Source organism: Anthonomus grandis, chromosome 17, assembly GCF_022605725.1.
Source record: "Anthonomus grandis grandis chromosome 17, icAntGran1.3, whole genome shotgun sequence".
Classification (NCBI taxonomy): domain Eukaryota; kingdom Metazoa; phylum Arthropoda; class Insecta; order Coleoptera; family Curculionidae; genus Anthonomus; species Anthonomus grandis.
This window is the reverse complement of record NC_065562.1, coordinates 11573737-11634769: the sequence shown is the minus strand read 5'-3', so window position 1 is coordinate 11634769 and position 61033 is coordinate 11573737. Positions and strand designations below refer to the sequence as shown.

At 29.3% G+C, this 61033-nt stretch overlaps 1 protein-coding gene and 9 non-coding genes across 10 annotated transcripts; 8 read left to right on the top strand and 2 right to left on the bottom strand.

The window, feature by feature from the left end:
- The first annotated feature begins 15090 nt into the window (after positions 1-15090).
- Positions 15091-15162, top strand: Trnap-ugg (transfer RNA proline (anticodon UGG)). Its single transcript has one exon. It is a non-coding gene; the product is annotated as a tRNA-Pro (tRNA).
- Positions 15163-19375: 4213 nt separating this feature from the next.
- Trnap-ugg (transfer RNA proline (anticodon UGG)) lies at positions 19376-19447 on the top strand. The gene has a single exon. It is a non-coding gene; the product is annotated as a tRNA-Pro (tRNA).
- A 1669-nt stretch (positions 19448-21116) lies between these two features.
- Positions 21117-21188, top strand: Trnap-ugg (transfer RNA proline (anticodon UGG)). The gene has a single exon. It is a non-coding gene; the product is annotated as a tRNA-Pro (tRNA).
- A 4247-nt stretch (positions 21189-25435) lies between these two features.
- Trnap-ugg (transfer RNA proline (anticodon UGG)) lies at positions 25436-25507 on the top strand. The gene has a single exon. It is a non-coding gene; the product is annotated as a tRNA-Pro (tRNA).
- A 1547-nt stretch (positions 25508-27054) lies between these two features.
- Positions 27055-27126, top strand: Trnap-ugg (transfer RNA proline (anticodon UGG)). Its single transcript has one exon. It is a non-coding gene; the product is annotated as a tRNA-Pro (tRNA).
- A 1367-nt stretch (positions 27127-28493) lies between these two features.
- Trnap-ugg (transfer RNA proline (anticodon UGG)) lies at positions 28494-28565 on the top strand. The gene has a single exon. It is a non-coding gene; the product is annotated as a tRNA-Pro (tRNA).
- A 2922-nt stretch (positions 28566-31487) lies between these two features.
- On the bottom strand, positions 31488-31559 carry Trnap-ugg (transfer RNA proline (anticodon UGG)). The gene has a single exon. It is a non-coding gene; the product is annotated as a tRNA-Pro (tRNA).
- A 4099-nt stretch (positions 31560-35658) lies between these two features.
- On the bottom strand, positions 35659-36489 carry LOC126746586 (uncharacterized). Its single transcript, XM_050454894.1, has one exon. The coding sequence runs from the start codon at positions 36487-36489 to the stop codon at positions 35659-35661; it is 831 nt and encodes a 276-aa protein (XP_050310851.1).
- Positions 36490-38759: 2270 nt separating this feature from the next.
- Trnap-ugg (transfer RNA proline (anticodon UGG)) lies at positions 38760-38831 on the top strand. The gene has a single exon. It is a non-coding gene; the product is annotated as a tRNA-Pro (tRNA).
- Positions 38832-40899: 2068 nt separating this feature from the next.
- On the top strand, positions 40900-40971 carry Trnap-ugg (transfer RNA proline (anticodon UGG)). The gene has a single exon. It is a non-coding gene; the product is annotated as a tRNA-Pro (tRNA).
- Positions 40972-61033: the final 20062 nt, after the last annotated feature.

The following is a 61033-nucleotide window of genomic DNA, read 5'->3' as shown; positions in this document are numbered from 1 at the left end:
TAGCCGAGCAATAAAAATAGAAATTAAAAAGAATTTATGAATAACTTTGAAAACTGACAACTTGTATCTATTGAATTAAACTAGATAAAATATATGAGCAGATATGATAAAATGGTATTGCTTGCATTTTATGACTATTTATTTTATCAGCCTTAAAGGAAATAGTCTTATATTTATTAATAAATTTTGACATCGTTTTTTACTATATATTTTTTTTATTTAAGTAATACTTAGGCCAGTAATAAATATTTTAACTAACCTTATAACATATTTAAAAACATGTTATAAGAAAAACGAAACATTCATCCATTATCCCAAAGATGCTGGTCATACACTTTTATAAAAGTTAAAAACACAAAAAAAAGATAGTGCCACTTTATTGTAAGTTTTGTTTATTTATATGTTAGGTGTCTTGTGTATGTTATGGTAAGTTTTTGTTGAATTTTTCTTTTTTCGGGTTACATCATCTTAATTATTATTTAGGTCTGATGATGCTCTAATCGAGCGAAACATGTTGTCATTTTATGACATGTATTTGTGATGCTGTAGATTTTGTCTTTACTAAAAGTTATAACAGATTTGGATGTTTTTGTCTAAGAGTGATCTATTTTAGATTATGCTTTACTAACCGTAATCAGTTAAATATATAATTATTTCGTATATCGTCTAGTTTGAAATATTCCACATACTACGAGTATTGAAACAAAATTTTTCTTGCCTGCCTTGCAGAATTGTTCAATCCAATGCTATCAGATCCAGTTATTTCTGAAAAGAAGTTTTCTTGAAAATGGCGTTAGAGTCGAGGCGTTAGAACAATAGTTTTAAAAAGCCCAAAAGTAAGCACCGTGTTGCATAAAGTTATGTACCTAAAATTTGAAAAAAGATTCTTTTGTCACAAAAAAATGTTTTATAATATTTATGTATACATAAGAATAATGTGTTTATATTCAGAATAGCTAAATCTATTATGTGCAGTAGGTTAAGTGTTTAATGTTTACTTTTTGGTTTGGATGCTTTTGCTTAAGAATGATCATTTTTAGATTATTCTATGAGTAGTATTGGTTGATTTAAAAATTTTTAAAATTAAAAATTTTTCCGTATACAAACATATAGTTTGAATTGCAGAATCGTTCAAGCTATTGCTATTAATTCTAGTGATTTCGAGACAGGAGTTTTCTTAAGAATGATTTAATAATGTGCAGATAAAATAAAATAATTTAAAATAAATAAAAAAAACCATGCTACCTAAAGTTTGTTCATACCTATTTAAAAAAATCGGGCAAATAAATGTTACTAAACTAATGTCATGTAATATTATAGCTTATTTTTGTACATATCATTGTGTATATATATACATATATAGCCTAAACTATCATTTGCAGTAGGTCAAGTTCTTATTGTAAAGTTTTTGGTTTAAATACTATTGCTTGATATTTTTTAAATTGCGTTATAAAACTAATGAGTTATATTTATATAGATATTTCTTATATAGTATAAATGTGGCAGTATTCAACATAGCACTAAATTTAAATTTTTCTACCTGCCTTGCATAATCGTTCAATATAATGTTATCAGTTCTACTTCTAGAAGGAAATTTGGTCCAAGAGGCTCCCATTGTTCTAATAATAAAAAATTAAAATAAACAAAAGTATACTAAGGTACATAAAATTATGCAGGAATTAATATTTTTTACAAATATTAATGACATGTAATATGTTTTACTTCAATTACGTGCACATAAAATCATGTGTTGTATCCAGAATAGCTAAATCTATCATTTTCAGTAGGTCAAGAATGTCATTCGGCTCTGGCTGTAAGGCCTTAGTCATTTGTCAAGGGAATTTAGACGGATAACAAATCGAAAATGTGCCTGTTTATTTCCGGTAAAAACCCCCGTCTGTACAAGTTAAATAATCCAATATTTGACGGACCGGTGCGTATATGTCCGCGGTGATTGATGATTGCTGTCGATGGAATATATAGACTAATTTAAAGGCGAATTTACATCGGCGTGTATTACCCAAAGCTCGATTATGTAAGCTTCTTTAAAAAAAAACATATTCATGTGCTTGAAACTATAGTTTAGGAATATATACATGTCCTTTGACGTTTTTTCATTGTCAAAATGTTGCTATAATCCTAAATATTAAATTATCTAGTTCTAAAATAAGGATTAACTGTTCTAGAGTTAGAGTTTTGAAGTCGTATGAATGAAAGCTACATATTTCTCATTTTATGGATGCCGTATTTCTGCCCTTACATATGTCATTAGGCTGATAATGGTATTTTATTTTAAACTTTTTAATAGACTGCTAGATGCAAGAAGTTTAATATAATAGGATATTATTTCTGTAGTTCCCTCAGGAATCCATTTTTGCGCTCACTGGTATTATCAGAAAATGTCAATGACGAGTAAGCCACATTTAGTATTTATTTTAAAATATTAAATAATATTTGGTATTAGAAGTAGGGTTCACTATCAGTATTTACAATGGGAATTTCAATTATGGCAGACATATAAAAAACTGCCATACATGCAAGCTTCATGTGATTATATTTTGAAATCCCTGCAGTAAATTTACTTCTCATTAAAATTACCATTTCTACAAGATTTAGTGCAAACTATGTAAAAGTACTTTTCGTCTAAAGAATCATCTGAAACTTGCCATTAGAAATAATATCTTGCTATTAGAAATTTGTTGAAAAGAGTTCCATTGAGTCATGTAGTCGATGTTAAAGCAAGTAGTTCTGTTTCACAAATTTCAGAATCAGAGATCGCGCTAGTTAATTAGATGTGGGTATCTCCGAAGTTTTTTTGGATGATTGTGCGGACGTCGTATACTTGAAATAATGTGGAAGATGATGCAGAGCAAGTTGATTTATTAAACTTGATAGTAGAAATTGGTCATCGCCGAGAATATCTCTATTGAAAGTTTAAAATGTATCGTTTAATTTATTGGAGTGATTGCTAATGGTAGTGCATTTTTAACTAAAGATGGAATGTTGAAAATGATTTTTTAGGGTTGCTCGTAAACCAACGGTCAAGTATTCCATAAATTTGTAAGATTGTTTTATTGTTTTCCAACCAGAAGCATTTGCTGCACTATGGATCCTGAAGAACCGAACCTAATAAAGTAATCATGGAAAATTCTTCTAGAAAAGGGAAATGCGTGCAATTTCCTATTGCAATAATGGCATAACTAGAAATTATTCCACTTAGCTGCTTCATTTCTTTGGCAATAATTGGCTCACTAACACTGTGGTCAATTCTGGCTCGTCGAGGTTTTAAATTTGTGGTACCTGTATTGATCTTTTACGCTAGCTAATTTATAAATAAAAGTTGAAACATTGATTTTATTGAAAATTATTACTTTTTGCAAACTTTTCGGTTTCGGAGTTATAATAGAAAGATTATTATTCCTTTTTCGAAATATGTCAAGCCGAAGTAGATTTTTGAAGCATTTTTTAACTATTTAATTAAGCTGGCTGTCTGCAGATCATTAAAAACTTGATTGCACCAATAGCCTACATTATCTAATATGACGGAAGCTTCAGTATTTCTTACTGTCTTGACGTATTTATAGGAGGTCACGTGGCATATATCTACAAGACTTGCCACTGAACGAATGGAGTCTTTATTATATACGTAAGTAGAACCTTGCTCTGTTTTTTTCTTATAGGTTCTCATAAAAATAAAATCGTAACTAATAAATACTTCGAGAAACCATGGAATTTTTATGCTGTTGGAGTTTCTTGCTTTTAGTAATTTCTATTATTTTACTATTTATTGAGTCGAGTAATTTATTTTAGTTATTATTAAGACCAAACGCAGTTTAACTGAGAAGATGCGATATTATTAGACAGGGAACGTAATAGCAAAAAAAATTAATTGTCTACTAATACTTTAAATAAACCAGAAGATACACTTGGTCTTATAATGATTACTCGACTCAATAAGCAATAACAATATATAGGAAAGTTTATAGGGATTATTAACTTAGAAGATTGACGATTTAAGATGGCATATTATATTTGACGTTTAACCATGTTACATTTTCCTCTATCGAGTTGTTAAAAATTGCCCCGATCTTTTTTCTACTTTTGCTCCACAAATAAAAAAGTACGAAATTACAAAAAGCTTTTGCCTATATAATAACGTAATTTGTAGCAATTAACTAGTGTCAAAGAAAATTTATTTCGACGTAATTTAATATTATTTATTCGAAACTAAAATGACAGTCTAAGATTTACTTAAATGGTAGAAAAATTTGAAGTGTTATGACCCGGTTTCCCCAAGCTTAAATGCTCCTAACATATTTTTTAAGAATATACAAGACATATAATTAAGTTACGTATTTAAACGTGACATTTTTCGTTTTTTAAGTCAAAATGTCAAAAATATGTGGGATTATTTAAGAAGATAAAATTAAACTTGAAATGGTAATAAAGGATCATTGAATTTAAACATTCAAGAATTTATGAATAAAGAATTTTTGGTTAAATCATGTAACTATTGATTACCATGTAACCATATAAATAAAAATATAAATTCAGGTTTAATAAGAAGTAAATATAATTTTAATGAAATCACGGATAGCTTTAATTGTCTAAAAAAAAACAAAAATTACTTTAACCTCCGGAAAAATCATAGATAGCTTAGCCTATTGCTACATGAAAAAAAATTTGTTTAAACCATAAATGGCTCAAATTATTTAAAAGAAAAATTACTTAAACTTGGAAAAAACCATATATGACTTTAACTGCTCTAAAAAAATGAAAAAAAAAAACTATAACTTCCTATCAGGAAGTTATAGTTTTTTTTAGGAAGAAGAAATAGAAGGAAATTTAGAAGGAAATCACAATTGCATTTAATGACCGATAAGAAATCATAAATGGCTTTAACTGTTAAGAAACTTCAGATAGTTTTAACCGCCAGGAAAAGAATTAGGATTACTTAAAAAAACTATATTTTTTTTTATATTATTAAAATGCTATTACAATTTGTGTCTAGTATTATGTAATTTAATAAAATACCTACATCAGCTTCACTAATTTATGCGTAAGCTTCCGGTTCATTTTGATAAACAAAATTTTACGTCGTAATATAAAAAATTGTTTTTAAATTCAATGCCACTACAAACATTTATTTGTTTGATATTTATGCATTTTTCTGATAAAGTGGGTTAAAAAAATTTTAATTGCAGGTTTTGTACGTGCAATTTTTGATTGAGTATAAATTGGTTTTTATTAAATTATTCCGTACCGACTTTATAATTAAACTCGGTAAAAATTGAATTGGCGAAAAAGGTAAATTAAAAGTTTAGTTAAACAAAATAATAGAGCAGAGCAAGGTCTGCGGAGAGCGATTTAATTGCAGTTTTTAGATTTCTTACAAACTTTAGTAGGTATTTTTTTGAATTTGTAAAATAAATAGGTATCTCCCAAATTTTCTTCTGGTTGAGTTGAAAAAAAAGTTTTTAACCTTAAATGTCTTAGAACTTTTTTCTATTACTATTTATTACTTTTTGTGGATTAAGCTTTATTTTAGAAACTAATGAGAGTTTAAATTTTGTACATATTTAAGTCAATGCAATGAAATTAGAAGGATTATAAATATACGAAACTCATTAAATTCGATTACGTATGTATATCCCTTAATATAGTAGAATTATAAAAGAAATATATATAAAAGGATTGAAATTATTTACTTAAAGTTACTTTAACTTTTTTTATATAGTTTAAAGGCAATTAAATATTTTTTAATAAAATTTAAATTAATAGATACTCACTGCCCATTAGATATAAGAATAATAAAGTAAAACTTGTCAAAGGTAAATAAAAATAAAAGTTGCTTTTATGCTCTAATATATTAAATTATAAAATGTTAATGTCGAATCCATTTAAGTTATGCATAAATTTAATTGTAAAATTTATTATTATTACTATATTATGTCACATGATTAAATAATTTTTTTTTTCAATTACCGCATATTTTTATTAGTACTGCTGATACATTATGAATTTCATAATTTAATTTTTTTATAGTTAAAAAGTTATAAAAAGTTTTTACTAAACTGAAAATAAAGTCACATGCTGATAGCTATTAAAACCGTTATAGAGAAAAAACATAAATAAGTAGTATTTAAAAAACGATAGAAATATTAAAAAATATAAACATTTAATTAAACCCTAAACCAGTATGTGTCTTATTTGAAATAGCTATTCATTTAAACACATGCTACAAAATGAACTTTACAACTTTGTTATAGTTTTTTACAAAAAAAAAGTAAACGTTACACCCTCTTTAAAGAGTCTTAGTCCAAAATAAACGTCGTCAACTATGCTTGCTAATATTTAATTATCTACTAACTGAAACTTAAATAACTCTCACGAGATGTGTCAAGTCACAGGTTTCAAATTTAATTTAAATTCAAATTTAATTTAAATTTGAGACCTGTGATTACTATTTAATGTAAGCCGTTCTCTTTGAGAAAAGATGGACTATTTCTTGTAGCTGACGCTTGTCTTATTATTCAATCTTATTTACATCCCCTATAGTAGTATTTCATGTTAGTTAATTTACGTAAAAGCATTAAACAATAATTGTCAAGTTAGATTAAAATCTGTTGCTCGTGCTTAAATAATATGTTTTCCGAATATCCAGAAACTTAAGTTATTATGAAATTTGGAAGTGGGTGAAATTATTTTAACCTCTGCTGATTTAACTTTATCCATAACTGGGAAATATAAAGAAAAGTTGGCCTACTTTAGAAAGTTGTTCCCGTTAGAAGTAGTAATTTAAGTTAGTTTTCGTTAACAAAATACGTTAGGTTTTAAGTTTGGGTGCATAAATATTTTATTGTGGTTGAAAATGTTGGAAGAAACTTATTATTTTTATGGTTCTTAATTTACTTTACCCATGTTACTTTTTACTTTATTATAAAAAATAGAATGTTTTAATTTTAAGGCTTGATTAATAAGGTAATTCTAAACATGATTACTAATTTTGATTAATAAGGATAATATAGTTTAAAATGTTATGTGACCCATTAGGTGACCCATTTTAATTTATGAATGCATAGAAAATTTTACTATCAAATTGATTATTTTCAAATTAGCATAGCGATGTTGACAAGGCTAAATTAGGATTAAATTCTGTAAAACTTCCTAGAGGCTCCATTAATTTGATTTCTGTATGCTGTATGTTTCTTGTTTGATTCCATGAATCGCAAAAGTATCTGCAACCTTGTAAATATTAATCTTGCTATTAAATTATAAGGGAATTTAAAGTGCATCAATAGTGTTTGAGATTTAAGACATTTTATCTGAATTTGACCTTGTCATGGCTTTCACAAAAATTTTTAAAATATTTATAGTAAAGTCAATATGTATAAAGAAGTAGATACTTTTGTAACTTAATAAATTGCATAATGAACGTGCAACACCTTTTTATGTTAGAATATCTCTTGGGAAACCCAAAGCATTTTATAATAATTTATTGCTAATTAATTCTGGTTAGGGTCGCCACCAAAATCAATTTAAACGTAGAATTCTCTTTTGTCTCTGAGTTCAGTATTAAACATTATAATAACATTAAAATGATCTTTAAAATTAACCCTAAAATTGAAACCAATGACACCAAAGGGTGACTCTATCGCTTATGAACAACAAGTGTTTTTCGAAAAATGTATGTCCATAGATTAAAATGACATCAACATATAAATAAATAAGAAAACTCGTAACCATATATATTGGTATTACAAAAGTTTAATTAAAGCCATTTAAGCTAAGGCTACACAAAGAGAAAACATAAAAAGGCTAATTAAAAAAGTAACTTTTTTTATTCTCATTGATCGGTGAACAAATAAATGACACCCCTTAATCGAGAACTCCAATTGTGTTACTTATGTAATTTAACCGAAACCTTCATAAAATGTTTTATTTTATTTATAAAACCTACTTTTTTTTATTGCGACTTTTATTATTCGGCATAAAAGTAAACAAAGAATAAGGTTCCTTTTCTTTGTTTTTTTGTATTTTCCTATAATACTTTTATCAAACATAAATCATTTATATAGCCTTAGAGCTACCTATGAGAAGTAGTGTTTGCATTATTATAATAGCAGTGAAATTGTTTTAAGTAAATATACATATTTTTTAATATTTTTTTAACTATATAAATAAATTTTTCTCAATATATTTTTTTTTACATAAATACCTTTGTATATCATAATTAGAAAACATTAAAATTTCTTGGCATAACCTAATTGGGTATGGGTATAATCATAGAAACTTTTAGAAAAAATATTATATACAAAATATTGTTTTATTTTTTTGCGTTCTTATATTATTAATATACTATTAATTCACCAGCTTGCATAAATCTTAGATAGATTTTAGCCGGTAGTTTCATTACATTTTATCCATTTATTGATGACGTTTGGCTATTACTTAGTCTTTAAAAATTTTGCTTCGTAACTTAATTTTATTAGGATAAAAAAGCATAATTAAATTAAACACTAATGATACTTACACATATAATAAAATTTTATATTATTTATATACTAATTCGTTCAAGATATGGCTATAAAGCGTAGCTAAAGCAATTCTTAAGTAAATTTAAATGAAGCAAATAGTACAAATACATTTTTTTGCAAAATGTTGACTGACTGAAATAGCAAAGTAAAATTCTATCTAAAGTCACTGATACTTAATAAAATAATGATTTAGTTTTTATAGAATACTTCCACTTTAAGAAAAATAATTAATAAATACCTAAGTTTTTTGTGAAGTAACATTTATATTTTTCCTGTAAATTTTAAATATTAATACTATAAATAATCAATTTTTTTACGTACAAAAGCAAATGAGCTTTTAAAAGCTTTATACAAAAAACTAGTCGCTTCTTGTTATATATTTCGCTGGATCATCACTTTTGGCTTATCAAGTTTTCCTATCTAACTGTCACTATGCTCTATTTTGTCCTTATTTCTATCTTATCTCCAGAGTTTCCTTTCATTCTTTACTAAGTCTTTATGAATTAACAACATATTATATTTAATCTTTGCAACAATGAATAAGTCTCATTTTATATAGGTGTTATTTTTTTTTTGCATTTTAGATAAAATATAGGGAACGTTATTACTGAAGATTTTGATTTATACAAATAGTATCTGGATAACAGTAAAAAAAATTAAAAAAGTTTTAATGTAAAGCTCTCCAGTTTATCTCTGAAAATGACATACTCATAGTAAAGATAATAATTAATCACCAAACTCCCCAAAAACTAAGGATCAAAAATTTATAATGATCAATCGCTTTAATTCGACATGTCAGCCAAATAACTGCAACTAATTAAGCATTTTGAAAAAAAATTACTATCGCTACGCTATGTTCTTCTTTTCTCATTATAATTATAAACACATTATTTTAATATAAATTTCTTACCTCTATGGGATTTTTTTATATTAAGGTTTTATTTTTTCTAGACGTCGTACAATTTAAAGAGTTATTTCTTTTTAGAATTTGTATAAAATCTTGGATGCTTTATAAAGAGCTATGTTTATTAGATCTTGTAGAATAGAATTTATTGGTTAGTTTTTTTTTTGGCGCTTTAATAAAGCCTTCCGATGCTAGATATTAAATATATTAAAAAATTATTTGATGAAAGATTTTTTTAACAAAAATAAAGGAAACAAATATTTAAAATATTATACTTTATATAAAAACATTAATATAAATACAATACAACTTTTTACAGCTGTTAATCAATATCTTGTCCTTGAGCATGTTGTTAAAATTAAATATATTAAATTCATTCCATGTGTAATAATGCAATGCTGCAAATTTGCAGGATTTTATATATTTGGAGAAAAAATATAGACTACATCTGCGTGAATCTAAATAAATTCGTAAAAAATTCGGTACTTTTTTACTTGTCTACATGTAGGAGCCTAATATTCTACTTAAGCCTAAACAGTATTAATATTTTCCTTATGATATTCAATTTATATTGCCCAAATAGTAGTTTAGAATACTATACCTATGGTTTATGTCATATTTCATAAAAATCCTAATAGAGAATGGCCTGTTGGTATATATCAATTCGTACATCAATTTGTTATAAAATATTAATAACTTTTTAATAAATTTATTGGCCTATTCCTTAAAGTTATGCATTTTATATTAATTGATGTATCGGTTTATTGTATATATAAGAAAATCTATCTTATTGTCGTATTCATTAAAGTTATGCATTTTATATAAATTAATGTATCGGTTAATTGTATATACGTATAAGAAAAGTAGAATCGAAACTAGTAAGGAAAATAGTATGTAGGACTACATTGACAGCACAAAGTGCAAGTTTATATGCAAAACTGCTATATTGATGCCTTACAGGAGCAATGACAACCGATGATAACATAGATATCGAGAAGACCAATAGGCAAGTAATACCAACAATAAAGGAAGCGTAAAATAAATGCAAATTGAAGAAATTTAGAAGAAAAACACACAGGTAATGCCACACAGCTCAGAGAGAGATTAACAATGAAATATCAAAAGCAATTCAAAGGAATGTAAGGCTTCATTACACTAAAGAAATAACCAAGTGGAAAAAAAGAAAAAGGGAATGAAACTACTGAGGAAAAAGTTATCCGAAGACAAAACCCAAATATGCAAGATTACAAATAGTAAGACTAGAATAACTACGACAAATAAACAGGAAATTGTAAAACTTGCAAAAGGATTCCATGTGGGATCCAAGCGATAGTATTGGAACCTAGATATCACACTACACAAAATGAACAACAGCAAAAACAAATCACCAGGAGATGACGTAGTTAACATTGAAAATATCCAAATGAGAGGTACAGCTGTACTAAAAATACTGTGAAATCTATACAATGCTTGCCTAGGATAAGGTTATCATATTATTGCTGCATAAGAACGATATAGTCCAAGTGTAAAACTATAGGCCAGTTGGCTTACATTCGCAGATTTATAGACTCTTCATGAAAAGCATTACCTTTAGGCTAATAAAAAAATTTTATCCCTAGCAATCTAACGAATAGGTCAGATTTCGTAAGAGCTATGATACCAATCATCACTTCCATACAGTAAAAATTCTTGCTAAAAAACGCACAGAGTACAATAAGCATTTGGTGCTCGTTTCGTGGACTATAAAACATTTTTCGATACACTATAGTCCATCGAAGTATACTCCAAACCTTTGCAAAATGCAGAATCAACAATCGTTATAGCAAACTTATTGATTACAAGAAAACGAATTCTGTCATTAGATGGGTAGACTGACTTAAGAATAGCGCAAGGTGAGATAAACTTTTTCAATTTACTCATCTTTTAAAGTTTATGGTTAAGTATACTAAGATTTAAAGCTTTGGTATTTATTTAAATGGCAAGAAGCTGACTTGTTTTTGCCAGGGGCTAATGACCTGATATTGATTGCACACAAATTCTATAAAGTAAACGAGATACTTAAAGAACTGAAACTAGAATCCAAAAAGTTGGGCAGTGAAAATTTAATATTCAATGGTTTGAAAGTATGGTTCTTTAATTACCTTGGCCACGAAACTTGGGGAGAAACAATGAAACTTGTGAAATTGGCAGAAAAATAAGACTTACTTTTGGAAACTGAGCTATAGCTTAACATTTAATATTTCCATATGTTAACAGAGAAGGGTCTATAACCAGTGTGTTCTGTCTGTGGTAATATAAAGAGGCAAAATAGTAACTCTAATAAAGCAAACAGCAATTAAAATGATAGCGACGCAGAGAAGTATGGAAAGAGCTTTGTTGGGTCTCTCTCTGAGAGATAGGGTTCTGAATACAAAGATGAAATGAAAAATTGCAGTTATTGATGCCATCGTAAGAAGATCGGATACCAACTGAAATTGGGCAGGTCACATAACAAAATACGATTAAACCACGACAGATAAATAATAAAAATGACGACCTAGAGATCATGAATTTCAGCAGCAGTCGACCGATGATGACCATCCGTCAATAACCGATCAATAATCGGTTCATAAAGATTAGTATTATAGACCTTATTTTAAAACTAATTTCTAATTATTAAAAAGTAGGAGAAAATGGCCTATTTATATACCGTTTTTAACATAAAGTTTCCAAAAAATTTATATAAATTCATCTCCTCTTAGTCAAGTGTAAAAAGTATAAAATAAATTTAACTGAAAGGGGTTTTTCCTATTTAAAATTAATACATATTTACATGAGTATCATCTCCATTAAAATCATGCATTTTATTTGACCTTTGACTTACGGATCTGCTCATTGAATTAGTTAGTTGTAAAAAGATTAAAGATAAAAGTGAGTTTCTCATATAGAAATTAGAATATTGCAACCTGAGGTAAGTACGTTTTTTTTACTCTATAACTCCTAACTATTACCTAAACTTAATAAAATTTTATTAGGGCAGTATTGCAATTTTTTTGTGATAAAGAAATATGATAGACTTTAGTTGATTTGTTGGATTTGGAAACATTTGAACGTAAAATTTTAACGTCACTTTGAAACATTTGAACGTAGAATTTTAACGTCACTTTGCAACAAAAATCTATTTTATATTTTTTTAATATAAAGTGCTGCTAAGCATGTTTTAATTATACCTAAATTTATTATTAAATATGACAGTTTTTGTTTATGTAAGTGACTTTATGTAACGGCTATGTTAAAATCGAGCTCTCTACCTATTGGCAAAACATTTTTTTGCAAAACATTTTTTTTCTTGATTATTAGTAAATATTTTAGTTAAATTAAAATATAAAAATGGCTGTTTTACCTAAATTAAAAAAAAAATAAGCTGTAAATGCAAAAATAAACTTGTGACAGAGACATTACATAAAAACTGACCTAAAAAAGATCCTTTAGAAAACAAACCAATGTGATGCCTACTTCGAAGTCCAGTGCTCCCGACCGGATTCCCCATATTCAAATAATCGAACACGAAACGCAGGCCAGCGTTTGAACTGCAATATAACGGCAAATTACTCCCTATTGAAAATCGATTTTAGAACATGTCATAAACAAAAATCCTTTTTGGGTTAAACGATCCATACTATTACGGGTATTTTGGTTATTTACCTCCGTTTGATGATTCTGATTGGTTTCATTTATTAAGTTGTTATGTTTCGAGTTGTGCCGGCTAATTACTAAATTACATTATGTTCATTATATTATAATTTTAGAGGTAAAACCATTAAATTAATAATTTACTTACCTAATATTATTCCCATTTAAAGTTTAACAATGTTTATGTGGTGCTTCATGTAGCAAGCGTGTAAAATAATCCATTTTTTCTTAATGTTGCTTTTTTGGTAATATTATTTAAGTTTAGTAATTTCTTAAAGCATACTAAACTCAACAACAAAGTCGTAAAGTTTCAAAGCCGACTAAACCCAATTATTTAGAAGTTGTAAAAATACGTTAAACCAAACACAATTTAAAACTCTCTTATACACCCTTTGCCGCTTCTTACCACTCAAAATAGCGAATTTCCACTTTCCACGCTTTTATTTTATTTATTTCCAGACAAAAGACTTTTTTAAAATAGCGCTAATAAATTTCTTTGTTCTTTGGCCATTTAACCTTATGCGGTTAAGTCGTAAGTAAATCTAAAGCTAACTTTTTCCGAGTTTAAGAAAATATTTTATACTTTTACTATTTACTTTCGTCTGTTTCTCTTGTACTGAAATTTACTTTGGCAGTGTAAATGAACTACGGGTTTTTATTTATTCAAGCCAGTGAACAAGAAAATGTTGAGACTATTTTGGTGAATAAAAGCTGTATATGAATAAGAAAATATATAAGCTAAGAATTGTATTTTATGTATATATAAAGTAAAGAATTTTTTTTAACTATAGTAAATTTTTAACTACCTAAATGCATGTAAGAAGCACTAGATGGAGCAAGGATACTTTTTTCCTATGACCTAGTGGTACTAATATGCAAAAACACATAAGGATTAAGGTATTATAGCATCTTTACTGGATGCTGCTCAAATAATTCGATCTTAATTTTTCTTTCCAAATTTCTAAACAACTATATATTCAATATTATAAATAATTTATTCAATAAAACAAAATTGTTACGTAAGTGAACTACAAATTTTAAATAGGGAAATTAAGAGGAAGATTCAAAGGGATATAATAAGATAATACAACATAAAAAAATATCAAGAGTAATAGAAGGAAATAAAGTTTTGAAGGTGCTTATAGACAGAATATGTCTATTTGAAGAAAGAACATTTACAAACCAAAAAATGAACAGGGATGCATTACCGACAATCAGGGACAAATTAATGAACATCAAGGAGAGATCTTACTGTCAGTTGTATAAGAATTATGAGTATATTAGCAGTCGACTTTAGCCAAAGGTGATGGAATAGTGGTGCTTGCCTTAAAAATTGCAGGAAAATTAAAATCTAATTGAAAATTATGTCAAATATAATAAACTATTAGTATTAATATTTGGAGAAAAATGCTACATAAGAAGTAGAGTTGAAAAAAAAACATGTCAAAAATTGAAGCAATGACAAATCTTGTTACTAATAAAAAGAAGTAGACCGATGCCAATGGTGAGTGATGAAAGAGATCTATCTACTACAGTGGACATGAGAACAAGCCATATTGATATTTAATATTGGAAAAAAAACTAGAAATTAGTAGTACAAAATACTATAGGTACACAATACATTTTGAGCGATTCTAATAATTTTTTAAGCCAATATATACAAATGAAAAGCTTTTCCTGACAGATGCTTAAAATATTTAATTCGATGTTGTCACGCATTTTTTTTTTCCAAAAGCTACTTTAATTTTTTTAAGAATTTATACCTGACTTTTAGATCACATTCTAGCTATGTTTCGATGTTTTTATTATATTATTATTAATAGAGTTTATGTACCTACTATATACGTACTTAAAAATAACTTAAAATATTTAATCAATCTCAGATAATAATAATGAAAACGATCTAAATGTCATTCAAGATATTGTTTATAAGAGAGACAAAGTGTTGTTTTAATTAATAAAATGTTTAAGTATGTCGGCTCAATGGTCTAGGGGTATGATTCTCGCTTTGGGTGCGAGAGGTCCCGGGTTCAAATCCCGGTTGAGCCCAACTTTTTTAAAATAAAAACAATAATAATAATAATAAAAATAATGGTATTTAAAACTTCTTTAGCAATATGTTTTATTAGTTAATATTCCATATGCTATATTTCGTGGACATTTTGACAACTCAAAGTTCCTCAAACTGAATGGTTTACCGACAAAGCCAAAAACAAACATCAACTCCTATTAAGGACTTAAAAGCAAATAAACCTGAAACAAATAAAACCAAAAACATAAAAATAAAGAGGAAGGAAGGAATAATAAAAAAAGCTAGTAAGAAAATGAAAAAATAGCAAAGAAGGCACACAAAGAAATGGTCAATCAAAGTCAGACATGGATGTGGCTCGTAAAATCAATTACTAACGCAGAAGCCGAATAAAATCCAATTCAGAAATCTATTAGAATATTTGATGTGTCGCACATGCCGCACTAAATAGTCCGTGTGCCTATGTCATATTTATTATTGCATAATATACATGTTTAAATGCCTAAATTTTATATAATTTATCTCTGATATCATTTTAAATATACGTAGAACCCCATGTTTTAAACTATTTTTTATTTTTCTTTTGAAAATGTCAATTGTTAGAAAAAAAATAATATTAAAAAATTGACCGCGGACTAAAATCCAAGCATCTTACAAAACATTTTAAACACTCTCAGCACTCACAGACTTCTCACCTGTTTTTAGCCAGTCTACTAAACAAAGATAAAACATCTGCGTTCTGGCGATTCCTACTTTAGGCTGTGCAAGTGATTGTGTATCTCTCTCTATCCCACTGATTTTGAGGATTACGGGGCCGTACCTAGATACATTTTTGGGCTGTTTTTGAATAACTTTCGTCGTGTTTTTAAAAAGATCTTTAAGGATGGGTCTCCCTTAATAGTTACTGAAACCACAGACAAATAGATGGTTTTTAATGTAAAAGTTTATTTTAAAAAATATACTTTCATTTTTCTGACTACATAATTACTTTTTATCAAAAGATGTTCATACTAAATATAGAGATGGGGTTTTCATGAGTAAGTTATTATAATAATATACCATAATATGTATAAATTTAAAAAAGAACAATAATAAAGGACACTGCATATGGCAGCCAAAATCCCCGTTAGTAATAACTACCAAATAAAAATAAATGTCAACACCCAAAAAAAGGAAATATATAAAATTTTAAGACAAACCAAAATATTTTACCCTTTTGTGTCAAAAAGTAAATCTTTAATGCCGTAATTCACTGATGGCGCTAAAAACTAAACTTATTAAATTAATATTTTTGATTAAACTGATTTTCTTGCTATCAACTATCCCGAATTTCTAACTTTATAAAACTAAGCCCAGAAATCCCGAATAATGAAATTTTAAATTCAAATAGATTTAAATGCCGGACCTGTGCAACTTTTTACGTTTGAGTGGCTGGGACTGAGGTCAGACGTCTAACAAAATAGTATGTGGGCGTCTGTAGTCAAATTTTACGAATCAAATGTATACATAAAAAAAAAATTAAACAGTTATTTATTTAATGGAATGATTAAATATCGCTTATAATATTACTTTATGACTCTTTCCACATAAAATTTTGCGATTTAAACATGCATACCATGTAAAAATAAAAGCAATACCGGCACATGGACTATTCGCGGCACATTAAAGATTCTAATAGATCTCTGAACTAGACTTTAACTGAATACTTTATCCGACCGACATAACAAAGTAGAAAAGCAACTACATACATTAAAATATTCGTAACCATTACATAAATCAAACTGAAAGATAAGTGGTGAGAACACAAACTAGTTGTAAAATCCAGTAGTGAACAGTCCAGATTATATAAGATGAGAAAATATATACAGACAAAGAATAAAGAGCCATTAAGCCCATTCTGGTACAAAAAAATAAGAAAGCAAAATAATGTCTTATAATCGACGTCGTTGTCCTATCAGACTAAAATATCACACAAAAAGAAGTAGAGAAAAAAATCAACAATACAAAGATCTACTAATCGAAATGCAACGAATGTGGAATGAGCACATTGGTGTCAACCCAATCGTTATCAAAGCAGCAAGGTATCTTGTGTGCAGATGGCGGGTTAAAAAAAACAGTTCCACTACAAACCCAAGTTGCACAGGTTCAAAGACCAAGCAGGACCCAACCTGCTGAAGAGGTTGCACAGGAAACTCAGCTAAGTTTTTTTTTCTTTCACTTAAGTAGAATTATCGAGACAGCGCTTTAATTGAACAGCAGCCATGAACGCTATATCTATAATACGCATTTTATTTAAGATAACAAATCTGGGGCAACAGACGATTGGCTACAGACAACAGCTACATGTCGAATTCTACAGATAGTAAGCAAATGACTGAGCAGAGAGTCGCTGATCAATACCGCGTCATTCTTAGAAACAACTTGATCCCAGAAACCCGAACAAGCCTTAGACGAAGTAAGGGATTATTTGCAGAAAATGCTAACCAAGAGAGAACAGAAGCGGATTGAAAAATAGACACACCAGACCAGGCACCATTACTAGAAGTGATTATAAATAAAGAAACCCAGAACAGTGAACACAATGATGAAGTGCTTGCTAAACTTCAGTGCTTGCTAAGAACAGAGTTAAGAAGGGTAATAACTTAAGGGTCATAACTTAAAATTATACTTGATTATATTCTTACAGTTACGATAGTTGAACAGCTTCATCTACTGTGTGGCTACCACTGTTACTAAAACCTTGGGATTAAAAATATTGAATAACTAGCAGAGTATTACTCGTTATAAAAGCCCGACACCGCAATGGGAAAGGAGACTACTAAAAAAGATTAAAGATAATAGGGAAGACATTGGCTATCCAAAGGAATACATCGGAGGTATCAGAACCAGAAAAGTACAAGAAAAAGTAGAAAAAATAATGCGTCAAACCCAATAACATACATAGCAGAATCCAGAAAACTGTAGCCCAGAACAATGTCTAGACACCCTTAAACAGAAGTTATTTATTTTTTCAGGGCGCTTAAAAAGGTATGAATTCAGAAACTTAGATGTGAGACAACGGAGTCTATTTAGCATGACACTGATGGATGTCACACTTTTACAACAACGTAATGTAAAGAAAGGCATGATCTAGTTGCAAAGATACTACATGAAGAGCTCGCAGAAAAATTAAGCCTCTTATCAGCACCCAAGGTACAATATTATAACTATAAGACAGAACCAGTTGACTGACCTAACACTAATTAATAAACTTTCTAGAAAGACAACCTTTAGCTATTAATAACAACCTAGGAGCAAAACATAATGAAAAGATTGTTTAGCACAAGGATCTAGAACACCAGATATAAAAACAATAAGAAATAAGAGAAGTGCGAACAATCCCAATTATTGTGTCAACAACAAGAGTAATACCAAAGAGCCAGTTTGAAATCATAAAACTGCTCGACCTTAAGGAAAGCATATATAAGTTAATGCAGAAGTTCACCCAATTATCCACATGTCGAATTATCAAAATTCATTAGAAATGCAGATAACTTAGTTTTAGATTTAGAAAACTAAGTTTAAGATTATATATAGGATTTAAAAAAAAAAAAAATAATAATAATAATAATAATACTAACTAAAAAATAAAAATAATAATACTGTATACTTTTTGCAAAATATTCAATACAATTTTCAAAGCAAGTAAATGTATTAATTGCAAAAATAGGAGACTAAACCAATTACTATATTATTTAAAGCTTAACCCCTATGTAAATATGCTCATATTATTAGATCCTATGCTTAATAAATTTCAATAATTAAGAAATAAAGAAAAATAATTTAGTATTAAATTAATATATATATATATATATATATATATATATATACAATATACAATACAATACTTATAATTTTGAATATTATCACAGAAAAATCTAATTAAAAAACTAACCTAACATAAATCAGCTGCACGTGTGTTTAAACGGCACATGTGGTCAATTTTTCCAAAAAAACTACATTTAATTCAGTTAAGAATTAATCCCTGACCTTGGGTCAACGCTGTAGCGACGTTCTTATTATATTATGAATAGAGTTAATGTCCCTAATAAATATGCACTTAAAAATAACTAAAAATATTTAATTAATCTCAAACAATGATAATCAAAATGATCGGAATGTTAATCAGGTGAATGTTAATAATAAATACAACGTGAAAGTTTTGTTTTAATGAGTAAAATATTTAAGTATGTCGGCTCAATGGTCTAGGGGTATGATTCTCGCTTTGGGTGCGAGAGGTCCCGGGTTCAAATCCCGGTTGAGCCCAACTTTTTTACATTAATAATAATACTAATAGCATTTCAAACTTCTTCAGCTATAATTTTTATTAGATGTTGTTGAATATGGTATAAATCGTCGATATTTTGACAAATTCTTAAAATTTCAAGTATGTGAGGACAGTGTAACTGCCATGAATCCAAAGTTTTCTCTTGAAAAAAAAGGTTCATTAATTTAATTTATTTATCTCATATATTTTATTTCCATAAATAATTTTTAAGAACCAGTTTTGCAAACTCTATTTTTTTTAAATGAGTTTTCATGAGTCCAGAGACTACCCTCCAACCAAATATACCATACGATAAATGACTTGAGTTATTACCGCCGCTTAATTTGAGGTTTGATTTACTAGATTTGGCTTTAGAGCTTAATACCGGAAAATTTTAAAAAATTATACATATGTCAGGAGAGGACCTTGAATGCCTTGTACGTGATATATTCCCCGAAATAATGAAAAACAGTGTCATTGTGATACAGTGTTAAGAAAGCCCATACTTGCTAAAATCGCTTATTTATAACGTTAAGATTCCTGGCAATAGCTGATTCCTATGTAACTCTTCACTATCTTGTTAACGTTTAAGGATAATATATCTCATAAATAGTATCCGAAGTATACTTAACTTTAATCGAAAATTTCAGGTTGTGCATAAAGGTAAAGTATAAAAACAAAACCAAATCTTTGGTCGTAATAAATGGGTACAAAGGAAAATTTTAAATAGGTATTTGTAAATGAAAAAGGAAAAGCATGTGTTGTATATTTTGATGTATAGTTTATATAGTTTATTCAAGCAACAAAGTTCTATAGAGGTAACATTTTATTAGAAATATATTTATGACTTAAAAATTGACTGTGACTACTGTCCAAACCCTGCCCGTTTGACAACTTAATTTTCATGGCGGGAGTGTGCATTTCCAATAGTTTTTCTTAAGGTTTATATATTAAGTGTTCTGTATTCATGATCATATAAAATTGCACACGTCCCTTGGCATTTTATTATTAAAAATAGCCTGATGTATATTATTTACAACTGCGTATTCCTTATTATGACTTATGACCCTGAAGTGGAGGTTTGATGGTCAGACAATAAGATCTAATATAAGTTGCTTCATAACGTTAATAACTTAGCTGATCTAACTTAATTCTATTGTGTTTGTCAATTACGAGACTTCATTTGAACCAAGAAATTAATAGAAAATTAATAATGGAGAAAGGAACGTATAAAAACGTAATATTTAATAATGAGGAAATATCATCATTATGTGTCAAGCACCAAATCACCCATTGGGTTTTGAAATAAATCTCTTAAACGCCATTTAGATCGATGTGATCAAGTAATTTAAAAAAAATACATATTAGCAAAAATAAGATTATAAATTATTAGAATATATTTATAATTTATACATTATTTTCACAAAATATATTAATGTTATAATTTATTTTTAACTTCTGGCCAACACTGAAGCAACGTTCTTATTATATTGTGAATAGGGTACCTACTACGTACATACGTACTTCAAAATAATTAAAAATATTCAACTTATCTCAAATAGTGATAATCAAAACGATCGGAATGTTATTCAGGTAATTAACAACAGTGTTAGTAATTGATACAATGCGAAAGTTTTGTTTTAATTAATAGAAATTTTTAAGCACGTCGGCTCAATGGTCTAGGGGTATGATTCTCGCTTTGGGTGCGAGAGGTCCCGGGTTCAAATCCCGGTTGAGCCCAACTTTTTATTATAATAGTATTTAAAACTTATTTGGCCATAAGTTTTATTAGTTTTTCTTGGATATACTATATTTCGTTGATATTTTGACAAATTCTTTAGTTAATTTTTCAATTTTTACGTATTTCAAGACAGTGTACATGGCGCAGATTTCAATTTAGTTTCCAAAGTTTTATTTAAAAAAATAAAAATATTCATTGGATATATTTTATCTCCAAAAATAATTTTAAAACCTATTTTTGCAAACTTTCCTTTTTTAAAATGAGATCTCATGAGTTCAGAGACTACCTTCCAATGAAGTATACCATGCGACAAATAACTTGAGTATCCGAGCTGTTGACGCCGTTTATTGAGTTATTTATTCAGGAAAATAAAATCTCATACAATCAGGTATTAAAAAAAAGAAGAACAAAATAAGTAACTCGTTATAAGTTTTCCACAACAATACACATTTTACTTAAACGCCGTTTAATAGACGTACTTAGACAGGGTGAGTTGAGAGGAACGCACGAAACTCCAAGTGAATATTGTAAAAATATTTTAAAAAACCTATATATTCTTATGTGATTTTCATTTGCTATTAAATTATAGCATAAATACAAACAAATAAAATTTGCTATATTGACATATTTTTATTAAATACAGCTGTTTAAACAAATTTTCAAAAATACCGCCAATAACCTCTAAGCACATTTAACTTTGTCTGCAAAGGGCCCTTGTTGCTTTTCTAAGTGATTCACGTCTTTCTGTGACAAACACTGCCGCATTTATAATGTGTCGAATTAGGGCTTCCCGATTGTCACTTTGTACATCTCATTTTTCAACCAGCCCCATAAACAATAGTCCACTGGTATAAGGTTTGGAGATCTTTAAGGTCAACTAATAGGACCACCGAGACCAACCTACAGTTCTCCAAACTCTTCGTCATTCCTCGACCTGATGAGCAAAATGTGCGGGAACTACTTCATGCTGACAATACATTTACATTGTATTGCTTAGAGAAACTTTCTGTAATAATGCCTTTAACTCAATTCGTAAAAAAAAATAAGTAGTCCTCTTCTGTGAGACGATTTTTTAAAACGTGTGGGGACATTAAATAATTATCAACCATACCATACCACAGTTTCACCTAACAATTGTGCTGAAAATTAGTTTCGACTGTTGCATGTGGATTTTCGTCTGACCGTACATGAGAGTTCTGCCGATACCATTACCGATACCATCACGGGTGAATGTTGCTTTATCGATAAAAAATGTGCGCGATTCAAGGACAATTATTATTTATTAAACTGCAAAAATACATAAGGCTAACGATATTATTGTTGTTGGTGCTTTACACGGTGTATATGGCTTGGATATAGGCCACGCTCGTGGATCGTGTTGATACTCTTTTCTGTAGAATGCCTTAATGAGTGGTAATTCTTCGTAAGCTAGTCGTTTCGTAATCTACTATCAAATTCAGAACGCTTTCCACTTTTTCTAAACCTTGCTGAGTGGCTCGTTCAGATGCTATGCTAGTACTGGCCAGAGTTTCGGTCTTGCAAAGTCTGTTAAAAACTCTGATAAATATATTTTCGTCTATATTTCTCCGCTGTGGAAATTGGCATATTTTTAATTTAAGTAACTATGTGGCATTTTATACGACTTCAATTAAACAAACTCACTCATGACACTCACTTACACATGGCAGTACAAGAAAACGGACCAACCAATCGGTACCTATAGCATTGGTGATAAGAAGCAGTAAATGATTTAAAGCAATTAAACTTCGTGTATAACACTCACATGGAGTTTGGTGCATTCCTCCCGACTCACTATGTAAAATTTCTACATGGATTTTTGTAGTCTAGTGTATCATTAAAATACTGATATGATTGATTTTGCCGCTTCATAAGTGACAATATCAAAAGCCTTTCATAAGTCATAGAATATCACTTAACGAAATGGGTCTTCTAGCTCACTTAATATAATAGTTACACCTACCATGTTAAAGAAGTTCATTCTGACCATATGGGTTTTCCAAATGAAAACGAGAACAAAAACACACATTTTTTTTCTCCTCCTTGTGCTGTTTATTAGAAGCTTTAAGAAACTGAACTAGCTCACAAGGAGGTTCTATAGAGCTTTTGTATATTACTTCCTGATTATTATTACCACTGCATAATGATTTTATTACCGCCTTTTATGAGTCAGAAAATAACACTGAAGCAAATTTACCTTCTAGCCCACTTTATGCAACAATTACATTTTCATGGCCAAGGTTGTCAAAGATATTTATAAAGTAAAATAACTTTTTTCCCTTACATACAATTACATAAAGAATAATTCATTAAAAATATTGTTATCCGATAAAAGTAAAAAGGATTGCTCCGCGATTATAGAACCGACTACATTGGTTATTTAAAATCATGTGAAAAAAAAAACACCCCGATTTAAAATAAACTTACTCTAAAATACTAGCCTATAAAATTTAAAGACAAAACATTAATAAAACTATTACAAAACATTAACAACACTTATAACTTAACATATTTAAATGGCAATAGAAACAATTGAATAAAAAACACTGGCAGCGACTAAAACTTTTTTGATTAGTTTTTTCATTAATTAATCATTCAAAAATAAAAAGCTAAAAAGTCAAAAACTCGAAAACAGAATCGCTTTAAAGCTTTTTTCTCATTATATTAATTTGCAATTTTGAATCAATCAACTCATTTGCTTTGTCAGTAGTTAAGCCTGGTATGTCTTAAGAACCTAATTTTAGTTTTCGTCCTATTTACCGCAGGTAGTTAATTTCACATTTGTGGTGCAACAAAGGCAAAGAGCACTGGAAACATGATATATGATCCTGACGAATTAAGTTGTCTATCTGTCTTTATGATATCTATGAGATCCTTGTTCAAAAATGTTTGTTGAATAAGCTGGCCTATTTTTAGCAATTATACGGGAAATAAAATTATTCATATGATATTAACGGCGGTTTTCCATATTTAAAATATTTTCTCTGTTTAAATGCAGTGTGATGTGCTCCCTAAATGGTATATCGAATGAGAACCTCATGCCGCTGTTTTGTATTATTCTAATCATTTTTCAATACACGATAGTAATGAATCCCCTAATACTACGTCGCTATAGTCAAATAGCGAAAGAATCAAAAAATTACAAAGAAATGAGTGTTAAATTTCACGTTTATATATTTAGTTTTTGCAGTTTTAAAAAGTTCGTTTTAAAATTGCACACGTCGCTGGACACTTTATGAATGAAAACAGCTTGTGTACTTCATTTGAACTGCGATTACTAGACAATAATATCTATAGTAATACAAATCACTTGATAATGTTAATAAGTGAGCTGCTCCAATCTAATTTTAATTTTTTTTTCAGTTACGAGAATTCGCCTAAAATGGGTGAAATATTCGATAAAGTATTGAATAATGGATAATGTTTAAAAATGCATAAATATCATCATTGTGTGTCACGTTTAATAATAATAATAATAATGTATATTTATATAGCAAAAAAAATTTGCTACAATAAATTTGTTAAAAGTTTCGTTCCTTTTAATTTACGAAATATCAACAATTGATGGTACTACTGAGGAGGCATAATATGGTCAGTTCGTGCCTCGTATTGAATAGGGAATCTAGGTTAATTTCCATGGAAACATAAGGAACCGTCCCGGTATTCTATTGCCAATCTCAGCCTCAGGTTATCATAAATAGCTTGTCAAAGGGTCAGGTCACAACCTTATTGTGGAGCAAGTCGATTAAGAAAACTTATAAATAATTATAATTAAACAAAATACTAACAAAATAACTTCTTATACAAAATAATAGTATAGCCTCTCAGTAGCCCTTTAAACCGGTAAATATTGTTACACGATTTCTTGTATAATAAGTATGTACAACATCTGAGAGAACTCTCAGCTCTTTGCATATGTATTCCGGCAACAGTTGATGTGTCAGTTTTAAAATAAATAGACAACTAGAATAATTGGTTTGCAATTTTTTAAAACTACATTTAATTTATTTAAGAATTTTTTCCTAACTTTTAGTATACATTGAAGCGACGTTCCTATTATTATATGAATAGGGTTAATGTACCTACATACGTATTTAAAAATAACAAAAAGTATTTAATCGATCTCAGATAATAATAATAAAAATGATCGGAATGTTATTCAGGTAAATATTATTAACAAATACAGTGTGAAAGTTATGTTTTATTGAATGAAATGTTTTAATATGTCGGCTCAATGGTCTAGGGGTATGATTCTCGCTTTGGGTGCGAGAGGTCCCGGGTTCAAATCCCGGTTGAGCCCAACTTTTTTAAAATATAGAAGAAAAATAAAGTATTGTAAGGTTATATAGTTACTTATATTTCTGGTTTGATTCCTAAAACTTCCAGGATGCTAAAAAGTGCATTCTTAAAGATTTGAAAATTATAAGTCATATATCCAAGATGCATAGTTTAATTCTAAACTTGCCTAGTTCATGTAGACTAGTCTTATAAATTTTATAAATTTTAGTGAAGTAGAATATATGAAAAATAGTAATTAAATCCACATAAATGTTTTAAAACTTAGATTTATTTATACTGCAAGGAATATGGGAACATATTAAATAATCAAAAATTATTTATGTTACGATTATTATAAAGTAATTGATTTATTTTAGATCAATCCTTAAACGTAATTTGTAAGTCATTTTAATTGTTTTAATGTTTTGTATGGGTTTTGTTTATATAATCACAGTCTAACAAATTGTTGACAGTTGAAATCTATATACTTTGATATAATCATTCTAAGCAAAGAATTCAAAGATTGCAAAATACTTGTTTGTGGTTTATATTGGTAAAGGAAAATATGATTACGTTTCACCTTTTCATAAGGAAATAAACTGGCTTTAAGTAGATGAGCTTTAATTAGGTACTGTTCTTGTAAAAAAATATTAGTAATCCAATGTCTCCTATGACAATTAGGAAAAGATTATTGTTTCGTAGTTTTTATATAACGTAAATATTAGGGCAGTAAACAAGTTAATAATGCTTCACTATCAGAATGCCCTATTTCAACGTAGTTTCTCATATAACTCACACTTTTGAATTTTGACGCAATCAAGTTTAAAGCTAAATTAAAAAATATTTATTACTTAAGCAGAATGATTCTTAAATAGTCATTACAGTTTTTGTGTATAATATGTAGAATAGTAATAAACCCGCATAGGTTTTAAGATTATCCTTAAGATTTTTTTCACTAAGCTGTGACTACTGTTGCCTCAGACTGCTGTTTAACCATTCAATTTTTACAAGGCGGAGTTCTGTTTTAATTATTGTTCTTTTACGTTTGCATGTTTAGTGTTCTATGATCATGATCATATAAAATTGCACAACATAATTGAAATTTTTTGTCAGTTACAAGACGTCATATAAAACAAAAATTAGGTGCAATAATAAATAAAGGAACGTAAGAAGTTTTAGTGTTAAAAAATGGCGAAATATCATCATTGAGTGACATGTTTACATTTAATATATAATTCAATTTAAAGACCACTCCAAACATCAAATCAACTGTTGGATTTGCAGAAGAACCACTTGACTGTCATTTAGTTCAATGTAATTAAGCATTTTTTTTTCAAGAAACTACAATTAATTCAGTTAATAAAAAATCCTTTTTGGTCAACATCGTAGCGACATTCGTATTATAATATGAGGGTTACTGTATATTATCCACTACTTAAAATCAACTGAAAATATTTAATCAATTGAAGATAAAATTAATTAAAACGATCGGAATATTATTCAGGTGAATGTTAATAATTAATGTAATGTGAAAGTTATGTTTTAATTAAAAAAATATTTAAGTATGTCGGCTCAATGGTCTAGGGGTATGATTCTCGCTTTGGGTGCGAGAGGTCCCGGGTTCAAATCCCGGTTGAGCCCAATTTTTTATAATAATAATTATAATACTAAATGTATTTTTTTAAGTATTTCAAGACAGTGTAACTAACGCAGAACCAAAGATTATAGTGATGCATGCGGTTGGAAGTTATGCACTTAAGCCTGTGTACTTAAGCCTTTGACGCACAGACCACAGTTGAGTTTAAAAATCACTACAACTTCCAAAGTGTGCTAATGATTATTGCCATCTTTGTGGTTATTAGCAGCTTATCAAAAGAAAAAAAACAAAAAAAGGTACACGATGGTGGTTGACTCGTTTATTTAATAGAAAAACTCTAAAAATGAAGTTTGATTTACTAGATGTGGATTTAGAATCTATAACCGGATAATTCCAAAACTTTGCATTCATATCAACACCAGACTTGACGCCTTTTTGGTGATATAAGCGCCGAAATAAAAAAAATTGTTCCCGAGTTATGCTTAGTTTTAATCAAAAACTTGCGGTAGTCCCTAAATGTAATTTATTGAAATGAAAAAAAATCTTTATTCGTATTAAATAGTTATCCAAGAAAATTTTAAATGTTTAAAAATAAAAAGTTAATAGAAAATTTTGTATTGTATATTCGGGTGTATAGTTTTAGCATTTAGCGAGCTACCAAAATTATGTAGATTTGATATGTTATTAGAAATATTTACATGAATCGAAAGATGACTGTAACTACTGATTCCAACCAGTGTTGGCCTGACCATTTAAATTTAAAGGCGCAGGGTTCCGTTTCGAACAGTATTTTTGTTAGTTTTGTATGTTTAATATTATATAAAATTGCATAAACCGCTAACATATTATGAATAAAAACAGCTTGTATATTATTTACAACTGCGCCTCCCTTACTGATAAGTCACTCTATAAAGTTCATAATTTGCTACATAATTTAATAACTTGCTTAAAGTCAACATACGTTTAATTTCTTTGTCAGATACGAGCCTTGATTTGAAACAAAAAATGGGTAACATAAAGAATATAGGAACTTATGAAGACATAATATTTAAAAATAGCATAATCAATATTATTGGGCATCATGTTATTATTAATTTATTATGTAATTGAGTTTAGGAGTCACCCCAAACAACAAATCACTTATTAAGTGTTGAAAAAAATCACTTAACCGCCATTAAGTTCGATGTAGTCAAACAATTTTTTCCAGAAAAAATTTTTGAACTATATTGAAGCGATGTTCTTATAATAATATTATGAATAGAGTTAATGTACGTACTACATACATACTTAAAAATATTTATTCAATCTCAGATAGTGATAATAAAAATCATCGGAATGTTATTCAGGTGAACGTTAATAACTGATGCAATGCGAAAGTTACATTTTAATTAATGAAATGTTTAAGTATGTCGGCTCAATGGTCTAGGGGTATGATTCTCGCTTTGGGTGCGAGAGGTCCCGGGTTCAAATCCCGGTTGAGCCCAATTTTTTTATAATAACTATACTGATAATTAAAATAATAGTATAGCGGGTTGGAAAGGGCAGAAAGACTCTTCTCCACAAATGAAATTGCCAATCTTTTGTCAGTGTTATACATTTCGATCTCATCATCATCAGAGTCTAATACTACACAGCTATGTAAGAACATCGCTTCAATATGTTTCAAAAGCCAGGGATGAATTCTTAAGTAAGTTAAATGTAGTTTTTTGGAAAAAATTGCTTAGCTACATCGAACTAAATGGCGGTTAAGTGATTTTTTTCAACACTTAATAGGTGATTTGTTGTTTGGGGTGACTCTTAAACTCAATTTCATAATAAATTAATAATAACATGATACTTAATGATGTTTCGCTATTTTTAAATATTATGTCGTATTTATATTCTTTATTTAACCTATTTTTTGTTTTAAATCAAGTCTCGTAACTGACAAAGAAATTAAAGGTATGTTGACTTAGTTAAATCATTAACTTTATAGAATGACTTATATTATGGTAAATATTATTGTCTGGTAATCAAATCTGCGATTATTCTACAAATAAGGGAGACGCAGTTATAAACAATTTACAGGATATTTCAAAACTATGGGATCAAACTTCTAGGGATTATTCGGTGCAACAGTAGCAAAATTTTAAGTATGTTCGGAGAAGTGTCACTACGGCACTACGGCCCTAAGACGCGGTAAAATTGAGAAAGACGATAAATTGTCTAAATAGGATTTAGTGCATTTAATTTTGGCCTTTTCTCCATGATATCATCACAGTAATTGTTCAAAATGTCTTCCTCTAATCTGAATACATCGATTTAAACGTCTCACATGATTTCGGCGGACTTGACTAAAAATTTGATATTTCTTTTGAATAATTCCAAACGCTGCTATAATTCATCTTATTAAGTATTGTTCTATTTTTACTAGAGTTTCGTAGACCAAAGACTTTACATGTTCCCACAGGAAAAATCTAGCGACGTTAAATCGGGTGACCTAGGAGACCAAGAAACTGCTCTATCTCTGGCAATCCAACAGTGCTCAAACCGCTGAGCCAAATTCTCACGTACTTGTACAGCAAAGTGAGCAGACACTCCATCATGCTAAAACCACATTTGGCGTCGAATGTTTATTGGAACAATTTCAAGATGTTTTGACAGAATTTCCTCCAAAAAATCGCGGTAAATAGGTCCTAGTAACCATTTTGATAGAAGGTATGGTTTATTTAAATAATTATCAAGAATGCCTGTCCATGCGTTGACAAACATTGTTACTGATGTGTTCCGTGTACTAAAAATTGCATGGGGATTTTCTTTTCTTTCTTTTTCTACTTTTACAAATACGGCTTGTGAAAGAGGCTTTATCGGTCCATAAAAAACAGCGTAAAAAAATTGGTTGGGCAGCGATATGATGAGGAAGTCATTGACAAAAATGAACTTTAGGATGATAATCGACTGCAGCCAATCCTTGAACTTTAAGGAAATATTTAGGATAAAGTTGTTGCTCGTGTGGCACCCGCCAGACGAAAGCGATTATGGTTTGAGCAACATTAGTATCATGCATGTTGATTTTAAAGCCTGTCTCGGAGAACAGCAATAAGCTTTTTATAGCCCGGATGCTGTCGTTCGGGATAATGTTAATATGATAATAGATATAGACAGGAACTGCATGTCCGCCAAATTCTTAATTGGTAAAGTTTTCCACTAGCAACAATTAATTTTTGTTAATGTTTTGCAAACTTCGTAAATAAGGCAGCACGACTAAAACGATATGGAATGCTGCTACATAAAATAATTTCTGTGATTGTCTTTAAAGATAACAACTCACAAGCGCCGGTAAATCGTTCAGAATCGTCACCTGTAAATTTTTTTAACATTGACATTGGCATTTTGAACAATTGTTGTAATTATATCATGTACAAAAGGCAAAAACTAAATGCATTAAATACTATTTAGGCAATTAATCGTTTTTCTAAATTTTAACGCGTCTGTAGTGCCGTAGTACTTTTCCGGACATGGGTCTCTAAACTAAAATATTTTCTACTGTTCCACTAAATAACCACTAGAAGTTTGATACCAAAGTTCTGAAACACCCTGTATAACAAGCTGTTTTTATTCATAAAATGCTTAGCGGTTAATGCAATTTTATATAATATTAAACATGCAAACAAAAAAAAATACTGATCGAAACGGAACCCTGCGCCTTTAAATTTAAATGGTCAGGCGAACAGAGGTTGGAATCAGCAGTTACAGTCATCTTTCGATTCATGTAAATAGTTCTAATAATATATCAAAACTACAGAACCTTGGTAGTTCGCTAAATGCTAAAACTATACACCTGAATATACAATACAAAATTTTCTAAAAACTTTTTATTTATAAACCTTTAAAATTTTCTTCGATAACTATTTAATACAAATAAAGATTTGGTTTCGTTTCAATACTTTACATTTAAGGACTACCGCATCTTTTTGATCAAAAGTAAGCATAATTTGGGAACTATTTTTTTTATTTCGGCGCTTATATCACCAAAATGACGTCAAGTCTGCTGTTAACATAAATGCAAAGTTTTGGAATTATCCTGTTATAGACTCTAAAGCCACATCTAGTAAATCAAACTTCATTTGTAGAGTTTTTCTATTAAATAAACGAGTCAACCACCATCGCGTATCTTTTTTTTATTATTTTTTATTTTTTCTATTTTGATAAGCTACTAATAACCACAAAGGTGGCACTAATCATTAGCAACTCTTTGGAAATTGCAGTGATTTTTAAATTCAACTATGGTCTGAGCGTCAAAGGCTTGAGTGTATAACTTATAACTGCATGCACCACTATAATCTTTGAATCTACGTTACTCTATCTCTGTCTTGAAATACTTAAAAAAATACAATTAGTATAATAATTATTATTATAAAAAATTGGGCTCAACCAGGATTTGAACCCGGGACCTCTCGCACCCAAAGCGAGAATCATACCCCTAGACCATTGAGCCGACATACTTAAATATTTTTTAAACTAAAACATAACTTTCACATTTTATTAATTATTAACATTCACCTAAATAACATTCCGATCTTTTTAATTATTTTTATCTTCAATTGATTAAATATTTTCAGTTGTTTTTAAGTACTAGATATACATTAACCCTCATAATTACCAATTACGCTGACTCGTACCACCGTTTACAGTGTGATAAAAGCAGGACATGTCATTGATCATTCTGTAAAATGAAAAAAAATTCAAAAAAAACTTAGAATCATAGAGAAATTGATGATAGTGACAAAAATGTTGCTCGTCGATCTATTTATCAATTTTATATTAAAAAAAAAGTTCCATCATTAGAAGACATTCAAAGAAAGCTACTAACGGATTATCCCGACTAGAAATATAAAAGTCTTGCTACATTACGTTGTGTATTAGTAGAATGTGGATTTAAATATAAAAAGTTAGATAATGGTTAATATGGAATCTCCTCAAATTGTAACATGGCGACAGGAATATTTAGAAAAAATTAAGGAATACCGTCAATTAAACAGGAACATAGTTTAACTAGATGAAACTTGGTATGATACTCATGATGTCGTTAAGTATGGTTGGGTGAACGAAACTAAAACCTGCTCACTAAGTGGACCAATTTCTCGCGGTAAACGTGTTATAATTTTACACGCAGGTGGTGATAACGGCTTCATCCCCAATGCGTTGTTGTTGTCGGCCAAAAATATAAAGGATTCGTCGGCTGATTACCATGAAAACATGGCAGCCAATCTATTTGAAAAATGGTTTGCTGAGCAATTGATTCTCAATTTACCTAAAAACTCGGTGATTATGATGGACAACGCGTCGTACCATTCGCGTTTACATCAAAAAATCCCAAATAATTCCACAAAAAAGGATGAAATTCTTAAATTTATAGAAAGCAAAAATATGAGCATTCCACAAAAAGCCACAAAGAAAATTTTATTAGAATCCATAAAAAATTAACATTTAAAAAAAAGAATACGTTATCGATAAACTCTGCGAGGCAAATAGCCACACCGTATTACGTCTACCGCCGTACTACTGTATTTTTAATCACATAGAGATGATTTGGGCTACTTTAAAGGACCGAATCAGAAAATATAATCAATCTCCAAATAACGATACTTTCGTATTATATAATCGTATTATAATTTATAGAAACTATAAGGGCAGTTGTAGAAGAAATTATTAAAACAGACATATGGAGAAATTGTGTTCGGAGTGTTATTGAAAAAGAGAATGAGTATGGTATTTTACCTTATGTTAACCCCATTATTATAAATCCAAGTTTGGACTCCAATTACGAAGATTCAAACAGTGATTTTTGAGTTTTTTTATAAACATTTTAATTACTAAGTATAATGAATAATAATAAATATAATAAGTTTATAAATCCTCGTATAAATCATTTGAATTACATTATCCATACATCGCTTACTTTTATTAAATATAACTAGTTTTTATCTATAGAGGGTACCTATTCAAATTTGGTTTCAATATGTTATAACAAAACTACTAAAAAAAGTATAAAATATTAGCTAAATAATAAAACATGCGTAATATTACAGGCAATAACTATCCTAAAATAGAGTGATTTATGGCCATATGCACCGTTGTCTTTAAGCTCCGCTTTAGGCTTAAGCCACTGTAATCGAAGGCTTAAGCCTAAAGCGGGGCTTAAATACCACGGTGCATATGGCCAATAAAATTTTAATAAATATAACCAATTATTGGATTTTTAAAATATTTTAAGAAATAATAGCTCTCTATTTTTTGCACGCCTATGCTTTATAAAGAAGATGCCGCTTATTCATTGCGATTTGGTTTTTTTGCTGTTCGAATTAATTTTAAATAGACTATAACCGACAACTCACAGACAACGCCTATCTAGGTCGCCAGAATCCAGCTGCTAAAATTATTCACCAATAACTGACTCCTAAAAATGCTCCACCATATTATAAATACGAGTCACAAGCAGTTTTAGAAATACCCACAATGGTCCTATACTAGGACTATAAAAGACCTGATATCATCATTATTGACAAAAACAGGAAAACTGGTCTTACTATCGACGTAGCAGTGCCATTTAATCAAAACGTCAGCAATTCTGAAGCGTCAAAAATCACAAAATATGAAAACCTTGCGATAGTACTAAAGCAAATCTAGCAGTTAAATAAAGTATTCACTATTTTAACGATAATTTTGGCAGAGGGAATACTATCGACAAAGCTTATCACATATGTAGAAGACAGTAATACCCCAAACCTGTCATATAGTTTAAAAATTACTGTGTGGTGCATGAGTGAGAGGCACTGAAGTGTTTTTTTCACTAGACACCAAAAAATTCATCAACAGCAGCGCAAAAAACATAATTTTAATAATAATTATGTTAGTATTTAAAATATTATTTTTTATTTTTTGTAACATTATTAATATAATGATTTAAGCAAGTAAATGTTTGAATTGCAAAAAATTGAAATTAATTTCAACTCCTATATGCTTAAAAACAAAATTATGCTAATAATATGAAATCGTATGAGTAATACAGTAAAACAATAATGAAAGAAAATCAAATTATTAATAAATCAGCTGCACTGTATTTTGTATTTATTAGGTAAATTCACAAAAAAAACAGCAGTCTTAGCACCCTTAGAACTATTAAGGGCTTTATACCATCATTGTGTGTCATACTAACATTAATTTAATATGTAATTCCGTTTAACAGTCAGTCCAAACATTAAGTCATCTACTTAGTACTAAAAGAAATCATTTGAATGCTATATATTTCGATGTAATCAAGCAATATTTTTCCAAAAAACTACATTTAATTCAGTTAAGAATTTATCCCTAAATTCTGGTCCATACTGAAGCAATATTATTATTTTATTATGGCTACGTCTAATGTACCCTCTACATGCGTACTTAAAAAAATTTAATCAATCAGATAATGATTATAAAAATGATCGGAATGTTATTCAGGTGAATGTTGATAAATAATATAATGTGAAAGTTATATTTTAAATAATAAAATATTTAAGTAAGTCGGATCAATGATCTAGGGGTATGATTCTGGGTTGAACCCACGTTTTTTAAAATAATAATGATAAAACTATTAGTATTTTTTAAGTATTTAAAGACACTAACTACTGCAGATCCACAGCATGTAGTAATGTATACGGTGAGAAACTATGCATGCGTGCATAATGCCTTCCATCCATTCGTGAAAAAATTTCAAAAGAGTTCCTAATGAATGTTTAGTACCCACTTTGTGGTTATTAGTAGTTTATTAATAAAAAAAAAACTTCTTTATTGACTACTATTTATTCGTTTATTTTAAAAAAGAACTGTATAAATGAAGTCCGATTTATTAGTCTAATACCCTATAATTTCTAAACTATGCATGTATGTTATTAGCAGAATTTGAACATCGTTTAAGTGATCTACGCGCCAAAATATTATTCGAAGTATACTTAGTTTAATTAAAAAAAGTAATTAATATAATAATAACTTATTTAATAAAATGTTTAAGTATGTCAGCTTAATGGTCTAGAAGTATGGTTCTCGCTTTGGGTGCGAGAGGCTTGGGTTCAAATCCTGGTTAAGCCTAATTTATATTAATTTATTAATATAATAATTAAAATTAATCTAACGCAGTTTTTCGCTATGTAGAAAATGGAAGATTAGATTAGATTAGATTAAAATAAGGGTGAAGTTTCACTGCGACCTAAAAGATCTATTGTGTGCCCCTTTCTAATTACTGCTTGATGTTATTCTCAAGTCAAATTACTTCGTACAATCCTATGGCTTTAATAAAGGCTAGTAGTTGTGACGGTTTCAGTAATGAGATATTTCCTTCTGGAATTACATAATTTCCGAGGTGCATGGCACGACTTTCGGCAACTGTTTCGCATGCAGTTACTAGGTGTTCTGGGGTCTCTTCCTCTTCCCCACAGAATCTGCATTCACCTGTCTGTTCTAGTTTTAGTTTCCTGCGGTGTTCTCGAAGGTGACAGTGCCCTGTTAGGAATCCTGTTACAATCCGTAGTTTAGTTTTAGTTAAACTTACTAGAGCTTTAGATTTTTTTGGGTCGAGGGTTCCAAGGAACATCTGAGTGTCTCAACCCTGGATGATCATCCCAGAGGCTTTCTCTGAGTTGATCCTCCATTTTTGTAAGCTCATATAGGTAAGTATTCTTTCCTATGCCGCAGAAAGGTTCCGGTCCTACAAATTGAGAACCAGATCCCTTTTTTGCCAGAATATTGGCTTCTTCGTTACCTTGCATGCCTGTATGTCCAGGTACCCACAATATTGTGACTTTATTTCTCTTTCCTACCTCATTAAGTTTGCCCAAACAGTCTCTTACCATTTTAGAACTGATGACATGTGAACTCAGTGCTGCTATGGCTGCTTGACTGTCGGTGAAGATTGCAATGTTCTGCTTGAGGTAGTCTTTGTTCAGGATTAATTGAGCGCATCTTTCTATAGCGTGTATTTCCGCTTGAAAGACACTGGTGTATTTTCCCAGTGGCTCTGAGTATTTGGTGCCAGGCCCAAGTACTCCAGCTCCTGTTCCTTTTTCGGTTTTAGAACCATCTGTGTACCATTTGATAGTATTCTGTTTAAGAGAGCGGGCGACAGATCCATTTTCCCAGTCACTTTTGCTGTCAATTTTTGTACTAAAATTCCTAACAAAGTGATATTTCCGAGTTATATCGTCCTTGGGAAGATCGAACAGGGGAATGGATCTTGTTTGAGATACCCAGGCTCTCTGATCAATGTCCCTACTGTTCGTTCTATCCCTTGCTAATCTGAACATGGCCCTTTTAGCAGCTCCCTCTACTGCCAGGTGAAGAGGTGCCAAGTCAACTATGACCTCCAGTGCTGCTCTGGGGCATGTTTTCATAGCTCCTGTAATGCATACGCATGCAAGTCTTTGAACCTTGTCAAGTTTACGCCTTACTGTACTTAACTTTGTAGTGTCATGCCACACCACTGCCCCATATGTGAATGGTAAAATAGTAAAACATATGGTTCTACCTAAATATCGAGTAAAACAGAGGTAACTTCGGGCAATGATTACGTAAAATATGGAAATCCGAGTTATCTGGAATAAACAAAATGAAAAATAATAGCCACTAACATGTTAGCAGTTCCAGTACTTTACTCCTTTGAAGTGATCAAATAGTCTAGCTTACACCCTCACTCATCAGTGTTTACCTAGCATGTTTACAAGGAGTATTCCATATAATGGTCCGAGCAAGTAAATGTCTTAAATGCAAAAAAAAGCAGATTATAAATAAATTAAAGTTCAAAAGTCACTTTTAATGTTAAGCTTAGAAAAAAATTATTTGACTGACATTTAGTTTGATGTAAGTCAAGCTTTTAAAAAAAATACATTTACTTCATTTAAGAATTTATTTCTGACTTTTGGATCAGAATGTAGCAATGTTTCTATTATAACATTATAAATAGGGTTAATGCAGCTAAAACGAGTACGTATTTAAAAATAACTACAAATATTTATTCAATATTAGATATTGATCATTTAAATCATATTACTTATATCTTTAATGTTTGCCTCGAAAGAGGATATTTTCCTATAGCCTGAAAGGCAGTCGTAATATGTCTAATACCCAAAGGTAATTCTCCAACAAAACCAAAAGGCTTAAAACCAATTATCAGTTTATTATCTGTGATTAATAAAATTTCGGAAAGGATTATTTACAATCAAGTATTTGCGTATGTAAATAAGAATGAGTTATTGTCTAGCAATCGGTCTGGATTTCGCCCAGAACATGGAACAGCCATAATATTACTTCATGTCACGGATCTTATAATCAAGGGTCTGGATAGCAGAATGGCTACTATTTTAATATTGATTTTTCTAGAGCATTTCACTACCTAGATCACGATTGGGAGATCGTTCTCTTTCATTCTTTGAAAACTTCTAAGTAAAAGAAAGCAATTTGTTACAATTCCCGCTGATAAATCTCATTGTGCAAAAGTTATGTCTGGGGTGCCACAGGGCTACTTTTATTTTTGCTGTACGCTTTTGGTTTAAGCAAATTTGTTGAATCTTCTTAAACTCAAAGTTATGCCAATGATAATTAGCAAATTTCTACTTTTGATCTATTGGAATATAATGAAATTGAAGCAAATGTAATCTAGGACCTTAGAAAAATCACCGTATACAGCAAGAAACACAAGTTATTTTTAAATGCAGGGAAAATTAAAGTTTTACTTTTCTCCTCTATGCAATATTCTGAGTTTTTAAAGGAATACCTTAACTTTGAAATGAATGGCAAAGTGTTGAAGTTCACTGAGGCTTCCAGAAATTTGGGTGTCTGTTTGGATTCTCAATTATGCGAACAAACATATTTTAAATTTTAAAGTTCGGAAAAAGAGCTTTGCGAGTCTTATGTTTTGTCCAAAGTATACTATTGCCTAATTTTATATTATCCATGTTTAACGATTGCAAATAATCCAAAATAATTGCGGTAGATTTATTTACAACTTAAAAAAATTCGATCATATTTCTCACAACATTAATCAGCTTCAGTGGCTTAATGTTTCTTTTTCGTATCAGTACTTTTTGATGATATTTGCATTTAAACTACTTAAAAAATCTGTTCCGCAGTATTTAAGATTCAAGTTATTGTTTCGACAAGATGTTCATATAGTACCTATTGGATCTAATATTGTTACTATGCCGAATCATCACAAGGCAATTTTTAGTATCATTGTATAATAAGTATATCAAAAATGTTTGCTTAAAAAATCTTTTAACATTTCGCAAAAAAATTAAAGAAATACTTTTTAGTTATCACCAAGACGTTGTTGAGGTATAGTCGTTGTTAATATTATGCTATTAGATTATATCATATTTATTAATTGTTAATTTAAAAAAAATAAAAATTGTTAAATAAAATTTATTAATTAATCTAGTTAATTTCAGAAATTTTAGGGTTAATGTTGAGTAGCTGGCGTTAAATTCAGATAGACTTCGCCTTTTGAGAACTGTACTTTTACTCTTGAAATTGTATTTTTTTTAATAAAGACATTTATTATTATTATTGTAATTACATAAAATGATCGGAGTGTTATTCAGTTGAATGTTAATAATTGACACAATGTGAAAGTTATGTTTTAATTATTAAAATTTTTAAGTATGTCGGCTCAATGGTCTAGGGGTATGATTCTCGCTTTGGGTGCGAGAGGTCCCGGGTTCAAATCCCGGTTGAGCCCAACTTTTTTATAATATTACTTAAGTTTCTCTAGCTATAAGTTTTATTAGTTGTTCTTTGATATGCTATAGTTTGTGGATATTTTAACAAGTGCTTAAACTAATTTTTCAACTTTCAAGTTTTCAGAACAGTATAACTGCTATTATAACCTATATATAGCCTTTAGATCCGAATGTGTAAAACGCTCTCAAAGAAAATACGAAACGCATGGTCTGATTTCGCACTAAAACTCAAGGTGCTCAAAGTCTAATTTACGAGACCATTTTTCCTAAATTTTTATTATTGGCCTCTTATTTATCATATCAAGTATTTTCGAATATTAAGAATTCACTGAGAAATAACCTGCTATTTTTACAGCTGAATCTTCACTTCTAGTTTGACCATTCAATTACCATGGTGCGTGGTTCCGAGTCAATCAGTATCCTTTTAGGTATTCTATGATGCTAATTATATAAAATTGCACATGCCACTTTGCATTTTATAAATAAAAACAGCGTGTTGTATATTATAATATGTACAATAATATAAGTCATTCTATAACGATTTAGCTGAGTCAAATTAATTTTAATTTTTTTGTCACTTGCGACACTTCCAAAAATCTTCCAAAAAACTTATCCAAAATAAAAAAATGTCTATTACCAACGTATGAAGACATAATATTAAAAAAAATTACTTGACTGCCATTTAGTTCGACGTTGTCAAACAATGTTTTATTGAATAAGCTACATTTAATTTATTAAAAGATTTATCCTTAACTTTTAGACGACACGATAGTGACGTTCTTATTATCTAATAATAATCTTTATTTAGCTACGTAGACAAATTAAACTAAAAAAAATTTAATACGTTGTATAGACAAATTGTTAATCATGCTTCCATTGCATTCCCAAAGAACAACAAACGGTGGTATTAATTATGTTGCATAACAAGGTCGGCTCGTGTGGATGGTTCACATATATTATAACACATGTTTTTTAGGTCGGGTTTTTTTTTAACTCAGACTAAGTTTTTCTGACTCAAACAAACAGAGGCACCATCCTGGTAGTGCCAGTGGACAATCACCGCCTTCTGGTTGTCCAGAGATATCCCACTAAGGAGTCGGGCCACGATCTAACTACAGAAAGAAAAACAAGAAATTACGAAATCTACATTTTGTAAAATAGAATTTTTACAAAATACAGTATAGTTGATAAAAAAAAGTTAACAATAGGCCCTAAAATTTACGTAATATATGTACTCTCAATAACCTCTTAAACTGATTAACTTTAGTACAAATTTTTAAGTCATATAATTATCCGTTTCATTGATTCTATATCTATTAAACAAAACAAAATCCTTACAACTTCTGGTTTCATAATTGCGAACACGAGGAAAAATTAAAAAATTGTTAATTTATAATGCATATTTTAGGTAAAATGCTTTTTTTTAATTTGAATATAAATAAGTTAACATTCAACATAATTCTTTGCTGAACAGATAACAAATTTAGAACATCCAACATAGTCTTAGTAGATGTATAGCGGTTACACTTTGACTTTTGAATTTTCTCGAGTTGTTGTCGAACAAAACTGTATATGAGGAAGTGCAAGGACATAGTATAATTAAAGTATGGTATGCATTGATAGATTTTGCCCTATCTGAATAATAAACTCAACTTTTTCATGAAATTTATCATTTGTATGAGAATTTAAAGGCAAAGTCCAAAATTGTAAGTATTTAATATTCCCATTATACATACATTTTTCTGCGTTTATAGTGATACCTATTTTTTTTAATATGTACTAAACTCATTTTACACTTTTAACGAATACGCAAAATTTAGATTTTGTAATATCAGGCTAGGTTTGTTACTGCAAAGCCAGCAAAATAAATTACTATCGATGTCCGATATCAGATATTATGAATATACGTTTAATGTATCTGCTACATACGTATTTAAAAATAACTAAAAATATTTAATCAATTTTAGATAATAATAATTAAAACGATCGGAATGTTATATAGGTGAATGTTAATAATTAATACAATGTGAAAGTTATGTTTTAATTAATAAAATGTTAAAGTATGTCGGCTCAATGGTCTAGGGGTATGATTCTCGCTTTGGGTGCGAGAGGTCCCGGGTTCAAATCCCGGTTGAGCCCAATTTTTTTACCATAATACTAATATTATTTTAAGCTTCGTTGGTTACAAGTCTTAATTGTTGTTATTAAACATCCTATATTTCGTGAATATTTTGACAAATGCTTAAACTAGTTTTTCAATTTATATGTATTTTAAGATCATGTACATGAACTGACTCAGGTCTAAAGTTTTATTTTAACAAAGTGTTTATTTGTGGGATAGATTTTTACTCATTATAATTTTAAAAACCATGTTTGCATAAGCCCTAATTTTTTTTAATGAGTTCTAATGAATTGAACAACTAGCCCCTTAGAAATTATAACATACGATCAACGAGTTGAGTGTCCGAACTGTTAACTCTACTTATTTACGTATTTTTTGTAAAGCAAAATTGATTTATAGAAATTGTAGATAAATTTTTGATTGCTTGACTCTGCCAGTATTAGCAATTTACTGTGCTTGAAAAAAATTACTATTTAAGTACTGTTAAATAACTTCTTTAGATTAATAAGTTTAAATTAACAGGAAATTTTTACAACAATGACCTAGAGACCATTAACCATAACATACAAGTATTTAAACATAATTAGCTAAATTCTATGCAAACGATTAATAACCTACGCCCCTTTGCAGGAAATAATATAATAAGATTACAGAAAAATTTAAATATTATTGAACAAAATACTAAAAAGATTTGATCTAAATTTTATAATTAAAAAAATTATGATTTAAAAAATTGTAAAGAAAAAGTCTAAATCAGTTAAAAAAAAATTGCAATTTTTTTTTACATATCTGAAAAAAACTAGATCTAGAGCTATTTAATTTAAGAGAGATACAACTAATTTGGAACCAACTAAAAATTCAATATCCCACAAATTCATTGCGAGATTTAAAATATTTGTCAGAACTTACCTGAACTTACCTCAATTTGTAAGATAAGGCTTCTAATGTTACCAGATCTGGTAATATTATTAGTTACCTATTTTTAAAATATATTGCTAAATCTTTAAGTTTAGTGTACTCTATCCTAAATAATAAGTTAAAAATCTGAATAAGTTCTAGTATAAGTTGCTCTAATGCTATAGGTAATACCTATAGGATTAGAGCATCTTGACTCAAAATTGCCAGTATTCCAAAGTCTAAAACAATTATTAAGTGCATACAAAACTACTACTCTTACAAAAAATCTCCAGAAAACATTATCAAAACTGTTTTTAGTTGCAGAAACTCATCCTTAAAAATTACAATTTGATACAAAGCTAATGTGACATCATAATAAATAGACCATATAATATTAGATAGATAAAGTAATATTTCTATTTTAATTTGCAAAGCCTGAAATTTCATGAAACAAATTTATCAATAAATCTGCAAATCAAGAAGATCTAATGGAACCACTTTATTTACAATTCTCCCCAACATCAAATCATGTCTTATTCAGTTTTAAATTTAATTTTTATTAGATTGTTATGTGTCCTAGCATTTGTCAGATATTTTCGGCAAAAATAATGTTATCAGAAATCAATTCCACTAAAAATTCTGAAAAAATTAATTAACAAGGACGTTGAAAAATTTAAGGGTGGAAGAGCAATGACCCCAAACCACTCAATACTCTAAATCTGCTGACTTGATTTATATATTAGTATTTAAGCAACTGTATATTACATTTCAATAGCATTAAACATATCGTCAAAGCTGCTGCTGTTTATATTATTTGTTCACTCTAACTTTAGTGCGTTTTAATAAAATACAATAACACAATTAGCGAAACTCCCGTTACAATATAAGGTTTTCTGGTACTAACTCTAAGATTCATAGTAACTTAACTCTACAAGCTACGTCTACTGTCTAAATTTTTATCAGATTTTTAATATTCCTCATTTTATTTTCTAGTGAACAACTTTATCATGTACATATATGATGTAAATGTCGATCTATTTTATTATTAAACAAAGTTGCTAGGCAGGTGGACTCGATGTTGATGAGCCGCAACTGCTAAATGCGTCCTTCTTGCCGGAACAGCCCTGGGTGGAATCAGGCCTGCCAGCTCAGTGAAGCACTTACCGTGATAATAACGGTAGAATAAACAGAGATCAGCCACCTTTCTCCTGTGCTCCAGACTATCCAGACACTTTGTCAGTTCTGGTTTGTTGCTATACGATAAGACGAATAGCTCCCTTCTGTATAGAATCCAGCAGGTTTAAACTATGCTTGGGTGCAGAGCTCCAGACGTGCGAGCAATACTCGAGGGAAGGGCGTATTTGAGCCTTATAAAGAGTCAGCAGCTGTTCTGGTGTATACAGTTTTTTCGTTTTGAAAAGCACTCCGAGTTTTTTGGAGGCCGCCCTGGCGACCTCGGCAACGTGGTCATGCCAGGACACACTGTTGGTGACCTCGACTCCTAGAAGATGTAAAGATGATTTCATTGGCAATGTTTTCCCTGGCATAACCAGCTCCGGGCCACCAAGGTTAGTCTTTATCGTAAATACTGCAGGCTGCGTTTTTTTAGTGTTAAAATTGACCAGATTGTTACCGCCCCACTCCAAGATTGCTCTAATATCGTTGTTGGTTGAAGCTACTTATTGCTGCCTAAGATTCTGAGAACTTGCAGCTGGCATTGGTTTGGCGGACTTAAATGTGGAAATAAGTGTGCTATCGTCCGCAAAGCTGTAGATTGGATTGACAGTGGTTCCTAGCAAATCGTTGATATATATCAAGAAAAGGGTGGGGGATAGAATGCATCCTTAAGAGACTCCAGCGTTAATGTTAAATTTGTCGGAGGTATTCATCGAGGCTACTTGGATTGTTCGTTGTTCAAGAAAACTTTTGACTTACTTTGATCTTTTAAACTGATTGTTTATGAAATACAATTTAATATTTTCCACATTTTTCTGCAGTAGAATAAACTAATATTTAGAATATTTTGAGTTCGAATAAGCAACAATAAACAAGTTTTCACATCAATTACTGCTTTACTGATGACAAGTTCAAATTATCGATAGATAAACATATTTTGTTACTTAAAATTTTTTTTTGTTAACGAATGTTCTTCGAAAACTATTTAATATAAGCTATTCTACATATTATTTGCAATATTCTTAATATAATAATTACATTATTTTAATATAAAACAATAATAAAAACAAACATGAGACAACATTGCTTCAGCTTGAAAAACTAATTTTCCTAAAAACCTGTTTAAAATAATACAAAATGTTGTCATCCGTAAAGCGATTAAATCTTCAAAGCTAAGCCAACCATCAAAGTAAATTTATAAGACGTAAAAAGGAAAACTTTTTAACTAGTAACTGGAGATAAGTAACAGGAAACTCTCTTGTCCACAGAGACTTTCCCCAGTTATTCGTTTGTAAATAAATTGCTGACAAAGCAAATAGCGCTTATTATTTGCTAGTTTATTAATTCTCATTTGTAAAGAAAGGAAAACGCTAGAGGCAGATTGATATTTATTGCAGCTAAATTTTCTTGAGATAAAGATAAAAAGGTACGCATAAATTACCCGTTTTTTTTGCTAGAAAATCGTGCAGGTATTTTAACCAAATAGATTTTTACCAACGGGAGTAATTTATGTGAACGATATTTTCTTTACTTGATAAGGGTTAATTACTTTCGCGGCGTGATAGCATCGAAAAAAACATTATTTGCTATCATTTTTAACCCTTTTCAAGTAAGACGACAGTATAAGATTGATGGAGTAGGCAGTAAGATCTTTATTGAACAGGAGATCTAAGGCCGCTGATATACTCGTTGACCTGAGAAGGACAGGTTTTGATGTTTTTGGATATATCTTATGATTTTAATACTTGTAAAATCTTTAAAAAATTGTATTATTTTCAATTAATTTTGTAATTGTATAACTAAAAATTGTTAAGTATCAAACCACATCGCATCAATTCAATCAAATATATAACGTTCACAAGTTAGTAAAGAAGGAAAATTAATATTTGAGCACATAATATTAGTAGTTGAACTTTATATAGTGAGTACATTGTAAAAGTAAATAGACTCTATATTGAAATATTTGTATATTCTGCCTATGTTTCTACCCATAGATTTGGATGAAAATATAGATGGAGTATATCTATCTCAATTTGATATTAGGTATTTATTTGGAAGACTAAAATTAAATTATTTAGGCCATATGACCTTCGTACCTTTTCTGCTATTAGTCCTATTTAATTAATATTTGGTATTTGGAATTAACTTAAGATACAATTAATGAATTTTAAAAATTATTGAATTTTAATATCCCATCACAATCATAACATGGGACTTCATTAATTTACGTGCCTATATAATATATGTACTAATATTTCAGTTGATATAATATGTTCTCAAAAAATAGACCCTTAATAGACATCTTAGAAGTTGCGTTTATTTTCCATTTAATGGTTTACAACGGAAAGCGTTAACTTTTTGCTATCACTCTAAAGAAGTCCTAATATAGGCTAAAAGGTTGTTTAAACTAATTGTAGGAATGATCATCGTTAATAATGTCAAATGATGCACTGACCTTGAGGTAATTTTATTTTAATCAAGGCTATGAGGCTAGAAACCAGTTTTATCAGAAGTTGGAGGATAAATATTAGTGACCTTGAATTTCACTTTAGGGGTTAATTTTTAAGGTCATTTAAAAATTAAGGTTTTTTTGTATTTATTTTTTTAAGGTTCTATTTTTATGCCGGTCTTAATAATTCCCAAGTAGTGGTGGTTTATACAAGGGAACATTGAAAGACTGATGAATTTTAACTGTGATAGTCGCATTACTCTTTAAAGTTATTTTTGAATATTACTAATTGATTTAAGTAATAACTGCAAAGGAGAACTTTTTTCCTAGTTTGATTAATAAATATATTAATTATTAACAATCGTATAAATAAGATCGTTAGTTTTACGAGCAATACGTAAGAATACTTGTGAGTCAAATTATATTTCTCGAAATTTTTAAAGTACCTTAATTGCATTGCTTATCTTATTTTTAATTATCCAGGGATAAGGGCATAAAAGTAATAGAACTATAATCCTTTGTGGAGCTTAATTAGAGTGAGTCCCTTTACCTCTCACTTTTTGGCGTGTTAAATCCGACATTTTTAAAAGACCTGAAAATTAACCGTAAAAGTTCAAATTCAAGGTCTCTCTTATTTATTCTGATTTACCGACTTTGTTTATTTATGTTAATAAAATTTACAAAAATTGCTTAAATAGATAATAAGCCTAAAATACAAATGTAAAAAAAAAATAAATTAATAAATGACCTGTTTAATCTTAAATAGCTTAGCCTGTTATCAATTTAAAGATAAGTGTTATAATTGTGCCTTTACCTTTGAGTATAGTTTATGTATGGGAGTATGGTGTTGATCTTAGTTTTTATGTGTATAATACTAAAAACCGTAATATATAACGTAAATGCAGTGTCAATATGTTAAGACAATAAAAAATTCTTCTGAAATAGAGAGCCTCTCTCTGGAGTTATCGTTTCCCTATCGTTTATAGAAAGTTTTTTCATATCATTCACTTTTACAGAGTTATTTGTGTTGTGGATGTGAAACAATCAACGAAAAATCTTAAGAAATCACCTCAAGGTCAGTGCATGCATTGTCAAAGTTAATGCCAATTATTATTACAAATGCATTTTTATTTAAAGTATATTTTATCAAAAAAATTATTTTAAAAATAGATTTATATATCACCTTGCCACGGTCATCAAAAAAAATTTAAATACCCTTTTTAGCATAAGATTTAATGCTCTTTTTGTTTCTATTAAAAATGAACTACCTTGACTTTCAGATAACTTTAAAATCAATTTTTAGGTTCAGTTCCAGTTTAAATTTTTTAGTCCCTTTCTAAAGTATTGTCAAGATGTTCAATAATTAAATGTCGAGTCTAAAAGTCACTGTACAATAAATAGTGCCCCTATAGTTAACACAAATTTTTATAACACAAAAAGTTAGCATAATTATTACAATGTCGAGCCATTACATATATCTAGCTATATAAAATACAATTTACGGCTACTACCACTAAATATTCCGTAAAATTAGCTACCTGTAATATAACCAGAAAGCATAAGGATGAAATAAAATTAAACAATAAAAATGTATATTTTCAATATATATCACTGTCTGCCTTTACGGGGATCTGAAAGGAGCTATTGGCTACTTTTTCTTCATTAATTTCAAATTAATTATAATAAATAATTGTTTTATTGTAAAATGAATGGTTTCTTAATAAAGACTGACGTCTCTCATTTTTGTGTGATACGAAGAGGCTGGATGATACTTACACTTGCATTACTCCATACAGTCAATCTACAGTGCTTTCATTTAAAAACTATCCACCTTTAATAACTTACTTAATAAAAAAAACTCGTTAAATTAGATATACTGGGGGACGTTTAATTATGCATTTAGTGAAGTTCTGTCAATCACCTCCTCACCTCCAGCTAACCTCACTTTAATATGTTAAATGGGAACCCCCATCGTGTGATACATCATAGTAAGCAGCGTAAAATTCTCTATTCAACGGTAGCAAAAAAAAATTAAATCGGTAAATCTGTAAGCAAATAGTTAGCGAAAATGTCTAGTTTTTTTTTTTTTTAGTTATTAAGGGTGGATCGTTTTGAAATGAAACCACTGTATATACAAAAAAGATTTCACCACTGATTAATAGATCATTTTAAGGGAATTGCTAAAAATAATTTTCCAAAGCTGGTCGAATTTATAAATTGTTTTTAAAAATTTTCCAACAATATATTATACATGATTTTAATATCGCAAATTCCTATCCAAAATGATACTCCATTTACAATAATTATGCATTAACACACATTGTTTGGTAAAACATAACGATAATACATCGTTTTTATTGTTTAGTAAAGATGGCACATACATGCTAATCTAGCCATAAATGAACTTGAATACATTATTTATAAAAAGTGTAAATACAACTGGCCCAAGCACTGTGCATTGTGGTACCTCAATCTTTATATGGCATGTTTTACTAAAAGCATTATTTATTTTTATTCTGTATACTCTTTTTATAAAACAAGTCTTAAAGAGGTCAAATAACTCAATAATACTACAACATTTTTTAGTTTTAGTAATAAAATTGGATAGGGTACAGTATTAAAGGTACAGACAAGATCAATAAAAATACCCAAGGTTTTATGTTTATTGTTAAAGTTATTTACTGTATATTCTATAAGATGTATTATTACATCTTCTTTACTTATCCTGGGATGAAAATATTATCAGGAACATGACAAGATATGCTTGTCCTTTTAGAACTTATTCATTAATGCATTTCTCAAAACACCTTGAGATAAATAAGTTGTTATAGATATTGTTTTAGAATTTTTCTTGTTTAGTCTATTAACTCTTTTATAGAAGAATGTTCCTTTTTCCAACATTAGATTTATTAAGTATTGTACTGGTCTTAGTAATGGCTTATAATTTTTTTAGTAAAATCTTTTATTATCATGATTGAGATGATTCACCAGCTGACAAAATATCTTAGAGAATATTATACATACAAATCCTAATTAACAATTTTCTGATAATAAATTGAAATGAAAAAACCTAGAATAAATTTGCAAAAATTTTTTTATTTACTAATACTAATTAAAGTTCCTTCTAATATTGTAAACATAATCCATAAATATTTGGCGCTTTCACTGTTTGGTCATAAATTAATAAATTATCTTTTTAAATAACAAAAATTGGTTCTTTGTTATTAGTTTTATTTGTTACCTGTTTAATTATGTCATAAGTTTTTTTTATATTATTTTTACATTTTGTTATTTTTTACCTAAAATAAGCATATTTAGATTCTTTAATTAAAGCGGTTAAAATATGTCTATAGCTATCGAAATTTCGTGAGCTTTAATATCATTTATATTTTTATCAGCATATTTTTTTTTGTTTCTTTGTTTGACTAAAGTAATAATTCATCTTGTCACCAACTTTTTTTCAAGGTAGATTTTTTTTTACTTTTATACATGTTCTTAATATTTGTTATCTTAAGTAACTTCATTATAAATAAAATCCAAAGGTCAAAATCAAAGTCACTGTTATTTTTTCCAACCTATGTTTATGTAATTTTTTAACTTAACCCATTTCTTATTGAGTTATGCTCATAGTAAGATTAGGATAAAATACCTTGTTAAAATATATGTTATACATACAGGGTAATTAACCAATTTAGACGCTTATAAAAAATGAACTCTATATTATTTTAAGATTTCTGAATATTTAGGTTTCGATAAACCTAAAATAAAATTATTTTAGGCCTTTGGCTCATATAAAAAAAGAGTGTCAGCGCTGATTTATTAAACGAATATTCTATTTATAATATATTTTCTGATTTGTTTTAAATATTTTTACAAATTAAATTTCTATTCCTATTTGTGATAAAAAAACTACTTTCTCTTATTTTGTCTTATGATAGTGGATATATCCTTTTTTTAAACTTTTATACTCATGGTTACTAACCTATCCACCAAGCATAAAGTTAGTAAAGTTATTTTTTTTATTTTGACATATTGCATATTATTAAAAAAAAATATTGAAGATTAAAATTACATTTAATTTAATGTTACTATGTGTAAATAGCCATATTTTAAAAATAAAAGCAGTTTATCGTTAACATTATTTTTTTTGAAATACGTAAATAATTTCTAATTTTTTCATAATTATTAGGTGACACTGATAGCTTTTAACTTATCACAAATATAATCACAATATATAAATTAATACTTTTTACTTAAAAATGACAATAGATAGGTATAGGAACCCATATTGTAAAAATACTAAGAATTAAATAACGCATGAAAAAAAATATCATACTTATGCAGACCATTTTCTAAGTAGAGTGGCAAAACCGAAAATATATTACAATGATAGATCAAATCATCAAAATCATTTTATCATAGTGAGCATACTTTCAGAAATAACTATATCTCGTTTTTCACTTGAGTAGGTTAGATGTGATTCATTTTACATGTACCAACTACATCTTACTGTGCAATTGGCATGACCTACTATACTACGATGATATAAATTCTACAATAAAACAAGGAGAAATTGCTAGATAACCATATACGGCACTGCATAGGCATTGTTAAGCCTCATATTGCGTGCCTCTATGTATTCTCACTTTATTATTCAATTAATTTAATGCAAACTGCGCGTTATTTACTGCCTCTGCTGAGTAGATCATATTTCTCGTGGCGTTTTTCCATGTTTAATTTTGAAAGTAGAACTCGGCTCTTGCTTTGGCCGTGTAATTGTGTTACCACGAGATTGAGGTCGGGTTTACTGTTTTATTTGATTTTGTGATTTTCTGAAAAATATTTACATGTTTTTAGTTTTTTAGATTTAGTTTAATATGGGGCCAAATAGACTTCCAAGTCATTTAAATTACAAAGTTTCATTTCATGATTTACAACGAAATGCCTTGACTTATTTATTCCTATAATAATCCTATAATCCATATTAAGTCCTATAATAGACCGAAACATTAACATAATAAATTGTTTTAAAGGCTTTCTTAAACTTTTATTTGGCATCATAATTATGAAAATATTCCTAAAAAACTAAAACAATTAACCAGGTCCCTAAAATAATATACTAAACAATTATATGGTTCTATATGAAACTTAGTAAGATTTTCCTACTTAGCATTTAAAAAGTCAACAAAAGAATCATTAATTTGCTTGAGTTAATCGCAGTTCAGAGGTTTGCCTTGCAATGAGTCCTTGTAGCTGCCAACTAAAATAATTACCAGTTGCCTAACCCAAGCAACACATCATATATTATTATCGTTAAATATATATTTATTTAACGATTTTTTAGTGAATTTTTGGTTTTGGTATATTTATCACCCATATATGGTCGAGGTTTATTTATTAAGGTGTAGAATATATATATATATCATAAACGATTCTATTTACAAAAGGGAGAAAAATTCAGCATTTGGAATGTTTGACACGAGACTTACACATCTAGTTTTTACACTGATTACTATATCTTAAATATTTGATGAAATTCTTCTGAAAAATCACTATTTTTCGTCCATATAATCCAATCTAATAACACTGTTTCTATACTAAATATTAATATACATTATTACATCAGATTTAAATAAACAGTTTTATTAAATTAAATAGTAAATATATAGTTTCTGCAAAAACATTGTTTTTCATTAACAATACCCTTACCCCTTCCCACAGCATTTTTCGTCGATAATATCCAATATAATAGCACTGTATTTGTATTAAAGATTTATTAATGTAAATATCTATAATTATATTAGATTTAAATAAACAAACTGTGTAATAAGATTAAATATTACCTACGAAAATAGCTGTAATTCATGCGTATTATTTTGGAAAACAATGATTTTTGAAAACAATTTCTTACTGGTAAGTTGTGTAGGGTGGGTGGGTGATTAAGGATATGGTAATTGAAAAACGGTTTTTTTGAAGAAAATAACTGCCTTAGGAAAAATTTTAAGAAATGTATAAGTGATAAAAAAATCTATAATTTTTGTATCTATACTTTTCTCACCTAACCTTAAGGGTTTCAAGTAAAACGTCGAAAAACTGTATTTTATTTCTCAAAAGCAAGGCGTATCTCAAAGCGATTTTAGAAGTTTTGTCATTTTTTAATTGTATAATATTAAAACGTAATAAACCTTCTTATTAAACCTAATCTCTCTGTCTCCCTTTCTGGGGGAACTGTCACCTTGTCGTCGGTGAGAGGGCTCAGTAACCTACAGCCAGGGAGCAATGCCGGCGGTAGCATAGCTACCGGTAGGGCCACCCATGCCGGTAAGGTCTCGAAGTGCTGAAGGTGAAGCTAAGAAAGTTCCAACGCAGCGTCTGATCTAGAGTGGACGGCTGCAAACAGCGTTTGTTCTCCATGTCAGGAGCGGCTGATATTCACATCTTCCAACCCGTTTAGCCAACGTGGAAAATTATGGCTATAAACCCCAGTAAACCATGATGGATTTTAAAACAAACGAAATAGTACCCCAGATGGGTAGATCATCGCATGATAAATCCCACACCAGTAACGAGGTCAGCCTCAAGAATTCTGAGGAAGGCAAAAATTCATCCCCTCTACTCTTAATACAGAACAAATTTAAACTTCATCTAGCCACCTAATTACCGGACGAAAAATGCATCACATTGAAATCAGGCCACCTTTTGTATCGAAACAACAGAGAGGGAAATACACACATTGGCGGAACAGCGATAATGATTCATAAGAGTATAAAGCGGTTAGTTACTAAGATGAAATCAATATCGAGTAGAGTCATTTACATATTATTGAAGATATCGAAAAGATATACCGTCCAAATAATTCAAGTATATGCTCCTACAAGTTCTACACCCGATGATGAGATAGAGAGATTCTACGATGACATTTCACAAGCGCTGACAATAGAAACAGCACACTACAAATACATTATTGGCGATTTCAATGCTAAACTAGGAGTACCAGCGGGAAACGGACATCCATATGTGGGTAAATTTGGACTGGGTTGTACCAACGAATGAGGAGAAAGACTGATCAATTATCTCCAAAAAGAAAGTATGTACTGTATGAACTCCTTCTAAAAAAAATCAGAAAAGAGACGTTGGACACGGAGAAGCCCGAACTCAAATACAAAAAACGAGATCGACTACCGTACTAACCAATAAAAAGCTTACTATAAAAGACGTTTCGACCCTAAATCGCTTTGATACTGGTAGCGATCACAGGTTGGTAAGAGCTAAAATAGAAATAAACGTGAAGAGTGGACAAAATAAGCTAATCAAAATACAACCATTTCCCACATTAAAAACAATCCAGGAAAACCGCCATAAATTCCAAGCTGAACTCAACAAGAAATTGTCTAATAAAGAAGCACTGAACAGCTTGAATATAAACGACCTAGAAAACAGAATAAGTACTGACATTAGAACGACAGCCAAAAAGATATGTGCCACTACTAAGAAAAATAATTCAAAAATAAAAAAGGAAACTAGAGAACTCATGGCGAAGAGAAGAAACTTGTATTCATGAGTCCCTATGAATACAACGAAATTAACAGATTGATAAAAAAGAAAATAAGGGAAGATTTAAGGCAATACAACACAGAAATGATAACAACGACCATCAAAAACAACAAAACATGAAAGTACTTAAAACACGTAACAATGATGGACGCCTCAACTATAATACATCAACTAAGGGACGCAAACGGAAACATCAAAGAGGACAGTAAAGATTTAATGGCTATCGTGGAAAATTTCTACAGCACACTGTACATAGGAGACTACCCAGAGCAAGCAATCGAAGATGATGAAACGATTCTCAATGTAGGCTCCGAAGATCTTCCTGACATCGCCAGAGAAGATGTAGAACTAGCATTGTCTCAAATGAAAAACGGTAAAGCACCAGGGGAAGATGGAATTACAGCTGAAATGATAAAACTTAGGGGAAGAACTACTGTAGAAGCAATGACAATTCTTCTTAATAAATGTATGACAGAAGGCGTGATACCCCAAGCATGGCAAAATGCCCAGGTGATTTTACAGTACAAAAAAGGAGATAGGTTGAGAACCGACAACTATCGACCTATTAGCTTACTCCCCTATCCGTACAAACTTGTGACAAAGATAGTAAGAAAAAGGCTTACAGGTAAACTAGATGCCTATCAGCCCCCGGAACAAGCTGGCTTCCGAAAAGGTCATAGCACAATAGAACACATTCAATCCGTTCGCACTATAATAGAAAAATGCAACGAGTACAATAAACCACTACACCTCGCATTTGTTGACTATAACAAAGCTTTTGACTCCGTAGAGTTGTGGGCTATTTTTAAGGCCATGAACAATGCAAGAATCGACTCTCGATACAAGCAGCTTCTCAAACACATATACGAAAATGCGACGATCACCGTTAAAATCTCGGAAGAGATAGAAACAAACAAAATTCAAATAAAAAGAGGACTAAGACAAGGGGACAACATCTCCCCAAAGCTGTTTACACTGGTACTGGAAGACGTTTTTAAAACTCTGGACTGGAACGAAAGAGGCATCAAAATCGACGGCAAACATCTGAGCCATTTACGATTTGCGGATGATATACTCTTTAGCCAGAATATAATAGAATTACAGGAGATGTTGGCAGAACTTCAAAGAGAATCGAAAAGAATAGGTTTAACCATGAATTTAAATAAAACAAAAGTCATGTCACCTGACAATATTCAAGTACATATAGAAGACCGAATTATTAACAACGTCGAAGAATATGTATATTTGGGACATTGCATCAAATTGGGCAAAGAAAATCAAACTGCCGAAATAAACAGACGTGTTTCATTTGACATGGGCAGCCACGGGTAAACTGTCACACGTCTTGAGAAATGAAACTATTCCAATTAATTTGAAAAGAAAGGTCTTCAATGCCTGCTTACTGCCCATGATGACTTACGGAATGGAAACCATGACACTCACTGTTAAATCAGCTAACAAGCTTAGGACCACCCAAAGAGCCATAGAATGGATGATGCTAGGAATAAGCCTGAGAGGCCATATCACAAATGAGAGTATTAGACAAAGAACTAAAGTTAAAGACGTCATAACACGCATAGCCCACCTGAAATGAAGCTGGGTAGGACACGTCGCCCGACAGGACGAGTTGAGATGGTCAAGACACATCGTTCAATGGAGACCTCGCATACATAAACGCAGCGTTGGTAGACCACAGTTACGCTGGCTCGATGATGTCAAAAACATAGTGGACAACAGATGGCACCAGCTGGCATAGAACAAAGAAACATGGAAGAATATAGGGGAGACCTATGTCCAGGAGTGGACTATGAAGGGTTGCTGAAAGAAGAAGAAGAAGAAGAGATTAAACCTAAATAAATTATAAATATAATATTAAATTCCTTACTGTATATAACGCGGACATTTTATTAGATATTTATAGTTGAAGTGCAACCAAAAATGTACATCTGGTGTAAACCAAAAGTAAACTTTTATTTAACTATCGTGTGTTTCTTAGGAACGAAATTGAGAAGGGGTTGTGAAATGAAATAAAGGGGTAAGGAAATTCGAAGAGGAGTTGCGCTAAAGGCTTTTTACAAGAGTATTGATTCGCTATTTATATTAATAAAGATGAAGAAATAGTCCATACTTGCAGTGGAGTTATTATGTCAATGGGTAACTAAAAATGCTTCGGTCATGCTCCACTAAATCTATTTAAAAATAATTCATCCTACAGGTTTTAGACATAAAACATGTCCATCATCAGGGATACAAATTGAGGGTTTCCGTCAATATATATAAAAAGCTATAGTGCTTCTGGCAAGGTCAAAAGGTTAAAACAACTAACAATGAATAAAATTGGCATATTAAGATGCATGAGAAAGAAAACAACAAGCTTGTTGATATAACAATTATCGTAGTGTTGTAATCATGTGATTTTATTATTTGTGTAGATCCAGTTTTAGTCCATTTCTCATGCATCTTAATATGCCAATTTTATTCATTGTTAGTTGTTTTAACCTTTTCACCTTGCCAGAGGCACTATAGCTTTTTATATGTATTGACGAAAACCCTCAATTTGTATCTTCGATGATGGACGTGTTATATGTCTGAAACATGTAGGATGAATAATTTTTAAATAAATTTAGTGGAGGATGACCGAAGCATATTTAGTTACCCATTTTTATATTGATAAGTTTCTATATATACTCGTATTTAAGAATATTTAATTTTTGAGTTCGATGATATAATTGCGGGCAATTATGGTTTTATTAGATTATTTTGGACGACTTTTGTTTTTGATTTTTAAGTAGTGTGGCTATAATAGTATGCCAAGTTACACAAGTAGTCGATGATACTATATATTTATGGTATATCTCAGATTAAGGAACCTTAAAAAAGCAACATCTGTATATATCATGTTATTTTTTGGTCCAAAAATTATTGCAGTACCCTTCTGAACTATAAAAAGCATTTAATTCTGTTAATAACTTCTGCTAGTTTCTTAAAAAGTATACGTATTATTTATATTGGTTTAATACAAAATTTTAAAACTGCTGGCTTAAAAATATTTAATAATTCTCCAATTTGCAGATAAAACCACTATATTATAGTTAGGATTATCAGCTTTTACCAGAAATTATAATTAATTTTTATAAAAAAAAATTATTTAATTTTCTACTGGTTCAATACTGACTAACATTACTCCTAAAGTAAAGACTACATCTTGTAATTACCTAAGAGGTAGAAAGGGATAATGCATTCATTTATTATCATCCTTGTACTGTTAAAGAGATGTAGGAAATCCCAGAAAACGCAAAATGTGTACAATGAACCCCATTGAACAAATTAATGTCTATGCATAGTAAGAATATATCCCAAAGAGTCTGGACTCTAAAAGCGCAGGAGTCGATCCTCTAGACCGCTCTTCTCTGGCCCATAAGCCCGAATGTGTCACGGATCACGGTAGTGCCCTTCTGGAGCGCTTATTTTCCAGACGCAAAAAAGGCGCATCGCGACGCGGTTTTCACAAACTTTGTTTGCGTATGAAATTTAGAAAGTTTTAAATATTGTTATTAATTGATGATATACTCTTAAAAGTGTCAATAACTTAAAAAAAGCTTTATATTTGGTAATTATAAGTTAGGATAAGTAGGTTTAAAAGTGAACAAAGGAGAGCTTGACTAAGGTAAGTAACCTATTTCTATATGAAGCATACTTTTTTAATTTTAAAATTAAAATGAATAACTTAAATAGATGTCTAAATAACTTTAACTTACTATTTAAAGAAAAAGTTACAGGTGATTTCTTTAGAGGAATTACATTGAAAACATTTTTTCCAATTAATAAGGTAAAGCATAACCTGAAAAAAAAAGAAGGTTACACAAAAGAAAACAAAAATGTTTTAAAACTGTAATTGTAACCATTTTAATTAAAATTAATAAAAAATAAAAACCTATTTGAATTTGTCAAAACAACAGCCAAAATCAACTATAAAATGTATAGTTACAAGTAAAAATAAATGTTTTTTTAGTAGGATGAAAATATTTATTTAATTTTTTTGAATATGGTGAAAAATATTTTTTATGTGCTGTTTTATTAAGGTTACCTGATAATTTATTAAATGTTAATAACAATGCATAACTCATACAGATATGACAAATAAAATAAATTTTTAGGTTGAAACAGAGTCATTTTTAAAATTTAAATTGCATAGCCCTAATGAATATGGTACACATAATTTTTACTTAATATTTGTAGAAAAAATTACAATTACATTATTTTATTATGGGCAAATACTTTCGAAATAGTTTTTTTCGTTAATAAACTATAAAAAAATCTACATTATTTTAGGTTTATGAAAAATTGATTAAATAAAATTACTGAAGTCAATTTAACAAAAAATAAAAATGGTATTTCAAATAGTAAGTACAAAATGGTTTAAAAAATAAAACTACATTGAACTTTTAATGAAGGAATACAGCATGTTTTATGAATTGTTTTATTTACTCTACTTTTATTTACTTTACCTATTAGTACCGTTAATATTAGTGCATAACTTATATGGTTATGATAGATGTATTTTTATTAAATGGTTAAATGCGAAACTTAACAATATTTTCATATTATACTTTTATAAGGCAAATCATTTGAATATTAGATTACCAGTTATGCATAACTTAAGTGGATTTTACAAAAATATAGTGGTAATAATAATAGTAATAAAATGGAAAAATAAAATACAACTACAACAATTTTTTATTTAATTTATTTAATACATTTTTTACATACAACACAGACAGTCTTTTCAAATTTCTGAACTTTTTAAATAGTAAGGTGCCTTATCCAGAAATAAAATGCAAATATCAATGTCCGGTTTTAGCAAGTGTTATTGCAATCATCAGACTAAAAAAATTTAATACGTTTCATACTACAAACACTAAAATTAAAACAGTTTGAGAAATTTGAAATTGAAGACGCTACTTCAGAATGGACTTCCTTTTTTTTAAATATGAACGAAGATATTTTTGAATTTTTAAATTTAATTTTTTTAACCATTTTATTATTTAAAGAGAAAATTACCCTTTTGTCCGACGTAAAATGTGACTTGATATGAAAATTATTAATAACTTAGTTAAAAATTATATTCAATCATTTCATTCAATAAGAATTTTAAATTTTAGTCATAAAATATTTAACAAAAAGGCACAGATTAATATTTTTTTTAAAGACAAATATTTATTTTTAATTTTGATAATAAAAAAATACTATAATATGCAGTCATAATGCAATACTTTATTGACATTTTTACATATTTAAAAAAATACGATTTTTCGAACAAAAATAATAATAATAAATGTTTTTTTTATTTTAAAAATTACATGTTTGTGTGTTTGTTTGGTTATAATCATGAGATTGGTTGAAATCAAATAGCCAATATCTGAAAATTATATAAAAAGAATGTATGTGGAAATGACTTCTTTGTTCATGTATAATATATATAGTTTTAAATAAGCACTTTGAAGTAAATTAGACACATGATCTCCATAGTTCAATTTATAGTTAATCCAAATGCCTAAGTTTTCTTTAGTCGTAGAGGAGCCAAAATCATGCTTTTAAATTTAATTCTGAAATCTTCATGTAGCTAAATCCATACAACAGTAACTTGATAAAGATTTAAGATGTATTAAAAACGAGTTTGGGAGCATTGGATATCTCCGAAATAACTAAAAGATCAGAGTTAATAGATACCACAAAGTAATTTACATTGAAATTAAGGAAATGAAAAATAAATTGTGTTATTTGCATATTCATGTGAATGATCATTTCCTAAGTATTGTCAGTAAGTCACATGCATATAAGGAAAATAAAAATGGTTCCAAGAATAACCCCTGAAAAACACCTTTCTGGACATGCAAATAATAAGACATTTAGTTTAATAACTTTGATTAAATTTAACCTCTTTGGTTCCTCCCCTTTAGGTAATCATCAGGTTTGGTAGAGTGCATTAAAAGACTTGTGGATCCATTTTAAATTTATGCTGAACATATGATTTTTTCTCCGTTATTCTCGCTATGTTTAAATTTATAAGTTATAATTAAAAAATCAAACCATCTCATCGATAATAGTAAAAAAGGCTTGAAAATTAACATTTCAATATTCTCTATGATATATCAGACCTATTGAAAATGTGTGTTTTCAAACAATTACTATGATCAGATGCAATGATAACGTCAATTAAACAAGTATATATAATATGTGATCCTAGTAGGTTATTTAACTAGTTAATAAAGGTTTTATTTCTTAATGCATTTGTAAAAAATATTAGATTATTAGTTAATGAGAGATCGATGTTTAAGTTACCATCAAAAAATACATAACTAAACTGAGTTATAAAATTTAATAATAGAAAGCAAAACGTTTTTTCTTTTATTTTTACACTTATTCTGATCTGGTCTAAGGGGCTATCATGACTCGGTAAATAGGATATTTCAAATTTGAAAGTATTACTTATAAATGAATCTCCACCTTTCTCTCTACCCTCTTTATCCTTTCGTCCTCTACGATAAATGGTGATAGCAATTATATTATCTAAAATTTCATCATCAGCATGATAATTCGACTATATCAATACGTTATGATTTTATAAAGTTTGAAAACTCATTAAAGTTAGCATAGTTATAGTTAACATAATGAACGAACATTAAAACATGAAAAGCTAATTTTGTCGTTGAATCCACTCATATTAATTTAATAAGAAAAAAATCTAATTTTTATACATAATGAAAAAGTCGTTAATAATACTCGAAGAGACTTAATTCAAATATAAAATCAAAAGTTTTAGTATTAGGTCTCGTATCTAAATTATATTTAAAAAGATGACACGGGTTTCGCCATCTTTCAGGGTATCCTCAGACCTATCTAAAATAACCACCGGGACAGAAATTTAAGACGTGCACATTATTACACAACCAGAAATAATGAGTATTTGGTGTTCTGTGATAATTCGATGCGAAATCTGGAAAACATGTTATGTACGTATATAAAAAATTACTGATATCTGCTGATATAATAAACGTTAGCCCAAAAATTATTTATAAGCTTTGAAATAGTGTAAACTATTTAGCAATATTTTGTATGTGCTTTGTACTGTACGTAAATGTTAAATAAATAAGGTAATAATTAACGCTGATTAAATTAAAAGTCTAAATTGCAATTTTATTTTACAAGTAATATTTGCAAAATTAAATCTTTGCTGTTTTTTGGTAATTTATAAATAAAAAAAATTAAAAAATATGTTTATATATTTTGTATCTAATATTATCAATATTTTTTCATATTCATTTATTATCTTATATTTTGTTACCATCATGATAGATAAATATTTTCCTGTGATATATTATTTTACTTAAATGCAAGAAAATTAAAATTTCACTAAGCTCTTATCTTACGCTGTAATTTATCGCTCCTTCTTACATAATTTCTAAGCAAAAATATACCTAAGTAATGCATAACTTAAAAGCAGGTGATACTTCGGATATTGAAGTACCTGCATTAAAGTCGATATAAAGAAAAAAATAATTAAATCAGTTTTACAAATATTTAACAACAATATAAATATTAAAATTTGTAAAAAAGATGTAATAAAATTATTTTGGATTTTCATCTCAAAAATTAAAATTTCAAAGTTTGTTACGAATTTATATAGGACGCAAGAAGGTAATTTTAATTAAAGAAACTGAAAGGTAAGAGTCTAGATATTAAATTTGCTAAGACTTTGCAATATGTGGACTCTCAAATTTAATTAAATTGTTTAGATAAAACCGTATCTAAATATAATAAATTAAGTCAAAATTCAATTGTACTGAAAATGGTCATACTCATTTATTTATAAAATATGTTTAAAACGTAATAAATACAGCCTAAATTATATATATTGTTATATTGATTAACCTTTATTGAAATGAATTTTAAACTAATATTTTGATATTTACTCAAGCAATTTAAAACGAGGCCAAAATCTA

Coding starts and splice junctions, on each gene's coding strand:
- LOC126746586 (XM_050454894.1), bottom strand. CDS start 36,489: ATGAAAACATGCCCCAGAGCAGCACTGGAGGTCATAGTTGACTTGGCA.